General features: G+C 37.2%; 1 annotated feature.

The window, feature by feature from the left end:
• Positions 17,650-17,811: a silencer, noted in NCBI's record as "fragment chr8:127267275-127267436 (GRCh37/hg19 assembly coordinates)". NCBI's record gives its function as "represses an EF-1alpha promoter that drives an FKBP-Casp9 reporter gene in an ReSE screen in phorbol 12-myristate 13-acetate-treated (for megakaryocytic differentiation) K562 erythroleukemia cells {active_cell/tissue: K562(+PMA)}" and the evidence as "EXISTENCE:reporter gene assay evidence [ECO:0000049][PMID:32094911]".

Raw genomic sequence — 72,089 nt, 5'->3', positions numbered from 1 at the left:
CATTCAATTTATACCAAGAGTGAACTATAATGTAAGCTATAGACTTTGGGTGATAATTATGTGCCAATGTAGGCTCATCCATGTTAACAAATGTACCAGTTTGGGGAGTGGATTTTGATAGTGGAGAAAGCTGTTTTGGTGTAGTGGTAGGAAATATATGGGAACTCTCTACTTTCTCTTTAGTTTTGCTGTGAACACAAAAGTTCCCTAAAAAATTAAGTCTATGAAAAACTTTTAAAATAAAACTTTCTAGCTGTGATGGGGAGAAGAGTTTTAAGAGGTGATATGAGTTGAAGGAGATTAGTTAAGAGGCTTTGCATAATCCAAATAAGAAATCATTGTTTTGAACCAGTGGTAGTTATGGGGTAGTGCAAAGTGGTCTGATTCTTGATATGTTTGAAGATATGTTAAACAGGATTTCTGATGAATTAGATACAGGTTATTAAAGAGGAATCATAGATATATTCGGGGTGTAGGTATGAGCAGCTATAAGGATGAAATTGATATTTAATAAAATGAAGAGGGCAGGAGCAGAAGGCTTGGTGGGGTGGTGGGCAGGTAGAGGAGAGAAGCTCAAAATTATGATTTAGGATATCTTAAGTGTATATTAAATATTCAAGTGTAGATGTGAAGTAGGGAATTACATACATGAGTCTCGCATTTAAGGACAAGTCAAAGGTCAAGATATAAATTTGGAAGTCATGGTAGTTCAAGTTGCAAGCATGGTTGAGATGACCTGGAAAATAAGTTTAGATTGAGAAAAGGAGAGGTCTGAGACACAGTCTTGGTGAAATTTAATGCTAAAAGTTGGGAAAGTGTGGACACACCAAAGAAGAAGCTTGAGAGGGAGTAACTTCTTAGGTAGGAGGAGAATCAAAAGAAAGTTATAGCTTTTAAGCCAAGAAAAGAAAATGAAGAAAAAGAGAGGAATCAACAGTGTCATATGCTACTGATAGGTTCCATTATGAAACATATTATTTAAAAAATATTATTTTAAATGTAAGTATGAAATTTTATTACCTAATATTTTATTTAAAATGTTCATGTCATGTTCATTCATAAATGAAATGGGATTATGATTTTCTATTACTCAGTCATTATTTGAAAATTAATGCTACAGTAGCCTTCTTTTTTTTTTGAAACAGGGTCTCACTCTGTTGCCCAGGCTGGAGTGCAGTGGCACAATCACAACTCACTGCAGCCTCAACCTCCTGGGCTCCAGCAATTCTCTCACTTCATCCTCCTGAGTAGCTGGGAATACCTACAGACATGCACCACCACACCTGGCTAATTTTTTTGATTTCTAGTACAGACAGGGCCTTATTATGTTGCTTGGCCTGGTCTTGAATTCCTGAGCTCAAGCAATCCTCCCATCTCGGCCTCCCAAAGGGTTGGGATTACAGGCATGGGCCACCATGCCCGTGCACAGTAGCCTTTTGAAGTCAGTTGGGCAAAAGTATCCAAGTTGAGTAGGGGATGTGTGGAATATAAGTGAAAAAGTTTTTCCATGAGTTGAACATGGGTGAAGGAGGTTACAAGGGAATACCATATACTATTCTCTTAATGTTTGTACTTTTAAAAATTATTCTATGATAAAAGTTTAAAAATAATACAGTTTTCCTCCATTCTATTTGCTGGCTGTGGCATTAACATTTACCTACCCCATGCTGCTGGTTTCCATCCACATTAAATCATGAGTTACCTTTTGTCTTCCAATGTGTTTCTCACAGCTTTCTGTTCATTTGTTTTTGTTATAGCTGTGAAATCCTCAGATCTGTGCTTTCCTTCCTCTTTCGTAGTTTAACCAGGTGAAGTTTGGAGGAAAGAGCCAGCAGTCAGTGCTAATGAAATTTAAAGAGTACTATTGGAAAGAATTGACATCTTTACAATGTTAAGTCAAACCCTCCATGGATATAGTAATCTCTGTATTTACTCAAGTCTACTGTATGGCTTTCAATAGGGTTTAAAATTTTTTTCCTATAAAAACTTTGTGCATTTTATTAGGTTAATTTCTGTATACTTTGTAGTTTTTTCAGTGGTATCTTATTTTCTACTACTATTCTAATAGCTTATTGCTGGGATAAGAAAATGTGCTCACTTGTCTATGTTCAGAAAGCTTGATAAACTCTTTCTAATAGTTTGTTGATTCTACTGGATGTTCAATGCAAATTATAATATCCTCTCAATATAAAGGCAATTTTTACATTATCTTACTTTTAAAAATATTCTCCATTAAGAATTACATTTACTATTGAGTTTCAGGATGTAGACTTTATTACATTAAGGAGATTTATTTCTTACCTGGTTTGTGATAGTTTTTGTCATAAATGAGTGCTGAACTTCATTGATGTGTTTCTGAATCTATCAAAAAGACCAAGTTATTTTTCCTTTTTACTTATTAATATATTGTTATATTAACATTTTATTATGCTAATTCATTATATTATTCCTGATATAAACCTTAGTTCATCATTATGTAGTTATTTAAATAATACTGAGTTTGTTGATCTAATATTTGCTTTAAGATTTTTGCATTTGAGTGGGTGTGATGGCTCACACCTGTGGTCCCAGCCCTTTCAGGGGCTGAAGCAAGAAGATCACTTGAGCCCAGGAGTTCAAGACTAGCCTGGCAACATGGTGAGACAGAGACCTCATCTTTACAAAATATACAAAAATTACCTGGGAGCGGTGGCACATGCCTTTAGTTCCAACTTCTTGGGAGGTTGAAATGGGAGGATTGCTTGAACCCAGGAGGTTGAGGCTGTAGTGAGCTATGATCTCATTAGTGCGCTCCAACCTGGGCGACAGAGCAAGATCCTGTCTCTCAAAAAAAAAAAAAAAAGAAATAAAGAAACAAAAACATCATGTCATCATGTTGGCATTTATGCTTTATATTCATAAGTAAGTTAGGTCTGGAATTGTGTTTTATTTTTTGGGGGGGAGCAGTTTTAAGTTTCAGAAAAATTGAGTAGAAAATACAGAGAGTTCCCATATACTCTCCACTCTACCCCAGTTTCCCTTATTACTAACATCTTGCATTAGCACGGTACATTTATTACAATTGATGAGCCAATATTGTTACATTATTCACAAAAGTCTATAGTTTACATTGGAATTCACTGTTGATGCACATTTTCTGGGTTTTGGTAAATGTATAATAGCATGTATCCACCATTACAGTATCATACACAACAATTATGCTGCTCTAAAAATCCCCTCTGCTTCACCTATGCAGCTGTCCTTCCTGCCCTATAAAAATGGTTTGAACACTCACATTTTAAATCACTGAATAACATCCTATTGTCAGATGTGCCATAGCTCATTTATGGATTTGCCTATTGAAGGACATGAAATTGTGTTTTAATGTATTGCCCTAATCTAGATTGAGAATGTGAATTGCACTAGAATCATAAAATAAATTTCCTTTCCTTTTTTCTTTGTTTTTGATGATATGTAAAATTGGGATTGTCTGTGCCTTGACGTTTGGTGCACTCTCCTTTTGAAACTGTCTGGGTCTTGGGCTACATCAGTCAGGATCTAGTCAGGAGACAGAAGTTATAGAATAAGTTGAACAGAAAAAGCAATGAAAAGAATTATTAAATGATAATGAAGGAACTCCAAGGAATACAGATGTAGAATGTATTCCCCCTATGGAAAAGTCACAACTACTAGGGCTAAGACAGAGGACCCAAGGGAGGAACAAATTTGGAAGAGGGTTCCCCCACCTCCAACAGGGGCTAATTTAGACTTTGTTAGAAAGGGTGTGACTGTAGCCCTCTGAATAGTGTAAAAGTTGACTGAGGTGTCAAAGGCCCAGGTTGATCATCAGAAAACTGTGTCTAGGGTGTAAACAAAACTTGCAGGAGGTTAGCTGCCCTCTGGGAAGCCTGCCCATGGAGTTCTGCTCAAACTCAATAGGAAGCACCCACTGGGATGCCTGTGAGGTTATTTAGAAAGGGAACTGGGGGGCAGCAGAACTTGCTGGAATACTGTCTGCTGGATTGCCTGTGAGACATCCTGAATGTCAGCTGGGAGCTTACAGAACTTGCCAACAAAATCGCTTGTGGAGATGACACCTAACTCCCTCCTGGGAGACTGGCTGGGAGGCTGGCTGGGAGAGGCTGGCTGGGAGGATGGCTGGGAGGATGGCTGGCAGGCTGGTAGAGCCTACTAGAATGCCACCATGGGGGTTCCACAGGAACTCACTAGAAGGACTGAGTGCCAGTGGGTTTCCCTCATGCAGGCTGAGTGCTGCAGAAGTGCTTGCTCTGTTGCCTAGGCAGGAGTGCAGTGGTGTGATCATGGTTCACTGCAGCCTCAACCTCTCACCTCAGCCTCCCAAGTATGCACCCACCACACCTGGCTAATTTTATAATTTTTTAGGGACAAGGTCTCACTGCAAAAGAGAGGAGTGGCATTTGGAAACCAAGGAGAGAAGTCATTCCACCGGGAGTGTCCCCCAGCGCTCTCTACTGACAAAACTTACCACCATGCCAACTGGAAAAGAAGAAATGTTTACAGGGTCCAGCTTTACTATCGCAAAGCAGGATAACAAAGAAGGGATACAGCTGAAGGACAATTAGTTGATAGCTGGAACAGGGGCTTTATTTTTATTTTTATTTTTTTGTGAAGCAAGGCAAGGATAGAGAGAGATTTTTGATTACTATTTCCATTTTTGTTAACATATGGCTATTTGTTTTTTTGTTTGTTTGTTTTTTTGAGACAGAGTCTCGCTCTGGCGATCTCGGCTCAACGCAAACTCCACCTCCCGGGTTTTCAAGCAATTCTCCTGCCTCAGCCTCCTGAGTAGCTGGGATTACAGGTGTGCACCAGCACGCCTGGCTAATTTTTGTGTTTTTAGTAGAGACGGTGTTTCCTTATGTTGGTCAGGCTGGTCTCAAACCCCTGACCTTGTGATCCACCCACCTCAGCCTCCCAAAGTGCTGGGATTACAGGTGTGAGCCACTGTGCCTGGCCTTGGCTATTCTTTAACATTCTTCTTGTTCCGATTTTGGTTCTTTATCTTTTCCCAAGAATTTGTCTATTGAAGCTAGGTTGTCAGATTTATTGTTGAGTAGCCTTCCAAACATTCCTGTAAAAATAATATATTTTTGGCCTAGTGCAGTTGCTCATGCCTTTTGTCCCAGCACTTTGGGAGGCTAAGGCAGGAGGACTGCTTGAGCTCAGGAGTTTGCAACCAGCCTGGGCAACAGAGTGAGACCTTGTCCCTATAAAAAATACAAAATTAGCTAGGTGTGGTGGGTGCATATCTGTTGTCCTAGCTACTTGGGAGGCTGACGTGAGAGGTCAAGGCTGCAGTGAACCATGATCACACCACTGCACTCCAGCCTAGGCAACAGAGGAAGACTCTCTGAATAATAATGATAATATACTTTTAAAATCTGTTTATGGATTTTTATTCTTTTTGTAGTCTGCCTTTACCTTATTTATATTTATTGCAGAGGTTGTTAGTGCTCACCAAAGTATGCATGTGTTTTCTATGTTCTTACCCTCACTACGGGACTGTAGGTTGGTCCAAACCAATGAGAGGTGAGCAGAGAGTATGACTTCCAGGCCGAGGAAGTTAACAGCCAGCAATCATTATTCTTCTGTTTCTTCTTCTGTCATGGCAATCATGGACCCCTGATTACTGCTTGAGGAGAGATACCCTGTAGATTTGACTGGCCAAGGATTCTGAGGAAAGCAAGAAATAAACATTGTGTTAAACCAAGTGATTTTTGGTAGTGTCAGCTACCCTTAATTACTCTGAATGAAACAGGAATCCTTTTCTTTCTCCTCTCTCCTTAGTCAGCCTTTCTGGGGGCTTATCTACTTGAGTAGACTTCTCCAAAGAAAAATCAACTTTTGGGTTACTGTAGCTCAGTGGATAAAAGTACAGATTATAAATCAATCTCTGTTCCTGATTAGACTACGATCTTGAAAAAATTATGTAATTTTCCTGGGTATTGCTTTACTCATTTGTAAAATAAAAAAATGAATAATTTTACCTATCTCTATGGGCATTGTGATGACTGGGTGAATTAATCTATGTAAAACATTTAGAATAGCCCTTAGCATATGCACTGTAAACATGTTAGCCACTATTATTATCTGTTTTTCTCTACTTTATTAATTTCTGTCCTTACCTTCATTACTTCTTCTTTCACTTATTTTTCTTGTTTATTTTTCTAGTATTTGGGGGAATATTTAGCTCACTTATTTATAATTTTTTTGTCTTCTGATGAATAACTTTTAGAAAATATATGCCCGTCTAAGTCCTGCCTTAACTGTTTCCCAGACATTTTAACATGTAGTGCTTTTGTGTTCATTCAGCTGTAAATTTAATACTTTTACTCATGAATTTCTCTGTTTTTAGTTTATAGGCATTTGGGGTTTCTCTAAGAGTTTTCATTCAGTTTCAATTTTTTTTTTTGGTCCACCCTCCCCTAGTTTTGATTTCTAATTTTATTAAATAATAACTGGAAAACTCTCTGAAATATTGCTTCTTTGCAATTTATTGAGGCTTTTTTTGTTACTCAATACTGGAGTGAATTGTGTGAATGTTTCATGTGTGCTTAGAAAAGAAAAAGTATGCTCACTGGGTACGAAGTTAGTTAGGTATCTTTTGGTTTATAGTTATTAATTATCATATATATGAAGTTTTTATGTTTCCTTGGGCTATCTGTTTCTGATACAAATCTATTAAAATCTCTAACTACAATTACTGATTTAGCTATTTCTCTTCATAATCTCTCAGCTGATGTCAAAGATTATGTATATATTTTTATGTGCTGATGTATTACTTATTATCTTATCTTTTAGGTCTTTTGTTCCTTTTAGCAGCTCAATACAAGGTCGCCATTTATTGCTAATGATTTTCTGCTTTAAATTCTATTTATTCTGAAATTAATATTGCTAATCATATTTCTTTCACATTGCCCAATATATTATTTTCCATCCTCTTCTTTTTCATTTTAAGTGTGTTTGGTGTTATACATAGCTTATGAATTGGTAGGAAAAGAATAAATACATACCTGCTATAAATGTATGACTTATAAATTCATATATTCCTGATTTCTTTAATGAGAGGATCAGGACTTAATGGAAGCAAGGTAGTTAAGCAACCAAGAACAGAGCAGCATATCTTTGTGTGACTGTTTCATTGCTTTGTTTCTTTGTGGTACATGGCTGCCAAGAGACACTTTTCATGAAGCCTATGTCCTGCCAGAGTTGAGCAAAATGCTAAATTTTTATAGCACCTCTGTTATTTTCAATTCAGGCTTACAGTGCAATTCCAGAGGAGCTTACACTAGAAATCATCTTGCCTTACTTTATGAGAAGGCATATAAGCATATTATTTTCTTGATTCTTAAATAAGTCAGCACCAGAGAGGCCAGATCCTTATCAATGCAGGGAATGGTGTCCTTGAACAATATATTTACTTCCAGCTTAACAGTTTTCAAAAGAATCTTTCTTTATTTGGACTTTTTGTTTTTGGAATTAATTTATGGTGAGAGCCCTTTCTCTCTCAGTATTAGTCAGGATGAGGCTATGCTAGTAGGTAGTAACAAATAAAAAGAAAACAAAAAAATTACAACGATTTATTATTTCTCACTTACATCTAGTTTGATGGGAGAAACAAAACTGTTTGTCATGGTCCTACTCCAAATGGTTCTACTCCATGATTCAGGAACATGCTACAAGATCTGTAACACCTAAGTTTTTAAGTCAATCCAGTAGGGGAAGGGGCAATTAGAGCATCACGTTTTTAAGGACCAGGGTTGAAAATGGCTTACATCACTTCTGGCCAATTACCACAGTTCAGAAATCAGGCACATGTCCCACTTTAGCTGTAAGGAAGACTGGAATATACCTTTTCTTCCTGTGTACCCAAGAAGAAGAAATAGGGTATGGTAAATACTTCACATTGCCCCTGTCAGATTATCCAGCTGAAATCTTTGTCTTTTGATTGGCATATTTACCCAGTTAAATTTATTACAAATTTCACTTATTTCTGAAATCTCATTTCATGTTTTCTATTTGCATTACCTTATTTTTGGTTTTTATCTGTCTCTTTCACTAAGTTCCATAGACTAAATATCATTCTGGTAGTTGGAAGGTATTCTATTCTCTTTCAATTTCATTAAGCTACTCCTAACTTATTGGGACTTATATTTATTTATTTATTTTTCCCAATCAGCCTCTTAAGTTTATCAATACCTGTAAAGCTCTCTCTCACTTCTTTTAGTCTTTCTTCTTGGTCCTTCTACATCACCATATAGTTATTACTTAGAAATGTACTATGGATACACTTTAATAGTTGGGGGGATCAGTCATTAAGTGATTTAATTCCCCTATCTTCCTGCTTTCATTGTCTTTTTTCTGGATTACTTACTCTAAGACTTTTTTTCAGAGAGGGTCTAGCTGTGCTAAAATTTCTGAGAGATTAATTCTTGAGAATATTTGCACTTCAGCATCATATTTAAGTGATAATTTAGCTGGTTATAATATGCCACATCTGCAAATTCTTTCCTTTACCACTTCATTATTATTACTCTATTAATTTTCATCTCAGGCCTACATGATTCTTGTCATTTTCTTTTGGGTGATCTGTTTTTACTCATGGAAAATTTTCTCTTTGAGTTAGATAATCTTAAATTTCATAATTAGTTATAATTTTTACTTTTCGAATCTCTATGAGCCCATTTAATCAGATTCTTATATATTTCTTTAATTTTGAAATATTGCTAATTTTTATTTATATATTTTCTCCCCTTTATTCTTTTCTCTGATTTTATAATGCTTACTATATGGATATGAAAAATTTTTCTTCTATCCTTTATATTGCTTAAGTTTTTTCCACTATTAATGCTATATTTCTGCCTTTTCTGAAAGTCCTAGACTTGATATTTCAGGCCAGTATTTCATTTTTTGATGGAATATATTATATTATTTAACCTCTCTGGTCAACTCTTCATTTTAATAATTCTGTTTTTATACTGCTTATTTTCAATTATTTCTAAATTTGCTTATTTCTATAATTGCTTTTTTCTCCTTGACATTTCCAATATCCTTACTTCTTTCTTTGAACATTTTATTGTGAAGATTGAAAGTGCTATTTTTCTCATGTCCATTTATTTTGCTTCAGCCAGAATAAATTGTTCCACATGCTGTTTTTTTGTTTTTAATATTTGTTCTGTACTTGGCTTCCCCCTCCTCTTTTACTGAGAATATCAGTAATTGTGGTGGGCAGTATGAACTTGGGAGATGTGGTTGAATCATAGGTCCTACTTCCATGTGTGCTGAAGAAGTGAGAACAGCAGAAATAGTGTTGATGGGTGAAGAGCCTTTGCCATTACTATTTTGGATCCTATTACTCTCCATTTTACCACACTATTCCTGATGCTTGCTTTGAGGGAAATTCCTTGTTCCTTGTGAACGCTGTTTTGGTAACCCTAAAAGTTGACTTCCAAGGCTGTCAAATCATGGGGTGTTTTGTAGTGACAAGGGAGAGAACTAAAGGAAATAAGTGTCTATTGAATCAAATCCAAAGAGATGGGGCCAGCAGTGGTGGCTCACCCCTGCAATCCTAACACTTTGGGAGGCCAAGGTGGGTGGATTACCTGAGGTCAGGAGTTTGAGACCAGTCTGAACAATATGGTGAAACCCCGTCTCTCATAAAAATACAAAAATTAGCCAGGTGTGGTGGCACATGCCTGTAATCCTAACTACTTGGTAGGCTGAGACAGGAGAATTGCTTGAACCCGGGATGCAGAGGTTGCAGTGAACTGAGATTGAACCACTGCCCTCCAGCCTGGGTGACAGAGCAAGACTCTATCTAAAAAAAAATAATAAATAAATAGAATTAAATCCAAAACACTTTGACTTAAAAAATAAGTATTTATTTCATATAAATACCAGTTCATAAATTTATGAGTCAGTAATTCAGCCCAAACAGCTTTTGTGGTCTCAACTGGAAGCACTTGCATGTCTGTTAGATGGTGACTTTGGCATCTGCAGTTGTCTGGCTGCTGGCTGGAGAGACTTGACTTTGCTCCATATGTCTTGCATCCCCCCAGCCAGATAGCCCGGGCATGATCTCATGGAAGAGACAGAGGTGGAAGAGCTAGATGAATCTCTACACCCAAGCACTATTCAAACTTCTGTGTATATTAACTTATTAATATTCCTTTGTCTAAGGCAAGTCATGTGGCCTAGCCCAGAGTCAGAGTGACAGGGCACTGCATAGTTACATAGAAAAGACTACGGCTACAGGGACAGGTGAAAACATGGACTTTGCATTTTTGCAATGAAACCATCATTAACTGAGGGAAAAACTTTCAGTGAAAAAGGATAGATATTTATGGCCCTTGTGGCCTCAGTACTAGGTGTTTCCAATTATAATATCTGCTAGCGTCCCCATCCTTGTCTTTACCTCACTTCGGGAACATTTTCACTTCTAGGACCTCCTGTATTTGAAGGCATTCCGACATTACTTAACCTTCCTTGAATTACAAAAATTTTCCTGTACTTTAGAATTCTCTAGTCCTAAACTGAGAGCACATTTCAAAATTTTCTCCATAAATTTGGGAATTTAAAATGATTAACTGTATTCAAATTAAGTTTAATAGATGGCATTATTTAATACTTGCTATGCTCCAAATTAGGAGATTCTTTAATGTTGCAGGTTTTGTAAAATAAATTGATTTTTCTTCTGTTGAATAGTCCAAGTTTAACATTTTTCATAGAAAGTTTAGTTGGTGTGGGGATTACTTTTTATATCAGATAAACAACGCTATGATGACTTCTACACTCAAAACTGAGGAAAAACAGACGATGCAGGGAGAGATTTATTTGTATAGGGAAAAGAGGAATTTTACTGAATTTTAGGAAAATGAGTTACTTTATTTCCTTTATTTAATTGAATTATTTAATTCACTATCAGAGTAGCATATCGCTCACAGGCAATAATTTTGAGCTTAAAAATGTTAGAGGTAGTGAGTATTCTATCGGTGGAGATGTTCAAGCCAAAACTTCATTTTTTACCTTGGATCTTAGTAAAGGTATGTAAGAATTGGGCTAGGCTAGAAGGTTTATAATTTTTTTTTTTTTCTGACTGTGAGTCTACAACGAGTTCAAGTTAGAATTTTCTTTGTTTCAAATACATGAACATTATTATTTCTTAATAATATCCTAGATTCCATACAGGTAATCTCCGTTGTAGTTTACCTATATGTTCATGCAGCATTGTAATTTCAGCAGAATTAAGGCATATGCACTTATCAAGAGTCAAAAATTAAATTCAGTGGCTGCATGTTCTCATTTCATTGACCTGCATATGACTTTGATAAATAAGCACTTTTGCCTTGGTAAGTAACACTTTTAGATAAAATACTGATTTCCCCCTTGGTATTTTTTTAATACAGAAGAAAATTTGCACTGCTTTCCACTAATTTTATTGTGGCAGATTGGCATTATTCCTAGAGTGCAATAAGTATTGCTTACATGAAAGAGGAGAGCGGGACAGGGAAGCTTTTTAAAAAATTTGCTTCATTTGGTTGTTTAGGTTGATAACTATTTACCAAGTACCTATATAGCAAATAAAGTGCTGGGAACAGAAAAGACAAACACGAATAAAATCTACTTCTTATCCTTGAGCATCTTATGAACTTGTAGGAGATTAAATGAAGGAGACAGCGCTACAGTATTGAAAAATGTTTTGCTTCGTTATACCTGGAGCACAATGGAAGAACACAAGGGAACACTTAGCCCAGGAGTCAGGGGAGGCTTCTTGGGAGAGAAAAATCTAAACCAACTGAATAATGATAAGTAGGATTAGAAGTGGGAGTAGTGAGAGCAACAGGAAGCAGCCAAATGCCTTGGCAGAGACTGGTCGCCGGTGAAACCCTACCTCCAAGCCAAAGACAATTTAAAGCCTAAAAGCTAAGCTACAGGTTAAATCCTTGGACTGGATTGAGTACTTGTCTTCCTGTTTGGTGCACTTTCCTCTGATTGATCTCCACCCTTCACCTATTTTACATGTATATACCCTTTCCTAATTGGTTTTCTACACTGCCATACTCACCTTTGGGTGATGTCTTCACTTTGCATACTTATAAGCCAGTCAGCATGCACTCCCCATTCTGAGTCCACAAAACACCCTGGACCCAGCCACATGGGAGACTTGCCCACCTTCCGGTAGCGGAATCGCCCCACTGCATCCCCTCTGCTGAGAGCTGTTCCGTCGCTCAATAAAATTCAGGCCACCCTCCTCACACTTCAATGTTCACCATATCCTCATTCTTCTTGGGTGCAGTACAAGAGCTTGGGAACTGCTGATTGTGGGTACAGGCTATAACACTGGGGCATACCAGTGTGGCTGAGCGAGGCCCAGGTGGGTTGTCACCAGCCAAGGGTCTCTGGCCTGCAAAGTGATGGAGAAAAGAAATCCTGCATCAGTAGGATTAGAGTAGAGCTTGTATGTACAGAACATTGTACTCATTGATCTTACATAAAAATTTGTCACATAGTGCCATAAACCAGTTCTCAATCAATGTAAAATAATTAATATCCTATAGATCACATAATGCATTTAGGGTAGGCTCAATACGAAAAGGAAACTTGAAAATTCTCATATGTTTGGAAATTTAAAAACACTTATTAATTACTCATAGGTCAAAGAAGAAATCACAAAGGCAAATTTAAAATAGAGTTAGATAATAGTACAAATTTTATATACTAAAACTTGTGGAATGCACCCAAAGAAGTATTTGGAGAAAAATGTATAACTCTCAATTCTAATATCAGAAATGGAAAAAATGCTGATAAACTTCACATTCCAACTAAAGCAAACAGGGAATCAATAACACCCAAAGGGAAGCAATAATGAAAACAAAGGTAGAAAGTGTCAGCAGACTCAAAACTAGATCCCTTCCTTACACCTTATACAAAAATTCGCTCAAGATGGATTAAAGACTTAAATGTAAGACCTAAAACCATAATAACCCTAGAAGAAAACCTAGGCAATACCATTCGGGACACAGGCATGGGCAAAGACTTCATGACTAAAACACCAAAAGCAATGGCAACAAAAGCCAAAATAGACAAATGGGATCTAATTAAACTAAAGAGCTTCTGCACAGCAAAGAAACTATCATCAGAGTGAACAGACAACCTACAGAATGGGAGAAAATTTTTGCAATCTATCCATCTGACAAAGGGCTAACATCCAGAATCTACAAAGAACTTAAACAAATTTACAAGAAAAAACAAACAACCCCATCAAAAAGTGGGCAAAGGATATGAACAGACACTTCTCAAAAGAAGACATTTATGCAGCCAACAGACATATGAAAAAATGCTCATCATCACTGGTCATCAGAGAAATGCAAATCAAAACCACAATGAGATACCATCTCACACCAGTTAGAATGGCGATCATTAAAAAGTCAGGAAACAACAGATGCTGGAGAGGATGTGGAGAAATAGGAACGCTTTTACACTGTTGGTGGGAGTGTAAATTAGTTCAACCATTGTGGAAGACAGTGTGGCGATTCCTCAAGGATCTAGAACTAGGAATACCATTTGACCCAGCAATCCCATTACTGGGTATACACCCAAAGGACTATAAATCATGCTACTATAAAGACACACGCACATGTATGTTTCTTGCAGCACTATTCACAATAGCAAAGACTTGGAACCAACCAAAAAGTCCATCAATAATAGACTGAATAAAGAAAATGTGGCAAATATACACCATGGAATACTATGCAGCCATAAAAAAGGATGAGTTCATGTCCTTTGAGGGGACATGGATGAAGCTAGAAACCATCATTCTCAGCAAAATATCACCAGGACAGAAAACCAAACACTGCATGGTCTCACTCATAAGTGGGAGTTGAACAATGAGAACATATGGACACAAGGAGGGGAACATCGCACAACAGGGCCTGTTAGGGGGTGGGGGTCTGGGGGAGGGATAGTATTAGGAGAAATACCTAATGTAAATGACGAGTTTATGGGTGCATCTAACCAACATGGCAGATGTATACCTATGTAACAAACCTGCACGTTGTGTATGTGTACCCTAGAATTTAAAGCATAATAATAATAAAAAAAGAGAAAGTATCATCAGACTCAAAAGGTGGTTCTGAAATGGGGTAGGTTGAACAACCCCTTCCCCAAATGTATCCATGCCCTAATCCCTGAGATCTGTGAATTTTACCTTCTGTGGCAAAAGAGACTTTGCAGATACAAGTTAAGAATTTTGATAATGGGAGATTATCCTGAATTATTTGGTTGTGTCTAAAATGTAATCACAGGATACTATGAGGAGGTAAGAATGTCACAGAAAGAAGGCAATGTGACAAGAGCAGCAGAGATTGGCATTATGTAGCCACAAGCCAAGTGTGATGGTTAATTCTATGTGTCAACTTGACTGCACCATGGAGTACCCAGACATTTGCACAAATATTATTCTTGATGTGTCTGTCAGAGTGTTTCTGGATGAGATTAACATATGAATTGGTAGGTTGAGTAAAGACGATTACGCCTCTCAATGTAGGTGAGCTTCATCCAATCAGTTGAAGACCTAAATAGAACAAAAACGCTGAGTTAGAGGGAACGTCCTCTACCTAAGTGAGCAGGGACATTGGTCTTTTCCTGCTTGTTTCAAACCAAAACATTGATTATTCTTGGGTCTCGATCCTGCCAGGATTATATTATAAGTTACACCACCAACTACTTTGGTTCTTAGGCATTTGAACTTGAGCTGGAGCTACACCATCAGCTCTTTTGGGTTTCTAACTTGCCAATGGCAGATCTTGGGGACAAGGAATATATTGGCAAGGATCTGAAGAGGCAAGAAATAGATCCCCCCCAGAGCCTCCAGAAGCAATGCAGCCTTGCTAACAATTGGATCATGACCCTGTGAGATTCATTGCACACTACTGACTTCCAGAACAGTACAAGAATAAATGTGTGTTGTTTTAAGCTACCAGGTTTGTGGTATTTTTTTACAGCAGACATAGGAAACTAATACAACTAATAAAATACACAAACTTCTGACGAGATTGATCACAGAAAAAAAGAGAGAAGGAATAAATATGCAATACATATGACCTATTACTATTCTATGATAAGACTGGCTTTGTAGAAAATGCAAAAGAATATATTAAAAATTACTACAATTATAAGAGAATTTAGCAAGTTTTCTAGGTACAAAATCAATATAAAATTAATTAAAATTTTATATAGCAGTACCAGTTAGAAAATTAAAAAAGTATTATTTACAACAGTGTCGATATATATACAAAGTATATTTGGGGATTAAATTTAACAAAGGATGCAAAACATCTTTAAGGAAAAAATTATGAAACTTTATTAAGAACATTGAAGAGTACCTGAATAGATACAATGACATATTATATTCGTGGATTGAAAGACTCAATCTCTTAAAGTTGACAATTCTTTCCAAATTCTTCTATTCTTCTATTAATTCAGAACAATTCTAATCAGTTATATACATAATTTTTATAAATATTTATAAAGGTGTCTTACACCTTTTCCCCAGAAACCTAAATTTTAATGAAGTATTTTCTCTTCACTATGACAAATTATAAGCATGTTTTTCTTAAGAAATGTTATAAACTTGATTATGTGAATCTATTTTTTGAATATATTTTTGAGAAGAATTTATTTTAAAAAAGTTTATACCTAAAAATAAAGTACCATAAATAAGTTTTTTATATTTGAGAGAAAAGAGCATACACACTTAACTTCTGGCAAGTGTAAACAAGTCCCATAGTAAAAATTTTGTCACTAAAGTACAGTCTGCTGAGTGCCATTAAGCATACAATACACATCTGTCTGTGTTTCTCTGTAAAATGCTGAACTGAGTTTTTCTTTTTTTTTAGAACCACACATAGATTATCAGATGACTTCAGTCCTTGTGCAGACTGAGAGAAAAAAATATTTCTAGAAGCCGCTATGTAACTTTATTGGAAGTCAGCAGTAGCTGGGGCAGAAAGATGGCCAATCTTATTAAGGTAGTGCTTAAAACTTTGCCCCATCTCCACTAATTAGTTCCCTGCTTAGCGTGTTGAAGGAAATAAATGTAAATTTTGCACTGTGTGTATATGTCTGTGTGAATGTTTTCAGTAATTTTTCTCAGTATCACCTACCCTTGATATTCCAAACATGAGTTAATATTCAGAATACACCACAATTCAAATCCCAACTATGATTAGTTAATTCTAAAATTTGGAAAAGCAAAACTTAAAGAATAATTAGAATAATTTTTTTAAAAAGTAAGAACTTGCCTTGCCAGACAAAAATAATTATAAAAATATAATGATTGCAATAAATTATGCAGTTCTGTGATAGAAAATTTGACACATGGAAGAGAATCAAGAGCCCAGAAAAAGAAAAATAATTGTTAACTTTATTTATGAACCAGTGGCTATAAATAGAAATGATGGACTATGTAATTAATACATTAATAATGCTCTAACAACTGATTAACCATGAAGGAAACGATGAAATTTAATTTTTACTTCACAGCATACATAAGATATAATCTCAATTGATTAAAAATTTGAATGTGGAAGTCAAAACTTTAAAGCTTTCAGAAGACAATATAGGAGCTTTCTGACCTTGAATAGGACAACTTCTTAAAGAAGACATATAAAAGCAAGTGAAAATTTAAAGTGTAAGTCAAATTGACTGCCTTTACATAAGAGCATCTATTTATCAAAACACACCATAAACAGGATAAAAGAAAAACTACAAAATGTAATAATTAGGGTGCAAAATATACAAAGAACTCCTACAAATTAAAAAGACTACCTTATAAGAAAATGAGACAACAAGTCAGATTGCACTTTGCAGAAGAAGCAACCTGAATGGTCAACAAGCATGGGGAAAGTTCTTCCACTTATTAGTGATTAGGTCAATGCAAATTGAAGCCACAACGAGCAACTACTAGCATCTACCATATTGGCAAAAAGTTTTTAGAGTCTAACAATATGATGTAATGGCAAGAATATGGAACAGCAAGAACTTTCATATACTGCTAGCAGGTGTGTATATTGCTTCAAACATGTTGGGAAAACCTTTGGTATCTAGTAAATTTGAACATCACATACTAATAAGCCAACAAATCCATTCCTAAGTGTATACTCCAGAAAAACATTTTCACATGTGTACCAATGGGCATAGATAATAATTTTATAGTAACAATGTCATTAATAGTAGAAGCACTGAGAGTAGATCACATCTAATCAGAGAGTGGATAAACAAATTAAGACGTGTTCATAAAACCGATTGCTATAAAAAGGTAAAAATGGCTGCATTTCAGCTACAGGGAACAATATGGCTCTAATAATTGTACAGTTCCATGCAACATACACAACTAAACAATATTTTTATTTAGGTATGCAAACATACATGTTACAATTTTAAATAAATGCAAGAGAATTGTAAATATAAAATTTAGGATTGTGATTACTTTTGTGAAGGAGAGAAAGGGATGGAACATAAGGAGGGACACACAGGAAACTTCAAAGTTAAAGACAATATTCTTTCCTTAAGCTAATTTGTGGGTTCATAGCTGTTTGTTTTATTGTGATTCATTATACTTTACACTGCTTTTATAAACATATTTATAAACATTGTATAAACATTACTTTGGATTTGTCCAAGAAATACAACTTTTTAAAAAGTAGGTATGTTGTAGGGGTTGCTTGGAGTAGATGGGTGAACACAGCATTGGCGAAGGCACAGAAGTGAAAAGCAGCCCAGTGCTTAGGAAGGATGTGAACCGTGAAGCATTAGAAGAGCCCATACTGTGAGGGAGGTGGAGACAGCTGGAAGCAAAGTTGGAGAGGCAGGTATTCATTAGAGAGGCACTTCTAAGTGAATATGGAGCTTGTACTTTCTAATACAAATGACACAAAATGTTGTGAAGGGATTTTGAATAAAGAATGACTCAATCATGGTGCATCACAAATAAATTACTATTGTAGTGGCACAGTAAAGAGCTGTGGCTCTAGGCGATGCACAATAAAATCACAGAGGCTCCATCCCTAATACTCTGATATATTAAGTTGGTAAAGGGTTGGGCTAAAATGTTAGGAATTGAAGAGGATAGATATCACTGGAACAATAATCATAGCAAGTGTAGTGGGCTGGCTTCTAAGATGGCTTCCAACAATTTTTGCCTGCTGGTGTTTATGCAGTTGTGCAGCCCCTTCCCTTTGAGTACAGGCTGGACCTAGTGAACTTGCTTCTAGTGAATAAAATAGGGCAAAGGTAATGGAGTGTCATTTCCAAGGTTTTATTGCAAAATACTGTGACTTTGTACGTTCTCTTAGTAGTCTCTCACTCTCTCTTGTCTTGCTTGCTCATTCTGATGAGGCCAGCTGCCATGTTGTGAGATCTTCTGTGGGAGAGGCCCCACATGGCAAGGAACCTAGTGGGGAGATCTCTGGCTAAAGGCCCAGGAAAAACTGAATTCTGCCTACAATCACATGAGTGAGCTTGGGAGTAGATCTCTCTCCATTCCCCCACAGTCAAGCTTTGAGATGACTGAAGAGCCAATGGACACCTTGGTTGCTACCTATGAAAGGCTCTGAATCAGAGGACCCAGTTAAGTTGCAACCAAATTTCTGACCCAGAGAAACTGTGAGATGATAAATGTTACCTTAAGCTACTACCTTTTGGGGTAATGTGTTATGCAGCAACACCTAATGTTAGAATGAGGATGATAGGCGGAATAATGGCCCTCTAAAGATGTCCACGTCTTAATCTCTGGAACTTGTGAATATGTTGTTATATAAAAAGGAAGCATTGAGTTTGATAATCAACTGACCTCGCAATGAGGAAATTATTCCAGTGGGTCCAATGTAATTGCAGGGGTCCTTATGAGGAAAAGAGGGAGGCAAGAGAAGAAGTGTCAGAGGGGTATGGTGATGCATTGCTGGCTTTGAAGATGGAGGAAGTAGCAACAAACTAAGGAATGTAGGCAGCCTTTAGAAACTGGAAAAGGCGAGGAAACAGATTCTGCCCTAGAACTGTCAGAAGGAACCCAGTGTTGCTGACACCTTGATTTTGGCCTAGTGAGATTCAGTTTGTACTTTAGACCTCCAGAACAGTAGTATAGTACATTTGTGTTTTTTTAAGCTGCAAAGTTTGTGATAATTTGTTACAGCTGCAATAGAAAATAATACCATGATAGTAATACCAATGCCAGTAGTAATAACAACTCTGTGATGTGGGTATTTGTAGTATCCATATTTCATAGATAAAATCAGGGCCCAGAAAGATTAATTAGATTGCCCAAATTACACATTTAGGAAGTGAAAAAAAAACATGTTTTCCATTGTATTTCATACTGTCTTTCATAAGACTTTCAAATGGATTGGACCTGGGAGGCGAGAAAGATGGAATGCAGAAGACAGAAAACAAGTTTCTATACAATTTACCTACAGTGCAAAGAGATATGGTAGTAATCACACTGCTATTTGCAAATGAATCTAGTCACTTTCATAATAGGCATGTGGGAGGCCATGTGCTTATTTTGATAATGCCGTCATTGCCAAAAGTATTTTTTAAACGGCCGCACTTCATTAATTATTATCAGACCCTGTAGCATATTGCTGAGAACCTTTTCACGTGATAAATTATTAACCCTCTAGGAGTCATTGTAATTTTCAGAAATAACCAAGCTTCTTTCAGAGCTAAATTGAGAAAGGTGGTTGCTTGTCATGAATGCCTGAGAAAATAATAACAATAGCTAAAGCGTGTTGACTACAGGCAGTGACCATGCGAAGAGCTTTAGTAGCCTTTTTTTTTCTGTTTAATGTAAAGCCTCAGAATAACACTATGTGGTAGGTGTCCTTAGTCTCCCCACTTTAGAGATGAGAAACTGACACATGGAGAGGTTAAGTAATGTGCCCATGTTCTTACAGCTAATAAGCGGGCAAGCAAGAATACAAATTGAGACCAACTAGCTGCAGATTTTGTACTCACAACCACTGCAGTATACTGTCTTCCAGGAACTTCGTTTTGAGCTCCCTGAGTTTAATGTTGCTATGATATGCAGTGATTAAATCATTATTTTATAGGAGATTGGCTATCATTAGCTTTAGTCCAACTTTGATCAAGCAGGATAGATCAGCTTTCTCAAAGGCTCCCAATAAAACCCCGCTCCATTGGATTTATGAACAAGGATCTTGTGAGGATGTAATCCTTTTCACTGGTCCTGTAACAAATTGTTTTTACTTCAAATTTTAACATGTCTACAATTAAAATGCACCTTACTGTCACTATCAGGTGATTTTTTCTCTGTTTTTAAATTTTTAAATTTTTAATTTTTGTGGGTACATTGCAGGTATATATATTTACAGGGTACATGAGATGTTTTGTTACAGGCATGCAATGCATAGTAACTACATCATGGAAAATGGAGCATCCATACCCTCAAGCATTTATCCTTTGTGTTACAAACAGTCCAGTGATATTCTTTTAGTTATTTTAAAATGTGTGATTACATTATTATTGACTATAGTGACCCTGTTGTGCTATTCAAATAGTAGGTCTTATTTTTTTTTACCCATTAACCATTCCCACCCCAACCCCACACTACCCTTTCCAGTCTCTGGTAACCAACCTTCTACTCTCTATGTCCTTAAGTTCAATTGTTTTGATTTATAGAGTCCACAAGTAAGTTAGAACATATGTTTATCTTTCTGTGACTGACTTATTTTGCTTAACTTAGTGACCTCCAGTTCCATCCATGTTATTGCAAATGACAGGACCTCATTTTTTATGGCTGACTAGTACTCCATTGTGTATATGTACCAGGTTTTCTTTAACTATTCATCTGTTGATGAACACTTCGGTTGCTTTCAAATCTTGGCTACTATGAATAGGTGGTGGTTTTGATGCACTTGTTTTCCCTACACAAATAAATCAATGCTTGCCGAATAGGTGTCAGTGGCTTGGATAAAAATCATGGAGACAATAGTGAAAGACATTTTAAAAAGCTGCGTCACCAATATTCTCCATGGTACAGATAGGGATGTTGGTGAAAAAGCATGGATATCAGCAGCTCTGGGGCAAAAAGTCATTCAGAAGAGTGGATATTGTCTGTTTACAAAGTTTTAGAAATATCTTAAATGACATATGTATATATTTACACATATATGTGTAGATATATCCTCAAGAATACTATATAATAAAATATTTGTCTAAGTGATATGCAAAGAATTATTTCAATAAGTCTAAAAATTAAAAAAAAAACTTTAAACCTTAAGAAAGCATTGAGTCTTAATTGGCATTTTTGTTTTGTTTTGTTTTTTAAGATACAGAAGCTGGGCGTGAAGGCTCACGCCTGTAATCCCAGCACTTTGGGAGGCCAAGGCGGGTGGATCACTTGAGGCCAGGAGTTTGAGACCAGTCTGGGCAACACAGCGAAACTCCATTTCTAAAAAAAAGAATAGCAAACACTAGCCAGGCATGATGTCACACACCTGTAGTCCCAGCTACTCAGGAGGCTGAAGTGAGAGGATCAATTGAGTCTGGGAGATTAAGGCTGCAGTAAGCCAAGATGGCGCCACTGCACTCCAGCCTAGGTGACAGAGTGAGACCCTGTCTCAGAAAAAAGGAGGGGGGGTACATAAATGTATGGTGCATCTTATAATAGATGACATCTTAAAGTTTATGAAATAGAGTAAGTTGCAGAAGCACTGGTCTACAAAGTTCAGTTTTAAGTTTGCTGTAGCGCTTCTTAGAGATTGGATCTGTTAATGTATATCAAATGAGGGAAGAGCATGAGTAGATTTTCTTAAACTTATTTGACTACAGAAGTATGTTTCATGGGGCATCTATTTAGCCACTTACTAAAAAAAAACTGAGCTAGTTATTATAATTTGATAAAAATAGAAGAAAATCATCAAATAATTTTTTATAACTTACAAATATTTTCTGAAGATAACGCCAAGAGCAAAGTCTCTAAACTATTTTAAGTAATTAGAACATGAGTGGGAAGTACATAATTTTTTCAAAGTGATTATTTTGAAGAACAATGCTCATCTGAATGGGTAAGTTCTACAATTCTAATTCAAGTAGTATAGCTCCTTCCTTCTCTTTTCTGTTCCGCTGAGATTAACACCCATAATGTTACATTAGCAAATGTTTGTTGTGAGCATCCTCCCAGTAGGCCGTGACTCTTTCAAGAGAGAGATTCTCATCTTTGCTTTCAAAACACCAAAGACGGAGGTCTGATAACATGGAGCTCCATAAATCCTTGCAAGACAGAGAAAGGAAGGGTAAGTCTATGACATCATGATATAAACATTTTGCCTTATTTTTTTCCATATAACAAACACTGTTATATTAACATGTTTAAAATCTAACAATCCCTTTTTGGCTTCTGAAAGACGAATTAGGAAATTGGCATTAAACATTTCTCTTCTTTACTACCAGGACCTTAAATGCCTTCACGCTATAAATTTCTCTTAATTGTTCCCAAACCTGAAGCTGACATATTAGGTTTATTAAGTGGCCTCTGGCAGGTTATAACAAATTAAATGTTATACTATTCAGCCAATGCAATTAGCACACAGTGTTTGGGAATTCTAGTGATGGGGGAGCCATGAGACAATGCCTCAGTATCTCAGCCAGGAAAAGGCTGCGGTAGCTCAGCTCACATTTTATGAGGCATTTCAATTTGTACAAATTATTCCCACTGGACTCTTAAATATGACCAAACCTATTGCCCTTGCTGGAATAAAAAAATAAAGAAATCATTGTGATTATTAAGTAGGTATAGCTCCATATTGATGCTTCAATTTCTTTATGTATTTATTTATGTATCCATTTACTGATTTGCCCAAAATTAATTTTGTGGTCCTCTGTCCTGCCTGTTCCCAGCCCTTTCAGTGAACTAGCCACCTGTTTTCACAAGATAACACCTACCTGCATATTCTCTTCACAACTCTGCTTCACTTAAAATCTTAATATTGTCTTGACTCCTTTACCACCATCCTCCTCATTGTCTAGGTAGAAATATGGGCACAATCTTTCCTCTCTTGTAGACCACATTTCAGCACTTTTAAGTGCAGGAATATGCCTACAGGAACCCATGTTCATAATCTGTCAGGAAGTCCTGTTGAATCCTAAATTTCTCAAATTTATCTTTAACTTTCTGTCCCAGGCCATGCTGTGTTTAGGATTTGCTCATCTTTTCCCCAGGTTATTGTAACAGCCTCCTAATTTCTCTGGAAACCTTTAGTCTCCCAATCTACTCTGCATGGTACAACCAGAATATTATTTTTTCTTCTAAAAATGTAGATGTGAACTTTTCACAGACTAGCTTAAAAAGTCTTTAATGACTCTCTCTTTTTCTCAAAATAAAATGGAAAATACCAGTTTCCACTTAGAATGTAGAAAGTTAGAAAGAGCATAGATCTTACTTTGACAACTAAAAAAGCTAAATGACTTGTAAAACCACAACTTTCTTGAATCTACCAAAAAGATCATATCGTAATACAACCACCCACTTCAAAATCTCGGATAAAAAGGTTTCTGCAAAGAAAGATGGGTGAAAGTGCTTATGGCAGCTGCCAGATGCCATGCAAACAAGTAAGAAGACGTTAGCTAAAAATTTTACCTAAAAATGTTAACAAATTGCTGACTGTGGGCGAGCATAGGATTATAATGCCCATGGGAGCTACTAAAACAAAGGGCATTTATATCCACTCACAGGCTCTTCTTCACAGATTTCCATCAGCTCCTTCCAAAAAAGTCTAGGGATGTGGTGTGAGTATGGATAAAACAACCCTTGTGGCAAAGACTTGGAATAAGCAATAGCAGCTGTTGAGCAAAAGGCACAGAGCTCTACCTGGATTATTGTCCTTTGTCTCCCCTGTGGAACAAATCCTTAAGGTTCTGGGGGAATGTGTTCAAAGTTTGTTGCCCTCAGGAAACGGGTCAAGACCCAGTGCAGCTGGGAGAAGAGAACAGAAACAAATCTCTAGATGTGTCCTGTGACTAGAACATTAAAGATGCCGTTCCATTGGAAGAGGAGTAGGATCCCTACCTATCCTTCACCAATTGGCAAATAAAGATACAGAGAGGGTCTCACCTCTGAAATCCAGAATTAGAATGTTTGCCATACGAATGAAGCTGGACCATAGTGAACACTACACCTACAACCCCTCCCCTCCAGCACACAGGCACCAGGCTGGTTTAGGGGAGGTCAAGAGCGTGAGAAGGACCTAATGCATTTAGAGTCAGGAGAGACAAAAGGACTGACCTAAAGCTAAAGATGAAACCATCACTTGAAAAAAAATCCCTAAACAGAAAATATTGCTGGAGGAATTTTAAGCTTGTGGTGGACTGAATGTAAACACAGCAGCATCAAAACCCAAATCCAGCTCTGGTTTTGGCTACTTGATTCAACATTCTTTTACCAATTTCTAGAAAAAATAAAAAAAAAGGAGTTGACCTATTTCAAAGCATAAAATTATTTACTTCACTTGTTGCTGCACTAAAAGATGTTTGATTTTCAACCAAAAATTATAAGACAATAAAGAAATAAGAAAAAAAATGAACGTATTTTCAAGAGGCAAGGCAATCAACAGAACTAGCCTTGAATATAACACAAAAGTTGAAAACACAGGAGAAAATCGGTGTAACTTCTGGTTTGGTGATAAGTTTTTAGATGCAATACCAAATGTGTAAGTAATCAATGGAAAAAAAGAGGATAAATTGGACTTCATAAAAATTAAAAACATTTGTTTTATGAAAGACACTGTTAAGGGAATGAAAATGCAAGCAGCAGATGGAGAAAATATGTACAAATCACATAACTGATAAAGGAAATGTGTTTAGACTATGTAGAGAACTCTTAAAACCCAACACTAAGAAGACAGTCAGCCCAACAAAAAAGAGGCAAAATGTATAAACATATACTTTTCTGAAGAAGGTATGAAGTGTCAGATAAACAAATTAGTCAGTAGAGACTGCAAATCAAAACTACAATGATATACCATGACTAATATACACCTATAAGAATGGCTGGGAGGAAATATCTGACAATATCAAACACCGGTAAGAAGACACAGCAGAGAAACAGGAATTCTAATTCACTAATGGGGGAAATGAAAAATGGTACAGCCACTTTAGAAAACAGTTTATATAATTAAACATACACTTATCGTATGAGTCAGTGATCTCATTCCTCATTATTTAACCAAGTGACTTGAAAATTGAAATATGTTTATGTAATAACCTGTACACAAATATTCACAGAAGCTTGCTTTATTACAATCAAGGGCTAGAAACAATTAAGATGTTCTTCAACAGGTGAATGGATAAAATATCGATGAAAATTCTGGTACATCCATTACGTAAAATACTACTCAGCAATAAAACAGAAAGAACTATTGATTCACACAACATTATGGATAAATCTCAATGCATTCTGTTAAGTGAAAAAAACCAGAAACAAAATGCTATATATCTTATAGTTCTATTTACATGGCATTTAGTAAAAGGTAAAACTATAGAAACAGAAAGAGATGAAAAGTTGGCCTGTGTTGTGAGGGGATTTGGCTTAAAAAGGGTCATGAAAACAAAATTTTAGGATAATAAAATTGTTATATATTGTACACAATTCTATGCATATGTCAAAACCCATTGCACAGTATACGACAGAGAGTAAACTTAACTATATGGAAATTAATAAAACGCCCTCCATTGGATCAAAGGATCCTAGGATCAAATACAGACCAAAATAAATGAATTTAACTTTATTACAAATGTATGACACAATTTCACAAAGAGGTGGGAAGGGGGAAAAGAGCTGGCCTAAGTAACTTTGGAAAACAGTGTTTTGTTTCGATATTGTAAAGCTAAAGACAAAATTAAAAGCATAACGAATACTGTAGCCTAATTGTAAATTTATTTTTCACAAGGATACAGTTTAGCAATTCCAAAACTACTATAATGGGGTTAAACACACAAATAAATAAATACATTATAGCTTATAGGAACCAGGTTCCTCATTGTCAAAAAAAAAAAAAGAAGTTACAAATAAATAAAGTCAGGAGAGGAGAGAGGGAGCCTACAATGAACTCTGTGAATTTGAGTTGGAGATATCAATATGGACTCGTGTTTATGCTATAATCTCTCTCTGTCTTTCTCTCTCTCTCTCTCTCTCTCTCACACACACACACACACTCACACACACACACACCCCTTCTCCAGGTAGACAGATACAAAAATATAGATATATACAGGTTTGTACACATACATAAATTTCCTAGCTCTGTTGATAGAAACAGCCTAGACATCAGTGACACCTTAGTAACTATGAGTACATTCAGCACCCAGGTCTTGGTTTCTAAATACCATTTTCCAATAGAAGCAACCAAGGCTCCTTGGAGAAATGGCTGATTCTAGAGATAGGAGAAGGAGAGAATCTTTTAGTGCCAGTAAGTATGGGGGTATTATTTTAAAAAAAGAAAGAAAGAGAAAGAAAAAGAAAAAAGATCAGATTATGCTAAAGGAAAACAAGCATCATTTTGAGAGCGCTCTCAATGGCCAAAGCTGGAACAATTTGAGCAAACATAATAAACAACAGCGTTGGATTCTAATCCAAAGAATAAAGTGAATATTCATGAACTCATACTGATATAAATAAATGGTAGAATAACTAAATAAATGCAAGAGAAGGGAAAACTCTTCCTTATGAAGAGTTCCAATTAATAAATGTGGAAAGAAGAAGGAAACTGAAAATCACACTTAGAATCCCACAATAATAAACGTTACAGACAGTATCTATTGATGAATGCTAAAATCAGTGGGAAAATTTGTAGGGACAAACAGTATCTCCTCCAAGTTTATTAGTTATTTTGGTGATTTTAACATATAACATGAATTATTTACTGTCTCTCTAGGAAGTGGCACTGAATTTACCCTCTGCCCGTGAGCTGTACATAGCAATTAACTTTAACAAATAGAGTATGAACAGGGAAAAATAGCAATTTTACAGTGGGGAAGTCTAGGTGCATCATCTTTATCAAGTGATCAAGGTTTACATCACCATTAATAGGCTATGTTGATATCATGAGTCCTTCGGTAGGTTACAATGACAAAAGCCAGTCATCTTTGTGATATTCTTTCTCAAAACCTACAACCTGAGTCTATGCAAGAGAAAACATCAGACCAACCCAATCTGAAGAATATTCCAAAACCCATCTGACAATTGCATTTCAAACGTGTCAAGATCATGAAAGACAAGAAAAAAGTCACAGAGTGAAGGAGACTAACAAATTAGGGGAATTGCAATGTGGTATCCTGAACTGGATCCTGGGAGAGAAAAGGACATTAGTGGAAAAATGGGATAAATTTCAATAAGGTCTATATGATTAATTAATGATATTGTACCAATGTTACTATCTCAGTTTTGATAAATATGCTGTTGTTACATAAGGTGTAAACATTAGAGCATACTTGATAAAGAATATATGGGAACACTCTACTATTTGCAACTCTCCTGTCAATTCATTATTTAAAAATAAAAAGTTAACACTACTATGTACATAATAAATGTTTATTGAATCAGGAAAAAAATGTCTCTAGTTTTGGAATCTAGGCATCAGTAATTTTTAAAAGTTTCTCAGCTGATCATGAGACTGAACTTGGAAATCAGTGTTCTAGATTTGTAGTTATCAACTGTGAATGATTTTGCTCCCCCACCGCCAGGGGACATTTGGCAATGTCTGAGAACATTTTTATTGTCATGATTGGGAAGATAACACCGGCTTCTAGTGGGTAGAGATCAAGGACCCTGCAGTGTACAGGACAGCCCTCTCCAATAAAGAATTATTTGATCCAAAATGCCAATACCAAAGTTGAGAAACCCATTCTAGATTCTAGAGCAGTGATTCTCAAAATATGCTCCCCGAAGAAATGGCATCAGCAGCAACATCACTGGGAAACTTGTTAGAAATGCAAACGAATCCACTCCTTTCAAAATTTAGCATTCATTGTAATCACCTGGAAGACTTAGTGCCCAGATGGCTGTGCCCCACCCACAGAGTTTCTGATTCAGTAAGTGGGAGGCAGGACTGAGAACTTGAGTTTCTAGCAATGTCTAAGTGATGATTCTGGTTATTTCCAGGGACCACACTTCAAGATACCCTGTTCTAGAGGAATTAGAGAGCATTGAGGGTGTCTGAGGAAGAGCTGGATATTGGGGAATTTCAGTATTCTCCCTCCTTTAGATCTTGGCTTCTTGCCTTCTAGATAGAGAACATCTGTCAGTTTATATGGCCCATACTTAGCTAAAACAGTTCTGGTATAAAGGTGACCCAAATTGTCCAGTGGAAATTATGAATCCATTTCTTGGAGGTTCTTCCAAACTTTTCCTTATTTCCTGTTCAACCATCTACCACTGTGCAAACAGTACGTGGTTTTCTCATTAGACATGATATGTTGATCCTGGCTCCTTTTTTAAAATCATAAGTAACGCTAAAGTTGACATTTTCCTGAATTAAACTGCCTCTCAACATGTTAAAAGAGATTATTATGATAAACACCAAGAAAGTATGACTTTATCCATATTAGCAGCATAATATAATAAGCATAATCCCAGCACAGCATGGGAGGGAGTGATTAAGCACAATTTTAATGGGTTTTCAAAGAAACACATCTACATTTTGGGGTACTTTCTTTGAAATATTCTAAGTTGTTCTCTTATGCCTGTAACCAGCTACAGTCAGCACTGGCCCCAATTCCTCTTTCTCCCCTTCAGTTTTTTTCTCTAGCCCTCTACCCTGCACATGGGTTGACCATATGCCTCATGAAGATCTGGAACTTACTTATTTGGGGTTGTTCAGAACCCTCGTTCAAGGAGAGTAGCCTGACAAACAGATTAATTTCATTGTCTGACATGGTATGTATATCATGATGTCTGTGAGATTAGATATCAGAATGGTGCTGGCATACTGGTTTTGGGTAACTCTCATTCATTGAACTAATTCAAGGCTCCTGGCTAGTAATAGTCCACATTCAACCATGGACTTGAGCTATGTGTGTGGGCCTATCATTAGCAATCATTCCCCGGTGTTCCTGCCATGATGCCACCACTGAACAGCATCTGAGAGTGATGAGGGTGACAGCAGTTGTCCTTTACCCTGTGCACCTAAGGTGGCCGTCCTATCCTCTCCAGAGGCTCAATGCCATGTGTCAGGCATTCAGGTAGCTAAGCATATTACCTCCAAGAACTTTTGAGAACTTTTCTTGGTAATGCCAATAGGTCCTTCCGATTGAAGTCTTTTCTTGCCTCTGATCAATGTGCTGACATAGTACACTACCCCGTCCATTTTAAGCCACTCCAGAGGAGTGGCAGGCATTCCTTTTATTAAAGGAGCTGCGTAGAGTACTCCACTTGCAGGGTCCCTGCCTGTCCTCCCTGCTTGTGGCAGTGTGTGGAAGGCAGTCATGTGGTCAACAACAATGTACAGGTTCACATTCTAGGAAGGTAGTGGTTATGGACTAAAGAGTTTAAGAGAAGATTTAGTGGAAAGATGTGTTATTCTGTCTTTATGTTATGAAGGTCTCAATAATTGATATAACATGACCATAACATGAATTATCATTTACACTTTCTTGCATACTTTGGGTAACACTTACATTTGTGGCTATCATCAACAAAGCACAGTAAAACCTGCAAGACTCACTGCTTATGCCTTATTGAACAGACCTGAGGGAAAAGGGAGGACAGAAAGGTAAAAGCATGGTAGACAAGGAAGGAAATGGGAAGCTTTGCGAATATGTGAAACATTGTATTTGGGCAAATATGAGAATAAGTTTTAAGAAGTTTCCTAAATCATTGAAACTTGAAAAATATAAATAATGGACTTCAGTTATTTTCAAATTATTATCACAGTCTGTGTTTTACCAGTGACACTACTCTGGGACTGAGTGGTATTAATGAGCAGCATGCTGGATGATGAAGCATCTTAAGCAATGATATAGCCAGCACTCAATAAATCAACAGTGTTTCAACACAAATGAATTCCAAAAAGCATTTCTTCCTCTACCTGTTCATGTGTATCAAAAGATGGAGTCTAATTTCCCTTCCCTTAATTTTGGGTTGGACTTGGTGACTTGTTGACTAATAAAATTCAGCAGATGTGATGTTTTGGTCCTCTCGAGGCTAGATTATAAGAACCTGTGCAGCTGCTGCCTGGATCTCTCAGAACACTGGCTCTTGGAACACTCCCTTTTGGGTAAATTAGACCCTACATAAGAAGACCTGACTATGCCACTAGAAGAGAGGTGACATGGAAGAGCACTGAGGGATCAGACACATGAGTGAGCCATCTTTCACATTCAGCCCGCTGTAGCCTACACATGACACCAATCTCAGCCACGATGTGCTGCAGTTGCATGAGATACCCAAACAAGAACCACACGGCTAAGCCCTAGTCAACCCACAGAGTCTTGAGAGATAATAATAAATTGTTGTTTTAAGACACAAAATGTGGAAGTGGTTTATTTTGCAGCAATTGATAACAGAGATAGACAGGAAATGTAATTAAATTCCCTCTCTGGGAAACATAGGAGAAGATTGATTGACATGTGTGCCTCAGATAGAGGATGACAGACTGTCTCATGTTACCAGGGGCTTATGTCTTCTCAGAAGATGAACAGTGAAAATTTCATAAGACAGTACCAGAAATGTGAAGGCAAGCTAATCAAGTACTACCAACAGAGAGCAGAGGTGACAGTTCGAGATAAAAGTTTTATGTGGTGTCTCTCTCTCTCTCTTTTTTTTTTTTTTTTTTTTGTGAGATGGAGTCTCGCTCTATCACCCAGGCTGGAGTGCAGTGGCACGATCGTGGCTCACTGCAACCTCCACCTCCTGGGTTCAAGCAATTCTTCTGCCTCAGCCTCTTGTGTAGGAGGGACTACAGGTGCGTGCCATCATGCCCGGGTAATTTTTGTATATTTAGTAGAGATGAGGTTTCACCATATTGGCCAGGCTGGTTTCAAACTCTTGACCTTGTGATCTGCCCACCTCAGTCTCCCAAAGTGCTGGGATTACAGGCGTAAGCCACCGCGGCTGGCCCTGGTCTATTTCTTGAATGAGCTCATGCACTGAAGTCCTGGGAACCTGGAAGGCTACACTTACAAGGAAGTTTACTCCAAGGTCACTATGTCTACAAAAAGTCCCTTTTTTGGTATATAATATACTCTTAAATATGTGTTGCAAATTGAATGGTTCTAAGTTGAACGATAGACTTGTAGACATAAGGAGAAGTTCCCTTTCAGAGAACAAAAACTATTATAAAATAACTAATGATGGCTCCTGTGGGTGCTGTAGCCCTAGGTTGCAGATCACTCAGGACCATTACTCAGCCTGTAATGGAGAGTGGAAAGGGGTGTATGAAAAGTGACTTAGCAGGATCAGTGCATACAGGGGAAAGTGTGGCCTGTAGAGAAGCTGGATGTAGGGAAGTCAAGTGGCACCTTTATTCATTCTATTTCTACTTCCTCTGTTCATGTCGTCGGTTCTTTTTCCATTGTTCTCTTAGAGACTTTTGTAGTTGCTATTAGTGTGTATGCCTTTTTTCTATTTATGTGAGTCATTTCCTTATTTAACATAGGTATCACTTGCTGTCACATTTAACTATAAATCCTTTTTACTATTTCCTAAATTGGCTTTTTTTGACATGGGAAAATACAACATTTTTACACAGTTAATCCTTTTCTTTTTCTAAATTCTCCCATTGTTTTGAAAATTCAAAAGTCCTCATCACTCTATAGGTTTGAATAAATATTAAAGTATTTTCTCCCCGTTTTTTTCATGGTTATACAATATTTAATTGAGCCAGAATTACTTTATCCTATTAATATTGCTACTTTGACAGAAGCTAAAGCAAACTATTCAATAATGAAAAAATGATTAATTGGGCAAAAAATACAAAAATAAGCTTGATTAAATATGGTACATAAAACAACCATAAGAATGAATTTGACTGGAGAGATGTTGATTTTATGACTACATGTAAATCTATTTGAAAGCCAAAAATGTTCTAATGATCCATTTACATCTTCTTACTGGTTTGGAAATTCTTCATGTCGTACTAAATTATACAGTGTAGTCCCTTACAAAGCATGTAACATCAGAACACTAATTGTGCGGAACGTTAATTTGTATTGTACAAAGGTTTCATGGTAAAACAAATATGGGAAATGCTCCTTTGAACAAGATTAAGTTGTTTTTCAAGGACTTCTCAGAGTACTTAGTGTATAATCTGAATTTCCAAAAATATAACATAATATGCATCATACCCAAAGCTTATTCAGCCATGGTCTTCCTTGCCCTTTCTCCCTCCCTGCCAGAGCATCCTGCAGGACTCATGTTCTATAAAACATATTTTGGGAAACACTGTTGTGTTAAAAACAAACCAAACTGGATATTAAGAGATCTTGAATATGGCCCATAGCCAGTCTGGAACCATTTCCTCATCTGTATAAAAAGCCCTGGACTTTTCATAATAATTTGAAATCTGTAAAATGGTCTCCAATGAGTGTGTAGGCTACTCCTGTCCAGTTCTAGGTGGACTTTATATAAGTGTTGCCTAATGAAACCACAGACATTGTGTCAGCACCTGAATTCAATGAGATTCCTTCCAAAACTGAAAATGTAGAAGGAATATTAGGTGATCTTTAAGATCCTTTATCTTTTGGACATTCTTGATCCAAAGCTCAACACTTTGGATTATATTATGGAAAATGCTTACAAGATCCTGACCTCTGTAGTGCTATCTGATCATGAAAGTTTGTGACATACCTGGGAAGTCTGAATAAACAACAACAGAAAATTTAGAGTAAGGTTTTCTGTATGCAGGGCCACCACACCTGGTTTATGCAAGCCATTGACTGCTCTATACTTACTGTCCTGGCATAAGCATTAATAGCAGATCCTTTCGCTTCAAAGGCTAAAAGACTTGAATAAAAAATCATATGTTCACTCTATTTATACTCCCAAATCTAACCACCTCCTTAGCTCTTGACATTTTTTTAAAACCAATAACACAGTTTTGTTTTGTTTTAAAATGGCAACTAAGTATAGGTACTATTTTAATGAAGGATTTGTAAATGTACCATCTCATTTAATCATCACAAAATTCTGTGAGGTTGGTTGGTACTATTCTTATCCCCAGAGACAGATAGAGAAATTGTCACATAGCTTGCTCAGTGAGTGATGGAGATTTGAACTCCAACAATCTGGTTTCAGAGCTACCTCTCTTAAATCTACTCTACAGGTTTCATTTCAGCCTCTAATACCCATTATTATGGTGCTAAAAGATATAGCCCACTCCATATGTTTGCTCAAATTATATCTTCATTGGAATCTCCCACCCCACTTACCTTCTTTGTCCATAAGTCCTGTCATTCTGCACATCTTTGTGAGACGCTTTCATGACAAAACCTTCTGCTTATTCTCTAGCTCATAATAACATGTTATTAGTTGGAATTTCACTAGTAGTTTTATCTCTGCTGTCATTTCATCATATATTCAGATATCCCCTTTGAGAGTTATGAAAGATTCAATGGTTGTATGTCTATTCCCAAACCAGATTAAAGTTCTTGCAGGCCTGTGACCATGACTGAACCTGTACTTTCCAAAGTGCCTTCTAAAGAGCTGTACCATCATAGTCAATGTCATCTTAACCTTCCATTCCCACAGAAAAAGAAAATGTGAAGGGTAATGACAAACATTCACAGCTTCAAAATGCTTGTGTATTCTTGGCTACGGGTTAGATATCAGTGGTATTCTGGAGGTCAGAATACTTAGCTTTGACTTTGTTCTTTAGTGACATTAGGCAATCAAGCCTCGGTTTCCTCATCTGTAGATGATTATTTGTGCAATAACATATACTCTGCCTACTTTACAAGGAGTTCACATGGATCTAAACACAACATTTAAAGAAGTGTTTTGTAAATTGTAATGTATGTACAAATATGTAGGGTTAATTATTTACATTTATGAAGTATCTTGCATCTATAGGCATTTTTTTCTGATCTGGGAGAAGAGAAATTGGTCAGCAGCATTTTCTTGATGTCTTAATCCAGTTTGAAATCTGATTTTGCCCAGTTAATTCTAATAATCTGATGAGACAATCAAGCCCCTGCAGGAATCAACAAGCAGCTTCCAGGACAGCCCCAAGCATGCTGCAGGAGGCACTAGGTGCTGGGAACAGATGCCTGGGCCTCCTATTAAAATGTAAATAAGCTTTCTAAACAGTTGATTCATTTGAGGCAGCTGGACAGCAGGTAACATAAAATCTTCTGCACCATAGACACAGACAAATAAGGTATCCAGGGGTTACTAGGATCTTTGCCTATACAGATATTGTTCTATTACTCATCATTTGGTGTTTCCATCCACTCAGCTCACCTATTTTCCATGATATGCTTCTAACATGTCCCAAGTGGATTGTTGAGCTACAATCCAATAACACTTGGAGCCAGGAAATTAATTTTCGGATGTTCCTACTTCAACTCCCTTTTATTGCACCTGAAGTTTATCTTATATTTTTCCTCACTACCACCAACTACAAATATATATTTCCTTCAATATCCTGTCATCCTAGGGAAGGCTGAAGGTCAAAAGAGGTGAGTTTATCAACCCTAGAAACATTGTGTGGGGACCAGTCCTCAAAAGACAGAATCTAGAAGGAATGCCTGTGGCCTAGACAGTCCTCCCCCATTTCCAATGTCCCCTTAGTGGTTTCTAATCAGGGCAACAAATAAACTTGATGCAGTAAACACCTAATAGGTCAAATTGGCCATTACCCTCTCAGGGCAGGACTGTCGCCTCTTTTATGTTTTTCTGTTTAATGAAAGCTTTCCCCATAGAGACCATTTCTGAGTCCTTTTGAACTCTGTTGGGAAGATTATTTTTCATCCTTAGAAGTCATCTTAATTTTCTTTTCCCTAGGTAATTTGTACTGCAGACATAGCCTAACATTCCTCTTCTTCTTGTATTTGGATTTATGTGCAAAATAAAGTGAGTTCCCATTACTCAGAATGGGGAAGAGATAGGAACTCACATTTGTTGAGCCCATATAATTTGCTAGGCAATGTTCTCTGTGCTTTACATAATTTATCTCATGCAGATCTCATATCAGCTCAATGAAATAGGTATTATTATCTCCACTTTAGGAACAAGATGCCCACTTCTCAGAGAGCTTAAGTAACAGGTCCAAAATTGACCTGAGATTTAGGACTAGGTCTGCCCAGACACAAACACCCTTGCTTTTTGTTATAACAGCTGAGACCGAGAGAGTATTCTGACCTCTTAAACTTTCTGATTAATTGAGAGGGAACTAAAAAATATTTTTATTATAAACCATTCTTGATCATGGTATTTCTAAAAATAAACAATTGCTTTGTAAGTAATGTATAATCTTTAATATTTTCAATTAATGTGTTCATTTTAGGATAATTATAGATTCATATGCAGTTTTAAGAAATGATATAGAGAGGTCCTGTGTACCCTTTACTCAGTTTCCCTTAGTAGCACAACTTGTAAAACCATAGTAAAATAGCAATCCAGGATATTGACACTGACACATTCAAGGTGCAGAATATTTCCATCACCACCGGCATCCCTTCTCTAGCCACACTCATTTCCTCCAGCCTCCACTTCCACTTTAACAACTGGCACCTACTAATCCGTTCTCCATTTCTATGATTTTTTGTCATTTCAAGGCGCGGTGGCTCACGCCTGTAATCCCAGCACTTTGGGAGGCCGAGGCGGGCGGATCACGAGGTCAGGAGATCGAGACCATCCCGGCTAAAACGGTGAAACCCCGTCTCTACTAAAAATACAAAAAATTAGCCGGGCGTAGTGGCGGGCGCCTGTAGTCCCAGCTACTTGGGAGGCTGAGGCAGGAGAATGGCGTGAACCCGGGAGGCGGAGCTTGCAGTGAGCCTAGATCCCGCCACTGCACTCCAGCCTGGGCGACAGAGCGAGACTCCGTCTCAAAAAAAAAAAAAAAAAAAAAAAAAAAAAAAAAAAAAAAAAAAAAAAGTTTCATTTTATTTTATTTTTTGAGATGGACTCTTGCTCTGTTGCCCAGGCTGGAGTGCAGTGATGCAATTTTGGCTCACTGCAACATCCGCCTCCTGGGTTCAAACGATTCTCCTGCCTTAGCCTGCTGAGTAGCTGGGATTACAGGCGCACACTATCATGCCTAGCTAATTTTTGTATTTTTAGTAGAGATAGGATTGCGCCATGTTGGCCAGGCTGGTCTTGAATTCCTGACCTCAGGTGATCTGCCCGCCTCGGCCTCCCAAAGTGCTGGGATTACAGGCGTGAGCCACTGTGCCTGGCCAATAATGTTTTATAAATGGAATCAAAGAATATGTAAGCTTATGGGATTGGCTTTTTTTTTTTCAACTGGCATAATTCTCTGAAGATTCATCCAGGTTGTTGCATGTATCAGTAGTTTGTTCCTTTTCATTCCTATATGGCATCCCGTGGTATCAGTATGTCACATACTGTTTAATCATATATACATCGACAAACATCTAAGTTGTTTCTAATTTTGAGCAATTTTAAATAAAGCTGCTATGAACATTTGTGTACAGGTGTTTGTGTGAACAGATACAAACTTTTCTCTGGGGTGAATGCAATTGTTGGGTTACATGGCAGTTGCATGTTTCGTTTTTAAGAAACTGTCACACTGTTTTGCAGAGTGGCCGTATAATTTTTCATTCCCACGAGTGATGTTTGAGCGATTCAGTTTTTCTTCATCCTCAGCAGCATTTGGTACTGTCACTATTTTTTTTGTTTTAGTCATTTAAAAAAGTATGTAGTAATATCTCATTGTTGTTTTGACTTGCATTTTTCTAATGACTAATGATGTTTAGCATTTTTATGTGCTTATTTTTCACCTGTGCTGTATATCTTATTTAGTAAAATGTCCCTTTGTATTTTTAGCTCATATTCTAATGGATTGATTACCTTTTTTTACTGTTGAATTTTGAGAGTGTTTATATCATCTTGATATTAGTCCTTCGAGTTTGTAAAACTTTTCTCCCATGCTGTAGCTTTTCTTTTTATTCTCTTAGCAGCATCTTTTACAGAGAAAAAGAATTGAATTATGAAGCCTAGTTTATCAATTTTTTCTTTTATGCACCATGTTTTGGGTGTCAGGTGTGAGGACTCTTTGCTTAGTCCTACATTCCACAGATTTCCCCCCAAGTGAGTTGCTTTTGCACCTTGTGGTGGCAAGTGCCTCTGGTCCCAGCTACTGGGCAGGCAGGAGGATCACTTGAGCCCAGGAGGTCGAGGCTGCAGTGGGCCACGTTTGTGTTTATGCCACTGCTCCCCAGCCTGGGTGACAAAGCAAGACCCGTCTCAAACAAATAAACAAACAAACGAAAACCTAAAGCTAGTGACTAGGAGACATATGATCAAAAGCATAACGGACAAAAAGTATGTAGAGTGTGACAATTGGTGATTTCAAACATCTAGGAGGATCTTTTTTTAAAATGTTGGTTTAGTTGCAAGCTGTTTATTTCACACACAGTCCTCAGTTTGTTTCAATGATCTTGGCTGTCAGATCTTAGCTATCAGGACTTCCATGGGCCAATTATTTCTAGTGGTTCTCCAAGAACCTTAATTCAAAGTCTCTAATTGTTACAAATTTACAATATTGATCAAGCCCTTTCCAAGCTTGCAGAGGTTTTCAGAGTAAAGGTCAAAGGCACGTATAATTCACAAATATCTGTTGCTGTAAAGTTTAATCGTTTGTTATTTTTTGTTTTATAGACACTGTGAGTGATAAGACTTTTGTCAATAGTGTGCTTTATCCCATCATATAATTGTCATAAACATATCATTATCACCATATATTCATGAGTTGTACAATAAGGCAATTGGGCAATTGTATAAAACCCATTTGGAAATGCTGAAGGATCCATCTCATGTCTATCCTTTACAGTTTTTAGTTGCAGATATAGCCTAGGTTGGCCACATCTTTTAGAAAATCTTCCCCTTGGTATTTTACATTGTGGACAATGTTCCCATGTTGTGGGTTGTCTCCTGGCAGTATCCACTTGCGGCTTTATCTAGTACTAGAAAAAAACCATGGCTTTGCTAGATATTTTTTCTCATAGAGCTTAAAATCCATTTGTTCCCAGTATTTATTTCAGAATTGGGGTCAAAATGTATGTGTCTCTAATGGAGTTCTTTAACTTTCCCATGAAATTTTTTTTTTTTTAATACAAGGCGTCTATATGTAAGGACTGTAGTTAGAGTGATATACTTAGCATGACAATATGGTAACGTATTTTGTAATTATATAGTATCTTTTTGAATATGAGCATCTACTTTTTATGACAGCAATTTTGAGGGGATGAGTGAACTTCTTAGATTGTACAGCATCCCAAGATAGTTGAACTACTTCAAAATTATACTGGCTATCAGAGTACATATTTACCCTTTTATTTTTAATAATGTGATGCATTCTAGTAGTGGTCATTTTTCAGCTATATAAATCTGGTTTCAAGTAAGGAATTAGATTCTATGACAGAGGCTGAACTAATTATTGCTAATATTATCAGGTAAGACTCACCATATATGAAGTCAATATTTAAAGACGTATTCAAAAGATCTGTTCTGGACTTCAATTCTTCTTGAACCACAGAAACACAATCAAGAAATTTTCTTTCACTGGATCAGGGTATGAGAGTTGTTAGATTGACTGAAGGAGCCAGTAATAATATTTTATAACTAGGTAGTTGACTAGCAGAAAAATGTTGGTAGTTTTCAGTTAGCAACAGAGGTAAACTGCACGTGGTATCATCAGAATTAAGGTAATATTGGTATGAAATCTGAAGATACATTGAATAAATTCATTGAGACTGAAATTGCTGTGAGGCAAAGAGGATATACCTCAGCTACTGGATCAAGGAATAATCTATAGTAGCCAGCAGGTCTTTGAAATGGACCATGTTGTTAATAGTTCTAGAGTATGGCCTAACATTAGCAGATACAAAAAAAAAAAAGAAAGAAAGATTTATGTTAGTCCGGGCGCTGTGGCTCACGCCTGTAATCCCAGCACTTTAGGAGGCCGAGGCGGGTGGATCACGAGGTCAGGAGATTGAGACCATCCTGGCTAACACGGTGAAACCCCGTCTCTACTAAAAAATACAAAAAATTAGCCGGGCCTGGTGGTGGGCACCTGTAGTCCCAGCTACTCGGGAGGCTGAGGCAGGAGAATGGCATGAACCCAGGAGGCGAAGCTTGCAGTGAGCCGAGATCGTGCCACTGTACTCTAGCCTGGGCAACAGAGCAAGACTCCGTCTCAAAAAAAAAAAAAAGATTTATGTTAATCTGAAAAAAATTGATCTGGATTCTTATGGGCTCTGCTGTAATTGTCCTACCTCTGTACATGAGGATTTTGCCCACCCACGCACATTCAGGGATTATAGCTACTTATTTAATTTTTTCTTCAAATATATAATGTAGAAATATTAGTGATCACATAAGGTATAATGTGATCATAGCTAGAAGGTTTTCTGAGACTTCTAATAATAATTCTTCTACAGTACATTTTATCTGGAATTTCCATTTGTAAAGTAAATTATATTATTAAATTGAAGTTTGTTTTGACTTCTAGCTTGTTTACTTTCTATGAGTCTTTGAAAATGTTTTTTTCACATTTTCAAGATATTCTGAATTAGAAATTACACATTTCATTTTTGGTTTTCTCATAAAGTGCCTTAATTAAGGTCAAACCTTGTTTACGAAAAGAGAAGGCAAGCCCCCCTTAACCTAGACTATTGTCTACCCAAAATACTGCCTGGGAGTTTAATGAAGTTTATTTTTCAAAGACTACTATGGATTCACAATATTATTTGGCTTATAGTTTTAAGTTCTTATGGATCTACTACTAAGAGAGATGCTTCTTTTTTTTAAAGTAATTCAATAATTGATTCCTCTAAAAAAGTGTGTAAGGGCATATAGCTCTCATCCACAAGTTATGTATGAATGGCATTTAAAATGGAGATCTTGGCTGGGGCAGTGGCTCAAGCCTGTAATCCCAGCACTTTTGGAGGCCAAGGCGGATGGATTACCTGAGGTCAGGAGTTGGAGACCACCTTGACCAACATGGTGAAACCCCACCTCTACTAAAAATACAAAAATTAGCTGGATGTGGTGGCAAATGCCTGTAATCCCAGCTACTCAGGGGGCTGAGGCAGGAGAATTGCTTGAGTTGCTTGAGCCCAGGAGATGGAGGCTGCAGTGAGCCAAGATTGTACCACTGCACTCCAGCCTGGCCGACAGAGTAAGACTCTGTCTCCAAAAAAAAAAAAAAAAAAAGGAAATCTTTTATTCTTTTATTATTGTTTCTGTTTTATCAAAAACTTATAGTATACTGTACCAATGCTATACTGTAGTTATGTTTTTTAGTGAAATTCACATATTTTTGTATTCTTTCAAATTATTTGCTATATATAAAAGAAGCTCACTGCAAAAATGCTTGAAGAAGAAAGGAAACAAAAGAAATTCAGAACTTCTCAGAAATGTGCAGCTTTTATATTTAAAAAAGGTTCTGAAATATACATACAAGCATGCTGGACAATCCTACCCTTCTCCTCTCCCCACTTCCTTTTTTTTTGGTTCAAACCATGGTAAGAATTCTGATTTCTGCAGAAAAGAAATGTTTCTTAAATGGGTTTTATGTGTTATACTTTCTTTTAAAAAATTGATCTTCTCAGGGCCACTTAAAATATGCACATCAAGGCTATTTATTTATTTATTTATTTAAGACAGATTCTTACTCTGTCACCCAGGCCAGAGTGCAGTGGCACCATTACGGCTCACTGCAGCCTCAACCTCCCCAGGCTCAAGTGATCCTTTCATCTCAGCCTTTTGAGTAGTTTAGACTACAGGTGCGTGCCATCATACCCAGCTGATATCTCTGTGTGTGTGTGTGTGTGTGTGTGTGTGTGTGTGTTTTATTTTGTAGAGATGGGGTTTTGCCGTGTTGCCCAGGCTGATCTCGAACTCCTGGGCTCATGCAATCCTCCCACCTCAGCCTCCCAAAGTGCCGGGATGACAGGCCAGGCCAAGGCTATTTAAATTATCTCCTGGCTGGGTGCAGTGGCTCACGCCTGTAATCCCAGCACTTTAGGAGGCTGAGGTGGGTGGATCACCCGAGGTCAGGAGTTCAAGACCATCCAGCCTGATCAACATGGTGAAACTCCGTCTCTACTAAAAAAAAATACAAAAATTAGCCAGGTGTTGTGGTGCATGCCTGCAATCCCAGCTACTTGGGAGGCTGAGGCAGGAGAATCGCTTGAACAGGAAGCAGAGGTTGCAGTGAGCCAAGGTCGCGCCATTGCTCTCCAGCCTAGGCAACAAGAGCAAAACTCTGTCTTCAAAAAAACAAAAATAAAAAATAAATTATCTCCTGATCTTTCTCTTCTTACTTTTAACAATTTTTTCTATCTAAAGGGGTAGCAATTTAGTGAACACATTAGAACAGAAATGACTACCCAGAAAAATAACTAGCTAAAAAAATCCTAAAGTGTGGTATCCCAGATAGTTCTTATATATGTTCTAGAGGTTTAGGGAAAATTTTAAATTATAACTCTCAATTTTTCTAGATCTGAGCTTAAATGCAACATTTCTATATTGCCTTCTGATTTAGAATTTTAAAGGGGATATTATGTGACATGTGATTGTTCCTTTCCGGAAAACAACCTCCCCAAAACGAAGCACATTTAAGAGATCAGAAGGAGGAGCAAAAGGAATAAGAGAGTAAAATAAGATAGATAAGGAGAGATGCAAAAAAGATAGGTTTCAAAAATTTGAACAACAGTGAAAAAGATAATCTTTGTGTGATTTTCTTGGAGTCGAAATTTTATTTGAGGTCAGCATATCAATTGAAAAAGCTAAATGTTATTTAATTCTTTTAAAGCTCCTCTAAATTTTGACATGTAAAAAGTTCCACATAATAGCTATTGTTATTCAAACTAAAAGTAAATTTGCCATTTACTAAGATAAGCACAAAAATTAGTATCATCATGGGAATTTATAGGGAAGCAGCTTTTCTGCCAGGAGGAGATTATGCCTTTTTTTTATTAGATAAACCCTTGAAAAACAAGAAGGCCACTACAGTTGGTCAAGAATGTGACTATGAATGTGTTTTGGATTCCCTAACCTAACAGAAGCTAGGAATGGACTGTGTAATCAAAAATAAAAATGTGCACCTCGGAATGTGAACTAATCAAAGGAATGTTCTTTCTCTCATGAACGGGCAAGAGGGATAGGAGACGGATCAACCCTATGCCTTCATCTGTTCTTTATGAAACACATGCTTATAGGTGCAACAGAAACAGGATAGTCCAGGGCAAAACAATTATAGCCATCTATTCACAAAACACATACACATATGCACACACAGGTGATACAACATCATATTAAGAGACAAACCAAAGAAAATGCAAAGTAATCAGTGAAGAATAAGCTCATTATTGGGTAAAAAAAAAAGTGAAATGGTGCACCTTCTAATCAAGAGTTCTCCAAATTAAATCCCAAATGTGTTATATAATACATATATTGTTGGCTACAAGTCCTAGGATACCAAAGGGAAGTCACCACTGGGAACCCAATATGATGATTTATAAGTCAAATTACTATTAAAGGGCAAATGGAATTTTGGCACCAGAAAACCAAAGAGCATTTCTGTTGGTCCAAAGGTCCTATAGAAAGCTTACAGTGATCTTGCTGGTACCTCCAGATTTGCCAAAAGATGATAGCACCACTCAATATCTGAAACAAAAAGATAAATCTTAATATATTGCTGATTTAGTAAGGGAGCACTATGCTCATCATGTACAGTCTCTCCAAGCAGAGCAGGTTTCTGCCCTTACATAAGGTTTTGGGAAGAATGACGTTCAGGGATTGGTGGATTTCTAGCAGGATCAAGCAAGTTAAAGTCAATTGAAGAAACATCCTTTCTCAGATGAGACTGTTGTTGATTGGATGTATTTTGGAAGTTTCTGTGCCCAACTGAATGATTTTCAAAGTAAGGTGCTATTACTGACTAGTGGTTTTAGGAAGCTTGTCCATGGAAGTGAATTGTTGGTTACTAAATGTGTGTAAAACCAGTTCTAGTGGTTACTTTTACCATGGTTATAGAACTGTAATTAATTAGTTAAACAGGGATAAAATTTGTTTGGTGACTACTTGTTACCAGGGATACAGAATATTTAGGCTTTTGTTACAGTGTTCAATTAAAAAAATTATTTTTGTGACAGTTAATGTTAGGGACTAGTTGTAAAGAGAAGGCAGCTGGGATAAGAGGTAATCAGTTAAGGGGTACTTACAGTGATCAAAACATGGTGACATGGTTTGGCTGTGTCCCCACCCAAATCTCATCTTAAATTGTAGCTCCCATAATCCCTTCATGTCCTAGGAGGGACCCAGTGGGAGGTAATTGAATCATGGGGCAAGTTTTTCTCGTGCTATTCTCATGATAGTGATGCGTTCTCATAAGATCTGATGGTTTTATAAAGGGAAGTTCCCCTGCACACACTTCTCTTGCCTGTCATCATGTCAGATGTGCCTTAGCTTCTCCTTCACCTTCTGCCATGATTGTGAGATTGCCAGTATGTCTTTATTAGCAGTGTGAGAACAAACTAATACACAAGGGATCCAAGATTCATCAGAGTGGGAACAATAAACACTGAGCATTCCAAAAAGTTAGAGGGAGGAAGAGAGGGGGACAAACGTTAAAGAACTACCTACCAGATACTATGTTCAGTCCTTGGGTGACAGGACCATCAGAAGCCCAAACCTCAGCATCATGCAATATACTCATGTAACAAACTTGCACATGCACCCTCTGAATCTAAAATTTAAAAAAAATCACCAGAGATTCTTTTCTTTACCTGAGGCCCATATCTGGAAATTATGACTCATTCAGACCAGCATGGTACCTGGATATCTCTATTATTTAAAAATTTCCCATGTAATTCTGAATGAAATCTTTCTTTGGATTTATACCTTGGAACTACTTTTAAGACTATCTAGCACTGTACTACTGTTTTACAGGTGAGACCAGAGAGATCAAGAAGATTGTCTAGTCTAGCTAGTTATTCACTCAAATGAGAATAAATACATGACGTCTTGCTTCAAGTCTTGTAACTTTAGTTTTGGTTTCTGAATGCAAGTGTGGATATCTACACCTGAACTTTGATTAGATTAACTCTAACCCTTTTAGGATTTGACTCATGATTATGCTTCTCGGTTATTTTGATTAAACTTCTCCTTGAGGAAATTGAATATATATTCTGAGTAGCTAAGATAACACACAACGGATTACTAACTAGTTCTCTGCCTTGTAACTATGGCTCTAAGGTTCTCCTAGGTCCTGGTCCCCACCATTCTGCCCCTTAGTTTTCTCATACATAAAATGAAGGTATAACAATGATTGATCTGTAGAGTCTCTTCAATATCTGGCATTCTAATTTATTACAACCTGGGAAGTTTTTATTATGGTGTTTTTGGAAGTATTAATCAAAATAGGAAGCTTCTGCATTGGAAAAGGGAATTGTGTCAGATTTAGGAAGTACAATCAATATGCCTTAAAATAGATAATTGAAGTTACAAAATTGCAATTAATAGTGCGATGAGGTAGATCTTTTACAGGTCTACTATGAAGGCCGGTAAAAGTTTTAAATTTATATTGAGGTGGTGAAAATAAAGATCTGCTACTAGAAGTTATGGTGAATGCAGCCTGAGTGGTGAGGTCACCCCAGCCCATGAAATAGAGAAGGAGCCTTCACTGTTTTCACATCTTATAGCCTTAAGAGCAGAGTGAATCGAGAGTGCTTTAAAAGTCTCCTCCAAGCACAGGCAAGGCCTAGCAAAGATGGACCAGGACAGACATTACATTAGTTGCCTAGGTAACAGAGCCCCTTCCTATGTGTCATATTATAACAAGAAAAGCCAAAGCCATGTACAGATGAAGAAAATAATCAAGGGACAAGAGATCTGGTTTGGATAAAATCTACCTGTGAAGAAAGTTTGAAGAGGTATTTGAGAGAGTTTGTCCTGCAAAAGATGACATTACCACTGGAGCAAAATTGAGTTCTGCTTAAAAGTGTGATACTTTCTGCCTTTCAAGAGGTATAAAATGAGGTATATCAAGCTTTTCTCCTGTTAGTGTGATCACAGACAGTGGCAATAAATTGAGTTCATTACCCAAGTTGTCTCAGCTGTTCTATCTGCTGAGCATATTATCTATAATTCTCAGAATCTTTCTTAAATGAGTACTCAATACCAGTCTCTACCAACTGATTGAAGTGAGCATGTGAGATGAAACCAAATTGTCATTCTTGTCTTCCCTGCTCCATGTTTTGGGACTGTATAGCAGCAGTAGAGGCTACACCCCCCAGCAGTGTAAAGACTCTTACTTTGAGAGATAATAGATTGAAGGAAAGACGGGGCAGAATCTTGGCCATTCTCAAAGTGCTGGCCCTGTGAACACTGTTTCAGACTCTAAATTTACCTTTCTGCTCTGTGTTTTGGCTGTTCTCAGACCAGGAACAGCAGGTCAGCCTAAGAGATGCGCTGTCTCTTAAGAGATAACCTCCAGAGAAATATCAGCCAAAAGGGGTGTTGTCCAGATGGTGAGTGCTCTTCCATCTTTATCATTATCTGACCTGCCAAGGAAGAAAACAGGTCTAACACCAGCGTCCCAGATCTTTGATGGAGAGGCCAGAACGCTATGAGAAAAGCAGGGCTAGGTTCAAATCCTGCCTTTACTGCGTCTTAACTAGGTCACATTAGGCAACACCTCAAGCCTTAATTTCTTCATCTGCAAATCAAGGGTGCTAATACTCACATTAAGGATTTCTTATAGACAATGAAATTTATTGTCAAAAATCAAGTAAATGAATTGATATATGAGAAAAAGTTTTGCACAGTGCTTAACACATTTTAAGCAGTTATTAAATGTCAAATATCACTGGCATTCTAGAGTCACTTCCATAATAACCTGAGAGAAAGTGGCAATTTTTCATTTTTTATCTCGTATTGCTTATGGAGCTGAGATTAACACCTTATTGAATAAATTCTTGCTGCCATGCATTTCTCACTCTTTAAATTTTTTTATTTTTCACACTTCCTGAATCTCTGGTTATTTCCTACATATTTGAATTTCAGAAAATATCAAACACGCTCCCACCTCAGGGTCTTGATATCTGGGGGTTTCAGTCTCTACCATCTACTACCCCTCAGGTATTCCACTGATCCTCTTTCACGCATGTGGTCTCTGCACAAATTCAGCCAAATATCTGCTTAAATGTTACCCTTACAAAGAGGACTCCTAGACTCACCCATATTCTATGATATGTCCCTCTTTAACTTACATACCTCCTAGATTCTGACTCTTCTTAATTTTGGTTCATAGCACTTTGCTTCCTAAAATTATATATTTATTTGATTCCTTCTTTATTTCCTGTTCCCACCAAAATATAAATGAGGACAAGGTGTTTTTTTAGTCGCTTTCACTATTGGATGTCCAATACCTAGAACTATGCCTGGCACATAGTATATGAATGCACACACACGAATGAATAGAGAGACATATCAATAAGTGAATGGTCATAGGTTCCAGTTTTCTTTTTCTTTTCTTTTCTTTTTTTTTTTTTTGAGACAGAGTTTTGCTCCATTGCCCAGGCTGGAGTGCGGTGGTGCTATCTCGGCTCACTGCAATCTCTGCCTGCCAGGTTCCAGAGATTCTCCTGCCTCAGCCTCCCGAGTAGTTGGGACTACAGTCGTGCGCCACCATGCCTGGCTAATTTTTTGTATTTCTAGTAGAGATGGTGTTTCACCATGTTGGCCAGACTGGTCTTGAACTCCTGGCCTCAGGTGATCCACTCACCTCAGCCTCCCAACGTGCTGGGATTACGGGTGTAAGCCACCGTGCCCGGCCTTGTTCCAGTTTTCAAATCTGACTTCAACCTTTATCAGCAGTGCTGCAATGAATATTCTTATAAATGCTACCGTGAGAACATATATGGATGTTTTCCCAGAGAAAACACTTAGGAATGAAATTACTAGGTCATAGAGTATGTGCATCTTCCACTCTATTAGACATTGTCAAATTCGTCTCCAAAGTAGTCATATCTATTTACACTCCCACTGGTAGTACATAGTAGTTCATATTTATTTCTCTTCTTGTCAACATTTTGTATTATCAAATCTTAAAATTTTTCAACCTAATAAATGGAATGTGTGCGAATTAGTATATCTTTTTTAAGGTGAAGAAAAGAAAACACTGTAGTGAATTATCAGGTGTTGTGTGCAATCATTTATTACATTACCACAGCAGTATCTGAGAGACTGAAAAGTTTTATCTTTACCCAGAGCCAGGACCCACCATTTAGTTGGATTTCCATTTGTGGTCTTTGTCCTATGTCAAAGTTATAATGGGAAAAACGGAACACATATTGAGGACTTTTGAAATCTGGGCCTACCACTTCTTGGCTTGGGCAAGGTATTTAGAATCTCAGTAGTTTTCTCTCAGAAGGAATTAAGCAACAGTCTTGTCTTTCTCTTGCAGGACTGGCATGAAAATCAACTGGGATAATTTATGTAATGTCTAAACACCTACATAAACTTTACTTATTATTACCTGTTTTCTGCTGCCCCAGTTGAAGATCTCTGCAAGTAAAATGAATCTAGAGTGAGCACATGGAGCCCCCATTTAAGGGGCTCAGTATGAGATTTAAGCTAATCTCTCCCAACTACATTTTGACTTTTTTGCCTTAGCGAGTGAATGGTTCAACTACACACAGCCTATAGGGCCAGTGGGAGTCCCATTCAATAAGAAATTTACTCTTTCAATAATGAACACGCCTCCAGCACCTCTGAGCCCACTCCTCCCACATTAAAAGAATATGTATAATCCCTGCTTCCCATGTGACAGTGCCTGCCTCCAATGATTTCCCAAGGAGCTGGGACAAAAAACTTTCTGCTAGGTTTCCAGGCTCACTGAGTGGCCAATTTTAAGTGAGATTTTCAAGTGGCAGAAGTGTATCCTTTTGTTTTGGAATCTCTTTTTCTTTTTTTCATATGCAAGGATGCCAGTTCTCTCTCTCTCTCTCTCACACACACACACACTCTCTCTCTCTCTCACACACACACACACACACACACACATTCCTTCAACTTGCCAGAGCTCCTGTGGATTTGCATCTTTGTTAGGATCAAAACTTTAATCTCTGTGGTTTAAATCCTAGTAATCACACATCTTAGCCCGTATGTGGAGGATGACACTGGAGCTCACGAGCCCCGATGGTAGCCCAGGTCAGGAAAGGACCTTGATCACATGCAGCTGGGAAGGGCCTAAGTGGAAGGTTGCCCCAGTCACTGCACATGTTCAATATGGGTGACTAGAGCCTGGGAAACATGATGTTCTGGGAGGTAGGAGGCTGCTGACGTGATCAGGGATTTGTGGTCATAAATTTTAGGTGGAAAGCAATTTGAACGAGTTGGAATTTTTTTCTTCTTCTTTAAAGAGATGTTTGAGGCAAAAAACAAAGACAAAAACAAAAAAAAGTTCAACTGCTATTGAGCCGACTTTCTGAAAAGAGCTCATAGTGAAATTGCATTGTAATGTAACCTATGCATTTAGGAGGTTCCTGGTGAGTTCATTCTCTCTCTGTCAGGAAATTAACCTTGCGAAGCAAAGCAAAAATGCCTCACAGTGGTATTTCCTTTCTGAAATAGTTCTTTCAGAAAGGAAAATGTTCATGTGTCCTTGATAGCAGCAGGAGGCAGCCAGATGCCTAGGCAGATAGGGGTGGGTCCCCAGTGAATTCCCACCTTCAAGCCAAAAAACAACCTGAAGGCTGAAAGACCAGACTGCTGGTCCCAGATGAAATCCGCAACCCAGAGTGAGAACTTCTGTTCCTGTTTACCTGCCCTTTCCTTATTGATTCTTTCTCAATAATACCTTTTATCCAATTGAATGTGGACTTTTCCAATATCACCTACAGCCTATGCCTCCCCTATTCTGAGTGCATAAAAGCCCCCGACTCAGCCACATTGTGGGGACTTCTCTGCCTTTGGGTAAGGGGACCACCCACGCATCCCTTCTTCCTGGAAAGCTGTTTCATCACTCAATAAAACCCCCCGCCTTGCTCACTCTTTGGTTGTCAGTGCATCCTCATTCTTGGATACCGGACAAGAGCTCGGGACCCACTGAGTGTGGGTACCCAGTAAGCCTGTCACACTGGCTTTTTGCCCTCACCAGTGGAGGGCAGTCACCCCATACAATGGGGCCAGGGGCCGACTGAGCTGCTAACATGCCGCCATCCATCAGGTTGTAGATGGCAGAACTAAAGGAGCCAATTAACATACTAACACCCCCTCTGGGGCTTCAGGGTAGTGGGCGCCCTTGCCTGGGTGCTGCCACATTCCCCTGGAAATGATATGCCTGCTCTGGCTGCAAGCCCCTCACAGAGCTTGCTCCTGTGTCAGCAGAGTGGCTGGCTGGATCTTGCACTCGCTTACTCATATGCTGCCTCCTGCAAGGAGCCTAGGGTATGTAGGGCTTCATATCTTGGGGGAAGGGAATCCAGAAACCTGACATGCCAGCAAAAGGGTAAAAGTTGTTTTTACCAGTCAGACTTCTGGCCTTCCTCTCCCTCTGCAAACCAGTAGAATGAATGATAAAAATCACATTTTATATCCTCTGTAAGGTTTTGATAAATGGAAAAAAGGATTTATGAGGCAAGTCTTAAGCTGTAGCCAGTCTGGTGTGCTTTGTGTGTCTTTCTGTATGGTTCTGTCATAAGGAGGAATACCTTAGGATAGAACATGGGCCTAGGACCCCAGAAGCTCAGTGCTCAAGCTAGCTTGACAAACTGGTCAGTAGCAGACTTTGCTGCAAGTCTGCTTCTTGTTTCATGTACTTGGGAGCTTAATCTTGTAACTATGTGGCAGTACTTTCTTTTAGTCTCTGCCATTTTACAATGGCGACCTGGGTTCAGTCCTGACTTAGGGAATGAGTGCTTTCTGGTTAATATTTGTGTGACTTTTACCATTTGCTGATTCTCTTCCCCTCCGTGAACAACTTCTAGCTTCCTTTCTTAAATCTTCCTTTCTCTGAGCTACTTTTAATGATTCTAGATTTTGTAAAAACTACTTACCACCTTTTTGAAAATACCTGGTACACTCACAGTTAAGTCATAACCTTAGTTGAGGCTTGTTGGTTTCACCTGTGAGGTTACTTTTAGTAAACTTCAAAAGCCAGAAATATTGGCTACTTGATGTGGGTAAAGTCGGGTAATAAGAGATTTAAAAGAATTTTTCGTAAAGATTACTATGATTAAAAATCAGCTTATTTAAAAGTAGATATCCAAGCTATAGGTATATTTAAAAGGCCTTTATGTTTTTCTTTCTTGGATCTTGTTTTTCTGAAAAAAGATTTTTTTTTCCCCTTCTCAGTCAACTGAATTATTTTTTTCCATTTTGCCTTGCCACTCTTAATGCATGCATGAAAGGGCCTAAGATAACTTCTGAGAGCATGAGACTCTTTGGGAAAAACAGAGAATGTGCCACAGACCCCATTTTGAGAGAAAAAAAAAAACACCTGTTTTCCTCATGGAATCCCAAAATTAAAAGAGGATAGATCCCTCTCAATATCTGTTTTTGTCTTCCAGCTATGCCTGTTTATTAGGCCCTAGAAACTGCATGCTTTCCTAGCCCTGTTTTTTGAAGGGCTCCACCTGGAGGCCAGTAATCCAATTAGGAGATTGGCATATGAAAAATCCTATAAGTACTGGATCTTCTTCTCTCTGCCTGTGTAGTTATATATGTGCTATGTGTGTGATGTTTATATTTAAAAAGCTCTAGTTAATTGGCTTAAAGAAAATAAGTGCTTATAGCAAATATTTTTTGAAGGAAAATAAAAGTTGTAATGCCTTTTAGTTCATGTGACTTTAATCACTGAGACATAAAAACAGGTTTAAAGACTATTGGCAAAATATTATACAAATGTCTTCAAAATGTAAATATGTGGTCTAAATTATGCAGGTCAGATACTAGGTTTTCTAAATGCTTTAAGGTTATAAATTGCTTCTTAGGCTTTTGAAAATTGTTTGACTTGCCTGCTTTATAGTTTGGTAAGGCCTGGGGACATATGGAGTTAACCATGCCTCTAACTATGCTGGAAAGAGTCAGATCTTAGCTGTACCTAGTACATAATTAAAATAACTTACCATGCTTTACATTACAATTAAAAATTGCTAAGAGTTACATTATAACATGTAATTGAGACTACTGAAGATAGATTTACATGCAAGGTATGTAAGGAAAGTAAAATGTGTTTTTAGTAAAATATTATAAGAAGGCATGGAAATGTAAATTTTTGCCTAGTTTAGAGGGTTAAAGGATTGCTTTAAATCAGATAAAATAAAGCTGAAGGTTTAAACAAGTTTTGGAAGGTTTGTAAAAATTAAGCTTGCAGAAGAATTAAAAAGGCATTATATGGGTTTTCCATAAATTGAGCATTGAAACAAAAGTGCAACAAGGTTTTCTTAAGGCACTGATATGCTCTTTAACAAAAATGTGTAAAAGGTTATAAAAGGTTTACAAGCATTTAATCTCATGGTCACACTGGTTGAGATTAGGTAGAATTATCTAGAGGGTTTCATTAAAAAATTGGGGTTGACATAAATAGCAAACTAATGCAAGGGTGAAATTTCACTTTCTTTCCCTTGAGCAAGATTTTCATGTAATAATAAAGGATAATGAAAGATTTTTGTTTGCCTTGTGAATAAACTACCAAAAAAGAAGATAAGAGACAGATTGGTTGGAAAGCTAAGTCTTCTGTCTTAATGAGTAAAGGTTTTTCCCTTGTTTTAAAATTTTTGGATCATTATTTTGGCTAAAATAAATGATTTATGGTCATCTAAAATTCTGTTTCATGATATCAAGTGTTTTACACCTTTAACCTGTTTGGTAGGCTTCCCAAAATCAAACTTCAGCTTCAAAAATTGTCTTTTCTGCCCTCTAACTTTTGGATGCTATAGCAGGTCCCTGAAGCATCCAAAAGAGATGTAAACAGGATTATTTAACATGTTTAGTTACATGGGATTGCCAAAATAAAAATGAGGTTTAATTTTCTTCAGGTTATATTTATATTAATAATATTAATATATCTTCCAAAATTGTATGGGATTTCTAAAATTTGAATGTCTGAATATATGTTATCAATCATAATTAAGGTTATTATTTTAAGTTATTGTAAACCAAAGAAATAACCAAATTTCTTTGTTAATTGTTTTTGACTGTAACTACATTTTGTAATTTACAAACAATTGTTGTCTTGCTTTGATCCTTTTCAAAAGATGGTTTATAATCAGCTATAGGACTTTGACAGGTGTTCTTACATGAGGTTTCTGATATCTTTGGAGATTGTGATGTTAGAATAAAGGAAAAACATACAGGACTCATGAAGAGCTGAAATACTCATGAATATCAAGCAGAACAAAAGTTAACTGAATGGACTGAACTAATGGAAAACTGAAGTAATATTTTAAAAATTTTTTGCTTAAAACATTGCCAATCCTTATTTTGTTTCTCAGAGTCAAGGTGACTTTTCTTTTGAACTATCTTCAGCTTTTAACAATTAGCAAGGTACACTCCTGTGAACAAAATTTGGAGCGTGTTTGTTTCTCTCTGCCTGGTTTCTCTAGAAGTTGGAAACTATTTGTGAGTATACTTAACTTATGGCACTATAGTTATTTGCATCAGTGCAATAAGAATTCATTTTCTTCTGCAACAGAACACAGTTGGAGAAACTGGTTGTTTTACCAAGGCTTTGGCTGGAAAGGTATGCTTCCCTTTAAGGAATCAAGCTTGACATGCAGAGCCAATAAAAGCCCCCTGGGAAAACTGACCTCATACCTTGTCTACACAGTCCCTGTACAGGGTTTCTAACCTGTGGTGAGTAAAGAATGTCACTTAGTAACAGGCCTGGGAGCCACATGTTATCTTGGGAGCTCAAGCAGAGAGGAATTTACCCAACTTATAAGCATTTGAGGGTACAAACCCATGGCTGGGCTCATCTTTCAAAGGCCTTATCTGAGATTCCTTGTGGAACAGAGTTCCATCAAAGCCAATTTTAAAAGCCTATGTGAAAAATAATTATTCTTGCTGTATTTTATGCAAATAATCAGACTAAGTATAAGACTAAAGTTTATTTTGGCAACAACTCAGTCCTGTCATGATTTGTTTCTTTAACAAAAATGAGGAGAGAGAAAATTTTTTCAAAACTTATACTCTTGGCACTAAATTCTAGTCTCATTAGTTGTTTGTAAGTTTTTGCCTACATTTTGGACTAACCCTGCTTATTCCTATGAACCAACCAGTGATCTCTGGCTGAAGCTCAGAAGAAACAAAAGGGATGGGTAATGGAAAAATCTGGGTCAATATTCTAGTTCTCGGCAATTATCCTGCAAATCCTGCCAGGTGATAGGAGTAAATAGGGTGCCCATAACCCAAATATTTCTTTATTTGGGAAAATAAAACCAAGAGAACTAACCAAAGACAAGCTCCATGTACCAAAATCTTAGCAGGCATAACTATAGCCACTAGCCACTAGCCACTAGTTATCTGGGCATGTCAGCAGCCTCAGGATTTTTAAGCTGTCCCTACCCCCTTGTTTAGTTCTGATACATGTCTTCTGATAACCCAGTTTGTCTCTTTTTGCCTTCAGACCATCAAACTCCAAATGGTCATGAAACTGAAGCCTCAGAGGATGGCTTGCCTTCACTGGGGACTGTTAGATAGGCCTCTGAGGAGATCTGTGGGCTGCTTTCCCAAAACAGCACCCCCTGCCAGCAGGAAGCAGTTAAGATCCATCTTCGTCCCTATTCTGACAGCAGCTAGAGACATACCTCTTCAGAAGGGGGAATTGATAGTGGCTGGAGGCAGGCAAATACCTAGACAGATAGGGATGCCTCCCCGGTGAAATCACACCTTCAAGCCAAAAAACAGCTTGAAGGCTGAAAGTCTGGACTGCTGGTCCTGGATGAACCCACAACCCAGAGTGAGAACTTCTGTTCCTGTTTACCCACTCTTTTCTGATTTATTCTTTCTGAATAATGCCTTTCAACCAATAGAATATTGCCGTTTTCAATATAGCCTGACTATCCCCTATTCTGAGCCCATAAAAGCCCCAGACTCAGCCACATTGGGGAGACTTTCCCACCTTCAGGTAGGGGGACCACCCCAGCATACCCTCTCCATGGAAAACTATTTCATCACTCTCTGCCTTGCTCACTCTCCAGCTGTCAGTGCATCCTCATTCTTGGATGCTGGACAAAAGCTCAGGACCTACTGAGTGCAGGTATCCAGAAAGGCTCTCTATGTCAGGAAGCCGTGTGCTGGTAAGCTGACCACCAAAAGGCAATTTGTAGCATTTTACCATTCCCCTAGTGTAAATACCCCCAAGAGAGTTGATTTCAAGCAGACTTGGGATAAGGTGCATACAATCAACCCTTAGGGCCTGCTGCATGCCAGCTTCTGCATTCCACTGAGTTGGGAGAAACAAATACCAGTTGCCCAAAAAGCGAAGGTTCTGAGTCAGAACGTATGTGAAAAGATATGCAGGTACTTAGGAAATTTAAATGATTGATCCTAAACTGACTAGCCATGAAAATTCAATTGGTAAACAATTTTTCCCATCTACAGAGCAGAAATTAAGATGAGATTAATATTGTGTTCTATTTGAGGCAGGATGTTTTCTCACTGAAAATAAAATAGACAAACAGATAAATAAATAAATAAATAGAAATAAGCAAATTATCTCTGGTATCCTGTCACCTACTTTTGAGTTTCTTGTCATGAAGAAGTATTCTCATGAAAGTTCTTTTCCAGCTGTGATAGCCAGCCTAAGACTGTAGGGTTCAGATCACTCCACCCTACTCGAGACAGAAATACTCATAAAGGAGTTTAGTCATTGGCAATGTCTTAACCTATTAAGATTCCAGAGTATTAAGCATATACAGGTTTATTGATGATTATCTCCAGAATACATTTGTAAGTTGTTTGTCTAAGTCAGTTTTCTGGAATTTAGAGTGCATTAGCCCATATAAATTACAATATAAATAATTCTGAGACAAAAGTCCATTTTACTAAAACCAATGAATGCTTACAGATTTTCACTAAATGGCAGAAAATGATAGCTGTTATAAAAATCAATAAGTTGAATAGAGAAACAACCAACATGAGTAAAGTATTTTGAAATTCTTTCTTTCTTTTTTAACACAGTCAAATCAGGTTCAATAGGAGATTAGGAGGGCCACTAGATGTTTTTGTGAAGATGGGAGGTTTCTTAACATTTCTAATAGTTTCCCCATTTTCACTTAAGTCATTTGTAGCACTACACTTCATGCACTTCACGCATCCTAATGATTACTATTGTGTTTGGAGAAATCACAAGTGAAACAAAGAATTTGCAACATCGAGAAATGGAAAGAGAGTAAAAATGGAGCTATGACCCTAAGGAAATATTTCTTGAGTGCATTCTATACTGCACTAGTCCTACAAGTTGTTCCATTATCAGTTAAGTTTGGGAAAATGAATACCAGATCCCCTAGTTGGATAGTCACATTGCATATGTGAGCATTTAAGAAGAAAGAATGCCCCATAATAAATGAGCTTGTTTAACTTTCAATTTCTTCAACATATTAGACAGTGAATTCTTTTTCTTAAATAATATTTGTTAACAGCAAGCAAATCTGATAAAATCTAAAATGTTTTTCTCTAGTTCATGACCCAATAGAGGATCACAAAATCATTTGAATAGACTAAGTATCTATTTAATGCATATGTGAGTTACAAAGCATAACAATAAAATGAACACTCATGATTCTAGCATAAAATTAACAATGCCATTAAATCTATGTGCAACTCATATTCTTTTATTCCAATCTTGGCTTACCCATAAGAGGTAACCATTATCCTGAAATTTGCATTTAATTCTTTTTAATTTTTTAAACATTTTTTATTTATGATATAAGTATTCCTATGTTTATTTTTATTTATTTTGTCCATTAAAACAATATCATTCTTAATGTAGTCTTCTGGGTACATGGTTGATTCTTGAAATCAACTCTTAATGTAGTCTTGGCTTTTCTGATTCTAAAATTCAAGTATGTTGTTTCATGTAGCTGTGGTTCATTCATACTCACTATGGTATAATATTTTATATTGCAAATGTTTCTGGAAATTCTCCTGGTGAACATGTGAAAGAGTTTTCTTGGGAGTCTGTGGCAGGTGAGATCACCTGAGTTCAGGAGTTTGAGACCAGCCTGACCAACATGGGGAAACCCCATCTCTACTAAAAATACAAAAATATCTGAGTGTGGTGGCACATACCTGTAATCCTAGCTACTTGGGAGGCTGAGGCAGGAGGATTGCCTGAACCCAGGGAGGTGGAGGTTGTGGTGAGCCGAGATCACACCATTGCACTCCAGCCTGGGCAACAAGAGCAAAACTCCATCTCAAAAAAAAAAAAAAAAAAAAAAAAGAGTTTTTCTGAGTTATATACCGCAAAAGTTTCTCTATGCTCTATTCCTTGAATTGAAATTTCTGGATCATAGAGTAGGATAATTTTCAACTTTACAATATAATGGGAAATTATTATTTTGATCAACTTTTTTATCAATATACACTCCCACCAAGATTGAGAAAGAGAACTGACCCATGACTTTTTGATCTTGGAGTTTTTCAGTACGTAGAACTAAAGATTCAAATCCAGGTATATGGACAGGGCCAAGACTAGGCATGGAAGGTAGGAATTTAATAGTATGGCAAATAAATGAACACTAGCATCAATAGTTTCTTGGTTATCGTAGTATTGCCTACTGAGGATGAATACACAGTTCTTTCTGCTCTCCAGGCAGAAAGCAAACAGGGCCCAAAATAAACATCACGTTTTCAAAACACTGTCAGACAAAGAAATTCTTCAGGCACACATGGCTTCTTATATCTTTTAGTTCTAGCATGAACATGGACAGAAGAAAGAAGAGCTTGTTTAGAAGGGTCCTTTCATCCTGAAGCCAAGTGGTTCGGCTTTACCTTTGACCTGCTTATTTTGATCTCTCTGTCCCCAATACTATTCTTAATAAAATCAGTTGGATCTGACTGGGTCATATATTCCTAAGCTCCTAAAAATAATATTCTTATGAAGTAATAAACAGAGTCCCTCATCCTAAGCCAACAAAAGTATAGAAGCTTTTTGTCTTCACTAGGCTTCAGCCATTATTATTTCTGCCTACCTTTTCTGTAGCCAATGTGTGATATTTAATTACAGTAGAAAAGAGTTTTAGGTACAAATGGTTTGTTGTGTTCCATATGCACTTTAGAAAAAAGTAATTATATTTAAAAGCCAACAAATAGAGCTTCAAAGATAAATGAAGTAAAGGTAGGAGAGAAAGAGGGAGCTTAAAAATTAGGGTTCATCTGATTCCATCTTTGCCACAATTATGACAAATAAAGGCTTTGTGAATGGAAAGTATAAGAGAAATATAATACATTGATGTTTTGAAGATTGTTATAAGGATAAAGCATTAAATTGCAATGTAGTTATTGAAAAGACCATACCCTATTTCTGGATAAGGAAATGTGAAATTCAAAACAAAATAAATTACATGAAAAATACCTATTTGCACATCAAACTGAAATGAATATTCTTCAGGGCTGGTTCCAAATTGCACTTGTTTAAACTGTAATTAGAGAGAAGACTAGCAAATGTGTGGATAATACTAACAATACTGGTGAGATGATTAGCCATTGAGGTAGCCAGCCAAAGATTGTTCTTCTGATAATTAGCTTCAGGATAGAGAATCCAATATTTGCCAAGATAAATGTATGTTGACAAAAATCTCCATATGGCCTGGCAGATATGTGCTTGGGATGTAAAAGAAATTAGAAATTAGAAGAACGGGGTTCTGAATAAGGAAATTTGGATGAAATTTTCAAGTATATTGCTCATTCTGATGGTCAGTTCTTGGACACCTCCAAAATACTTGGGGCAGCTATGAAGGGGTGTGATTAAATCTCCATCCAAGAAAGTCCTTGCTACTTGGCTGCAAGGAGTGCAGTTATTTCATAGCACTAAAAGAAAAACTTTTGGCAAATTAAATTTAACAGTGTTTAATTGAACAAAGAATGATCTGGCAGCCCTCACAACCACAATAATTTTAGAGCAACTCCTGGGGGCTACCACATAGTCAGATAATATTTATGGAAAGAAAAAGGAAAGTGATATCCAGAAAAAGGAAGTGAGGTACAAAAACAGCTGGATTGGTTATAGCTTTGCCTTTGCCTTATTTAAACACAGTTTGAACAGTTGATGGCCTGTGATTGGCTGCAACTCTGTGATTGGTACAAGAGTAGGTTAATGTCTGTTTATATATCCAGTTAGATTATAGTTCACCATGTATAGAGAAACCTTTAGGCCAAACTTAAACTATTTAAGGAGGCGGCTTTAGACTAAACTTAACAGCCTCTTGCTGTTAACACCTTTAGGGTCTGCCCCATCTTTCAAGCCAAGGTCAGAACCTTGGGGGCAGTTTCCAGCCAAGGGCTGAACATGGGAGGAGCATTCGGTCCTGGATATTTCTACCCAATATCTGAAGCTCCCCAGTGGGTTGGCAGAGACTGTTTCAGACCAAAACCTCAGGCTGAGGCTCTCCTTAAATAGTCTTGCCTCTCTTCTCTTTATGTCCCCCTAAGAGACTTCTTACAGTCCGAATTCATTTCAGTGCCCAAAACCTGGGGGACTCCAAGATATTTTGCATACAGTGCCCAAAGGGAAACATATCGTCTTCCTTTACTACCCTCCTCCACATTTTTATTCAAATCTAATTCCTCCCCATTGATCTGTTTTAGACAATAGTATCACCACCCATCTGATTGAACAAGCCAAAAACACAGGCATAATACTCAATATGATCTTGACTTTTACTCCTCTCACTTAAAAGCAAACAAAGAAATCATCAAGTCCTGTGTCTACTGTGCATTTCTCATATCTTTTGGACTCTACCATCATCATCCAATAACTGGCCAATTTAATATGGTTTTTATCAAGCCTCTTAACTGGTCTACCCTCATAAATACCCTGACTGCCTGTTTATTGTCCACACTGTTGCCAGAGTGATTTCTTCCAAAGGCAAATTGATCACATCACAGAGCTGATAAAAGGACTTGAAAGGCCTCCAATTGTCATTAGTGTTAAGTGAAAATTCTTTAATGATTCTACAAGGCTCTTTACTGTGTGGCTCTTAGTCTCTCTGCCCTAGTTTTGATTTACACTTTTCCTAGTTCTGTCCACTACAAACTCACCATACCTTTTTTCACAAATGCTGCTTCCTCTTCCTACAATGCTTCTCTAGCCCCTTCCTCAATTAATTTATGCTCAACTTTCAGATGTTGAATCAAGCATCACAATCTCAGGGAGGCTTTCCCCAATTTCCCTGACTGGTGCAAATTTCCCCATGATAAGATATCAAAGAACTAAGTTCCTCTTCTTGTCAAGCATCTATTTCAGTCATTATTTCATTTCATTTGGAACCATTATAATTGTTTCTCCTAGATACTTTTAAAAATAGGTGCGATTTATATACAATTAAGGACACAGATTTTAAGTGTATTTTTCAATAGTTTTGGCAATTGCCTTAATCAGTGGCTAAATCAAGGTATAGAACATTCCCATTCTGCCAGAAATTTGTGTCATGACTCTTCTAGTCTACACCTCTTCCCTTACTGTCTGTTGTAGTCTTTTGCCCATTTTCTATTGTCTTTTGATAATTGAATTGTAGTATTTTCCTTATATATTCTAGACAGAATCCCTTTGCTATATACATGTGTAGAGAATATTTCTTCCCAGTCTGTGACTTCCTCATACATTTCTGTAATAATGTCTTTCGATAAACAGAAAATTTTAATTTTAATGAAGTCCCTTTTATAATCTTTTTCTTATATGGTTAATTATTTTTACATCTTGTCTAAGAAATCCTTGCTTATGCCCACAGACATCTGAACTGCCAGGGAGTATTGCCTGGAAAGTTGGCAGAGAGAGAACTCCAGCCTGTGCAAAGCCCAGAGGGTTTGGAATAGGAATAGCAGCAGTGGAGCACAGCCTGGGTCACCCCTTCCCAAAGGCTCACCATACTCCTCTAGGCAGCGCTAGCCTTTGTTGCCTGCCAGACCAGAGCAGGGCTGTCTTGCCTGTGGGACGGGACAAGTCTGATTTTAGTGCCCCCTCTCTGCCAGCCTCTCTCAAGGTCCCTGCTTGGCCATACCTACTTGCAGTGCAACCTCAGTTTGCCAGCAGCCCCCACCATAGCTCTTTCTGTGGCGGAGCCAGCATTTTTGAGCACTTTTGCACACACCTACCAGTGCACACCTTGCCAGTGCACACCTACCCAGAGCCTCCCCCAACTAATGTGCACCCATCCATAGAGGTCCTAAAGGGAAGGCTAAACATGGAAATTAAAAATCAGTACCTGCTACCACAAAAACACAAATACATAGCCCACTAAAACTGTAAAGCAACTATACAATCAAGTTTACACAACAACTAACAACAAAATGACAGGATCAAAGTCTCATAAATCAATATTAACTTTGAATGTGAATGGGCTAAATGCCCACACTTAAAAGACATGGAGTGGCAAGTTGGGTAAAGAAACTAAACCCAACTGCCTGCTGTCTTCAGTAAAACCCAGAGGCTCAAAGTAAAGGGATGGAGAAAGGTCTATCAAACAAATGGAAAATAAAAAAGAGCAGGGGTTGCTATTATTGTTTTAGACAAAGCACACTTTAACCCAGCAACAATCAAAATGGATAAAGAAGGTTATTACATAATGATAAAGGGCTCAATTCAACAAGAAGTCTTAACTATCCTAAATATATATGCACCCAATCCTGAAAAACCCAGATTCATAAGTCAAGTTATTAGAACTATGAAGAGACTTAGATAATCACATGACACTAGTGGGAGACTTCAACACCCCAGTGACAGTTTTAGTCAGATCATCGAGGCAGGAAAATAACAGATACTCAGGACCTGAACTCGATGCTTAAACACATGGACCTAACAGACATCTACAGAATACTCCACCCAAGAACAACAGAATACACATTCTTCTCATCTGCACACAGCATATTCTCTAAGATCAATCACATCCTTGGCCATAAAACAATTCTCAAAAAATTAAAAGAAAATTGAAATCATACCAGCCACACTCTTGGGGCATAGCACAATAAAAATAGAAACCAATACTAAGAATATTTTCAAAAATTGAATGATTACATGGAACTTAACAAATTCCTGAATTACTTTTGGGTAAATAATGAAATTAAGGTAAAAATTTAAAAATTCTTGCAAACTAATGAAAACAAAGCTACAATATACCAGAATCTCTGGGACACAGCTAAAGCAATGTTAAGAGGAAGGTTTATACTGCTAAATGCTCACATCAAGGAGTTAGAATTCAAATTAACAACCTCGCATTACACTTAGAAGAACTAGAAAAACAAGAGCAAATCAACTCCAAAGCTTGCAGAAGAAAAGAAATAACCAAAGTTGGAGCTGAACTGAACAAAACTGAAATGCAAAAATCAATATAAAAGATGAACAAAACTAAACGTTTCTTTTTTGAAAGAATAAATAAGACTGATGGACTGCTATCTAGATTAATAAAGGAAAAAGAGAGAAGATCCAAATAAACACAATCAGCAATGACAAAGGTGACATCACTGACACACAGAAATACAAAAACCCTCAGAGGTTATTATAAACACCTCTATACACACAAACTAGAAAGCCTAAAAGAAATGGATAAATTCTTGCAAACGAACAACCTCCCCATATTGAACCAGGAAGGAATACTGAGCAAATGAAGAATACGTTCTGAAATTGAATCAATAACTAAAACAAACAAACCAAAAAACTACCAACCAGAAAATCTCTGGACCAGACAGATTCACAGCCAAATTCCATTAGACACATAAGAAGTACTACTACCAATCCTAATGAAATAATTCCCAAAAATCAAGGAGGATAAACTTTTCCCTAACTTATTCTATGAAGGCAGCATCATTCTGATACCAAAGCCTGTCAGAGACACAATGAAAAAAGAAAACTGCAGGCCAATATCCCTGATGAACATAGACACAACAATCCTAACAAAATACTAGCAAACCAAATCTAGCAGCACATCAAAAAGATAATTCACCATAATTAAGTAGGCTTTATTCCTGAGATGCAACATTGGTTCAACACATGCAAATTAATGAATGCAATTTATCACGTAAACAGAACTAAAATAAAAAACCATATGATTATTTCAACTGATGAAGAAAAGGCTTTTGATAAAATCCAAAATCCCTTCATTTAAAAAACCCTCATAAAACCAGGCATTTAAGGAACATACCTCATAATAATAAGAGCAATCTATGACAAACCTGCAACCAGCATCATACTGAATGGGCAAAAGATGGAAGGATTCTCCTTGAGAACCAGAATAAAACAAGAATGGTAATCTCACCATCCTATTCAACATAGTACTGGATGTCCTAGCCAGAGCAACCAGGTAAGAGAATGAAAAACAAATCCAAATTAGAATGGAGAAAGTCAAACTATCTCTCTTGGCAGACAATATGATTCTATATCTACAAAACTCCACGGTCTCTGCCCAAAGTCTCCTAGAATTGATAAACAACGTCAGTAAAGTTTCAATATACTAAATTGACGTACAAAAAGTCAGCAATGTTTCTGTACACCAATAACATCAAAACTCTGAGCCAATTCAAGAATACAATTCCATTCACAATAGCCATACAAAAAAAAAATCCAAAATATGTAGGAATACAGCTAACCAGGGAAGTGAAAGATCTCTACAATGAGATATACAAAACACTGCTTAAAAAAATCAGAGACAACAACACAAATGGGAAAACAGTCTATGTTCATGGATAAGAAGAATCAGTATTGTTAAAATGGCCATACTATCTAAAGCAATTTACAGATTCAATGCTATCCCTATCAAAATATCAATGTTATTTTTCACAGAATTACAAAAAAAATTATCCTAAAATTCATATTGGGCAAAAAAAGCCCAAGTAGCCAAAGCAATCCTAAGCAGAAGGAACAAAGCTGGAGGCATCACATTACCAAACTTCAAACTATCCTACAAGGCTACAGTAAGCAAAACAGCATGATGTTGGTACAAAAACAGAAACATTGACCAATGGCACAGTATAGAGTATCCACAAATAAAATGGCACACTTATAATCATCTGAACTCCAACAAAGTTGATAATAACAAGCAATGGGGAAAGGACTGCCTGTTCAATAAATGATACTGGGATAACTGGCTAGCCATATGCAGAAGAATCAAACTGGACATCTTCCTTACACCATAAATAAAAATCAACTCAAGTTGGATTAAAGACTTAAAGAAAGGAAACTATAAAAACCCTAGAAGAAAATCCAGGAAATACCATTCTGGACATAGGACTTGGATTTTATGATGAAGTCTCCAAAAGCAATTGCAACAAAAACAAAAATAGACAAGTGGGATGTAATTAAACTAAAATGCTTCTGCACAGCAAAAGAAGCTAGCAACAGAATAAATAGCCTAAAGAATGGGAGAAGATATTTGCAAACTATATATTCAACAAAGGTCTAATATTCAGAATCTATAAGAAACTTAAACAAATCAACAAGCAAAAAACAAATAATCCCATTTTTTAAAATGGGTGAAGTACATGTACAGACACTTGTCAAAGGATAGCTACATGCAACAAGTATATGAAAAAAATGCTCAACATCACTACTCATAAAAAATGCAAACAAAAACCTCAGTGAAATACCCTCTCAGAATGGCTACTATTAAAGTCAGAAAATAGGTGTTTGCAAGGTTGCAGAGAAAAGGGAATGCTTATACACTGTTGGTGGGAATGCAAATTAGTTTAGCAGCTGTGGAAAGCAGTTTGAAGATTTCTCAAAAACTTAAAACAGAACCATTAATACCATTCAGCCCAGCAATCACATTACTGGATATACACCCAAAGAAAATTGTTCTACCAAAAAATAATTCTACTAAAAAGACACATGCACTTGTATGTACATTGTAGCACTATTCACAATAGCAAAGATATGAAATCAACCTAGATGCCCATCCATGGTGGATTTGAGAAAGAAAATGTGGTACATATGCACACCATGGAATGCTATACAGCCATAAAAAGGAACAAAATTATGTTCTTTGCAGCAGCATGGGTGCAGCTAGAGGCCATTATCCTACACAAATTAATGCAGGGACAGAAAACGAGATACTGCATGTTTTAATTTATAAGTCGGAGCTAAACATTGAGCACACATAGGCACGAAGACTGGATCAATAGACACTGGGACCTATTTGAGGATGGAGGGTGGGAGGAGGGTGAGGATAAAAAAGCTACCTTCACTACTTGGGTGATGGAATCATTTATACACCAAACTCCAGTGAAATTCAATTTACCCATGTAACAAATCTGACATGTGCCCCTGGGCCTAAAATAAAAATTGAAAAAGAAAAATTAAAAATTTTTTAAAACTATGTTTGAAATATTGTAAGACTTAAAATCTAGTTTTTGATAAATTGTATTTTAATGTTCATTTAATTCAAAATATATTTTAATTGTCTTGAGAATTACTTGTTTGATTCATGTGTTACAAGCATGTTGCTTCATCTCCAAATATTTTGGGACTTCCCAGCTATTTTTCTGTTACCAAGTTTAGGTTCAGAATGTAGTCTATCTCGTTGAATGTTGCACATGAGCTTGAGAATAATGTGTATTCTGCTGCTCTTGGATGAAACATTCTATAAATGTCCATTAAATCTAGTTGATCCAACTTTTTCTAAAAATATATCCCCGATAATTTCATATGTTTTTAAAGTATGATTGTGAATAATATTGTTCTTAATTTCAATTTCTAATTTTCATGGCTAGTATATAAATATACAACTAATTTTTATATTTTGACCTTGTGTCCTGATACATTCAGTTATTAATTCTAGTAACTGTTTATAGATGCTTCAGGATTTTCTGTGTACAGCGTCATGTTCTCTGCAAATAAAAGAAAGATTATCTTCTTTTCTAATTGTTTGCCTTTATACTTCTTGCCTTATTATATTCATTAGGAATGGTGAGATCAGTAATCCTTACCTTTTCTTCAAGTTTAGAAGGAAAACAATCAGTCCTATGCCATTATATATCGTGGTAGTCATAAATTTCTTTACATAAGTGCTCTCTATCAGCTTGAGGGAGTTCCTTCATTAACTATTTACCGTAACTGGGTATTGAATTTTGCCAGATTATTTTCTATATTTTTGAGATAATACTTTGTTTTTAGTACATTAACCTGTTCATTTGTTAAATTATGTTGATAGATTTTTTAATACAAAAATCAATCCTGGCTTTGCGCAGCGGCTCACACCTGTAATCCCAGCACTTTGGGAGGCCAAGGCGGGCAGATCACGAGGTCAGGAGATTGAGACCATCCTGGTTAACATGGTGAAACCGCATCTCTACTAAAAATGCAAAAAATGCAAAAAATTAGCAGGGCGTGGTCGCACGCGCCTGTAGTCCCAGCTGCTGGGGAGGCTGAGGCAGGAGAATAGCTTGAACCCAGGAGGTGGAGGTTGCAGTGAGCCAAGATATCGTCACTGCACTCCAGCCTGGGCAACAGCGTGAGACTCTGTCTCAAAAACAAAACAAAACAAAAAACAAAAAACAAACAAAAATCTCAATCCCGCATTTCTGGGCTAAGTCACAGTTACTTGTAGTACATTATCTTGCTTATATGCTCCTGGGTTTTATTAGCTAATATATATAAAGGGCTCTCCCACATACATTTAATTGAGATGTTGGCCTATAGTTTTCATTTTCTGTAATGTTTTCAGTTTTGGTTTTAAGATAATACCCTGTATATTTTATTCTATTTTATAAAAAGTTTGCTATAGCATTAGTATTATGTTTTACTGATAGTTTTGGTCTTATCTACCAGTGGAGCCATCTAGTCCAGAAATTTTCATTTTCAGAATGACTTTAGTAAAGAATTAATTTATTTAATGGACAAAATATTTGTATTAGGGTTCTCTAGAGGGACATAATTAATAGGATAGGATGTATATATATGAAAGTGAGTTCATTAAGGAGTATTAACTCACACAATCACAACGTGAGGTCCCACAGTAGGCCATCTGCAAGGTGAGGAGCAAGGAAGCCAGTCCAAGTCCCAAAGCTGAACAACTTGGAGTCCAATGTTCAAGGGCAGGAAGCATCCAGCAAGGGAGAAAGATGTAGGCTTAGAGGCTAAGCCAATCTAGTCTTTTCATGTTCTTTTGTCTGCTTTTATTCTGGCTGCACTGACAGTTGATTAGATGGTGCCCACCAACATTGAGGGTGGGTTTGCCTTTCCCAGTCCACTGACTCAAATGTTAATCTCCTTTGGCAACACCCTCACAGACCCATGCAGAAATAATACTTTGCATCCTTCAATCCAGTCAAGTTGACACTCAATATTGACCATCACAATATTATTCAGAATTTTAGTTCTTTTTGAGTGAATTCTGATCATTAATTTTTGAAATGAAATGCTTAATTCTAAAATATAAATATTTAAAATTAATCTTTCACCAGAGAAGTTAGAAAAACTACAGCCTACTAAACTCTAAGAAGTAGAAGGAAGAATATATTAAAATTATTTTAAAAAGAATAAAACAATAAGTAAAAGCAATATAATCAAAAGCTGATTGTTAAATATTTTTCATATTAAATAAGTTGTTGGATGTGTTCATATAAATATTTTTATATTATTCTCTTATTTTCCTGTTAATATCTTTAGGATCTGTAGTGATATCCACTTTTTTTTTATTTATATATATATATTTTTTATTATTATTATACTTTAAGTTTTAGGGTACATGTGCACAATGTGCAGGTTAGTTACATATGTATACATGTGCCATGCTGGTGCACTGCACCCATTAACTCGTCATTTAGCATTAGGTATATATCCTAATGCTATCCCTCCCCCCTCCCCCCACCCCACAACAGTCCCCAGAGTGTGATGTTCCCCTTCCTGTGTCCATGTGTTCTCATTGTTCAATTCCCACCTATGAGTGAGAACATGCGGTGTTTGGTTTTTTATCCTTGTGATGGTTTACTGAGAATGATGATTTCCAATTTCATCCATGTCCCTACAAAGGACATGAACCCATCATTTTTTATGGCTGCATAGTATTCCATAGTATATATGTGCCACATTTTCTTAATCCAGTCTGTCATTGTTGGACATTTGGATTGGTTCCAAGTCCTTGCTATTGTGAATAGTGCCGCAATAAACATACGTGTGCATGTGTCTTTATAGCAGCATGATTTATAGTCCTTTGGGTATATACCCAGTAATGGGATGGCTGGGTCAAATGGTATTTCTAGTTCTAGATCCCTGAGGAATCACCACACTCACTTCCACAATGGTTGAACTAGTTTACAGTCCCACCAACAGTGTAAAAGTGTTCCTATTTCTCCACATCCTCTCCAGCATCTGTTGTTTCCTGACTTTTTAATGATTGCCATTCTAACTGGTGTGAGATGGTATCTCATTGTGGTTTTGATTTGCATTTCTCTGATGGCCAATGATGGTGAGCATTTTTTCATGTGTTTCTTGGCTGCATAAATGTCTTCTTTTGAGAAGTGTCCATTTCCTTCGCCCACTTTTTGATGGGGTTGTTTGTTTTTTTCTTGTAAATTTGTTTGAGTTCATTGTAGATTCTGGATATTAGCCCTTTGTCAGATGAGTAGGCTGCAAAAATTTTCTCCCATTTTGTAGGTTGCCTGTTCACTCTGATGGTAGTTTCTTTTGCTATGCAGAAGCTCTTTAGTTTAATTAGATCCCATTTGTCAATTTTGGCTTTGGTTGCCATTGCTTTTGGTGTTTTAGACATGAAGTCCTTGCCCATGCCTATGTCCTGAATGGTAATGCCTAGGTTTTCTTCTAGGGTTTTTATGGTTTTAGGTCTAACGTTTAAGTCTTTAATGCATCTTGAATTAATTTTTGTATATGGATCCATTTTGTATATGTATCCATGTATATGTATCCATGTATATGTATCCATGTTTATGTATATGTATATGTATTTGTATTTGTATATGTATTTGTATATGTATATGTATATCTATATGTATATGTATTTGTATATGTATCCATGTATATGTATCCATTTGTAATTACATATACAAATGGATCCATTTTGTATATGTAATTTTGTATAAGGAAGGGATCCAGTTTCAGCTTTCTACATATGGCTAGCCAGTTTTCCCAGCACCATTTATTAAATAGGGAATCCTTTCCCCATTGCTTGTTTTTCTCAGGTTTGGCAAAGATCAGATAGTTGTAGATATGCGGCATTATTTCTGAGGGTTCTGTTCTGTTCCATTGATCTATATCTCTGTTTTGGTACCAGTACCATGCTGTTTTGGTTACTGTAGCCTTGTAGTATAGTTTGAAGTCAGGTAGCGTGATGCCTCCAGTTTTGTTCTTTTGGCTTAGGATTGACTTGGCGATGCGGGCTCTTTTTTGGTTCCATATGAACTTGAAAGTAGCTTTTTCCAATTCTGTGAAGAAAGTCATTTGTAGCTTGATGGGGATGGCATTGAATCTATAAACTACCTTGGGCAGTATGGCCATTTTCATGATATTGATTCTTCCTACCCATGAGCATGAAATGTTCTTCCATTTGTTTGTATCCTCTTTTATTTCATTGAGCAGTGGTTTGTAGTTCTCCTTGAAGAGGTCCTTCACATCCCTTGTAAGTTGGATTCCTAGGTATTGTATTCTCTTTGAAGCAATTGTTAATGGGAGTTCACTCATGATTTGACTCTGTGTTTGTCTGTTATTGGTGTATAAGAATGCTTGTGATTTTTGTACATTGATTTTGTATCCTGAGACTTTGCTGAAGTTGCTTATCAGCTTAAGGAGATTTTGGGCTGAGACGATAGGATTTTCTAGATATACAATCATGTCGTCTGCAAACAGGGACAATTTGACTTCCTCTTTTCCTAATTGAATACCCTTTATTTCCTTCTCCTGCCTAATTGCCCTGGCCAGAACTTCCAACACTATGTTGAATAGGAGTGGTGAGAGAGGGCATCCCTGTCTTGTGCCAGTTTTCAAAGGGAATGCTTCCAGTTTTTTGCCCATTCAGTATGATATTGGCTGTGGGTTTGTCATAGATAGCTCTTATTATTGTGAGATACATCCCATCAATACCTAATTTATTGAGAGTTTTTAGCATGAAGGGTTGTTGAATTTTGTCAAAGGCCTTTTCTGCATGTTGAGATAATCATGTGGTTTTTGTCTTTGGTTCTGTTTATATGCTGGATTACATTTATTGATTTGTGTATATTGAACCAGCCTTGCATCCCAGGGATGAAGCCCACTTGATCATGGTGGATAAGCTTTTTGATGTGCTGCTGGATTCGTTTTGCCAGTATTTTATTGAGGATTTTTGCATCAATGTTCATCAAGGATATTGGTCTAAAATTCTCTTTTTTGGTTGTGTCTCTGCCCGGCTTTGGTATCAGGATGATGCTGGCCTCATAAAATGAGTTAGGGAGGATTCCCTCTTTTTCTATTGATTGGAATAGTTTCAGAAGGAATGGTACCAGTTCCTCCTTGTACCTCTGGTAGAATTCGGCTGTGAATCCATCTGGTCCTGGACTCTTTTGGTTGGTAAGCTATTGATTATTGCCACAATTTCAGTTCCTGTTATTGGTCTATTCAGAGATTCAACTTCTTCCTGGTTTAGTCTTGGGAGGGTGTAGTGTCGAGGAATTTATCCATTTCTTCTAGATTTTCTAGTTTATTTGCGTAGAGGTGTTTGTAATATTCTCTGACGGTAGTTTGTATTTCTGTGGGATCAGTGGTGATATCCCCTATATCATTTTTTATTGTGTCTATTTGATTCTTCTCTCTTTTTTTCTTTATTAGTCTTGCTAGTGGTCTATCAATTTTGTTGATCCTTTCAAAAAACCAGCTCCTGGATTGATTAATTTTTTGAAGGGTTTTTTGTGTCTCTATTTCCTTCAGTTCTGCTCTGATTTTAGTTATTTCTTGCCTTCTGCTAGCTTTTGGATGTGTTTGCTCTTGCTTTTCTAGTTCTTTTAATTGTGATGTTAGAGTGTCAATTTTGGATCTTTTCTGCTTTCTCTTGTGGGCATTTAGTGCTATAAATTTCCCTCTACACACTGCTTTGAATGTGTCCCAGAGATTCTGGTATGTTGTGTCTTTGTTCTCGTTGGTTTCAAAGAACATCTTTATTTCTGCCTTCATTCCATTATGTACCCAGTAGCCATTCAGGAGCAGGTTGTTCAGTTTCCATGTAGTTGAGTGGTTTTGATTGAGTTTCTTAATCCTGAGTTCTAGTTTGATTGCACTGTGGTCTGAGAGACAGTTTGTTATAATTTCTGTTCTTTTACATTTGCTGAGGAGAGCTTTACTTTCAAGTATGTGGTCGATTTTGGAACAGGTGTGGTGTGGTGCTGAAAAAAATGTATATTCTGTTGATTTGGGGTGGAGAGTTCTGTAGATGTCTATTAGGTCCGCTTGGTTTAGAGCTGAGTTCAATTCCTGGGTATCCTTGTTAACTTTCTGTCTCGTTGGTCTGTCTAATGTTGACAGTGGGGTGTTAAAGTCTCCCATTATTATTGTGTGGGAGTCTAAGTCTCTTTGTAGGTCACTCAGGACTTGCTTTATGAATCTGGGTGCTCCTGTATTGGGTGCATATATATTTAGGATAGTTAGCTCTTCTTGTTGAATTGATCCCTTTACCATTATGTAATGGCCTTCTTTGTCTCTTTTGATCTTTGTTGGTTTAAAATCTGTTTTATCAGAGACTAGGATTGCAACCCCTGCCTTTTTTTGTTTTCCATTTGCTTGGCAGATCTTCCTCCGTCATTTTATTTTGAGCCTATGTGTGTCTCTACACGTGAGTTGGGTTTCCTGAATACAGCACACTGATGGGTCTTGACTCTTTATCCAATTTGCCTGTCTGTGTCTTTTAATTGGAGCATTTAGTCCATTTTCATTTAAAGTTAATATTGTTATGTGTGAATATGATCCTGTCCTTATGATGTTAGCTGGTTATTTTGCTCGTTAGTTGATGCAGTTTCTTCCTAGTCTCGATGGTCTTTACATTTTGGCATGATTTTGCAGTGGCTGGTACCGGTTGTGCCTTTCCAGTTTAGCGCTTCCTTCAGGAGCTCTTTTAGGGCAGGCCTGGTGGTGACAAAATCTCTCAGTATTTGCTTGTGTGTAAAGTATTTTATTTATCCTTCATTTATGAAGCTTACTTTGGCTGGATATGAAATTCTGGGTTGAAAATTCTTTTCTTTAAGAATGTTGAATATTGGCCCCCACTCTCTTCTGGCTTGTAGAGTTTCTGCTGAGAGATCCGCTGTTAGTCTGATGGGCTTCCCTTTGTGGGTAACCCGACCTTTCTCTCTGGCTGCCCTTAACATTTTTTCTTTCATTTCAACTTTGGTGAATCTGGCAATTATGTGTCTTGGAGTTGCTCTTCTCGAGGAGTATCTTTGTGGCGTTCTCTGTATTTCCTGAATCTGAATGATGGCCTGCCTTGCTAGATTGGGGAAGTTCTCCTGGATAATATCCTGCAGAGTGTTTTCCAACTTGGTTCCATTCTCCCCGTCACTTTCAGATACACCAATCAGATGTAGATTTGGTCTTTTCACATAGTCCCATATTTCTTGGAGGCTTTGTTCGTTTCTTTTTATTCTTTTTTCTCTAAACTTCTCTTCTCACTTCATTTCATTCATTTCATCTTCCATTGCTGATACCCTTTCTTCCAGTTGATCGCATCGGCTCCTGAGGCTT

Source organism: Homo sapiens, chromosome 8, assembly GCF_000001405.40.
Source record: "Homo sapiens chromosome 8, GRCh38.p14 Primary Assembly".
NCBI lineage: Eukaryota > Metazoa > Chordata > Mammalia > Primates > Hominidae > Homo > Homo sapiens.
Note: the sequence above shows the minus strand (reverse complement) of the source record. Positions and strands in the feature narration are given on the sequence as shown.